Source organism: Lithobates pipiens, unplaced genomic scaffold (genome assembly GCF_037356315.1).
Source record: "Lithobates pipiens isolate NorthernLeopardFrog02 unplaced genomic scaffold, aLitPip1_a1.2 Scaffold_13, whole genome shotgun sequence".
Classification (NCBI taxonomy): Eukaryota; Metazoa; Chordata; class Amphibia; order Anura; family Ranidae; genus Lithobates; species Lithobates pipiens.
Window position 1 is genome coordinate 251,972,441 of NW_027507718.1, and position 72,089 is coordinate 252,044,529.

At 41.6% G+C, this 72,089-nt stretch overlaps 1 protein-coding gene across 1 annotated transcript; it reads right to left on the reverse strand.

The window, feature by feature from the left end:
- Positions 1–19,749: 19,749 nt before the first annotated feature.
- On the reverse strand, positions 19,750–47,332 carry LOC143974801 (proepiregulin-like). Its single transcript, XM_077476538.1, has 5 exons — positions 47,074–47,332; positions 30,069–30,149; positions 26,712–26,835; positions 25,536–25,682; positions 19,750–24,096 (listed from the first exon to the last, which is right to left on the reverse strand). The coding sequence occupies exons 1-5, from the start codon at positions 47,114–47,116 to the stop codon at positions 24,030–24,032; spliced, it is 462 nt and encodes a 153-aa protein (XP_077332664.1). The 5' UTR covers positions 47,117–47,332; the 3' UTR covers positions 19,750–24,029.
- Positions 47,333–72,089: the final 24,757 nt, after the last annotated feature.

A 72,089-nucleotide genomic window follows, 5' to 3' on the forward strand; every position in this document is an offset into this window, starting at 1 on the left:
GAACAGTGAACAATTTGGGCTGTTCGCGGCAAATTCGAAAAAGCCGGGAACACCCTATACAAGTCTATGGGAGAAATCTAAAGTGCTAATTTTAAAGGGTAATACGCAGGTTAATGTCCTAAAGAGTGTTTGGGGACCTGGGTCCTGCCCCAGGGGACATGGATCAATGCAAAAAAAAAGTTTTAAAAACGGGCGTTTGTTCAGGAGCAGTGATTTTAATAATGATTAAAGTGAAACAATAAAAGTGTAATATTCCTTTAAATTTCGTAGCTGGGGGGTGTCTATAGTATGCCTGTGAAGGGGCGCATGTTTCTGGTGCGTAGAACTGTCCCTGCACAAAGTGTCATTTGTGCAGGAAAAAAAGTCTTTTAAAATCACTTGCGGCTATATTGTTGGCTCCCATAATACAGAGAACACTCAATGAGTGTTCTCTGTATTAGCCGACAATTCATTCACTCATTGATAAAAAAAAAAAAAAAAAAGCATGGGGGTTCCCCTAAATTCAATTTCCAGGCCCTTCAGGTCTGATATGGATATTAAGGGGAACCCCGTGTCAAATTAAAAAAAAAATTGATGTGGGGGTCCCCCTTAATATCCATACCAGACCCTTCAGGTCTGGTATGGATATTAGGGGAAACCCGCATCAAATTAAAAAAAAATTGACGTGGGGTCCCCCTGAAAATCCATACCAGACCCTTTATCCGAGCACGCAACCTGGCCGGCTGCAAGAAAAGAGGGGGGACGAGAGAGCGGCCCCCCTCCCTCCTGAACCGTACCAGGCCACATGCCCTCAACATTGGGAGGATGCTTTGGGGGTCTGTGACACCTTATAGCACCATGTCCCCATGTTGATGGGGACAATGGCCTCATCCCCACAACCCTGAGCGGTGGTTGTGGGGGTCTGCGGGCAGGGGGCTTATCAGAATCTGGAAGCCCCCTTTAACAAGGGGACCCCCAGATCCCGCCCCCCCCCTGTTTGAAATGGTAAGGGGGTACAAAAGTACCCCTACCATTTCACAAAGAAAGTGTAAAAATGGTTAAATAAGACAAACACACTTTTGAAAAATTCCTTTATTAAAAATAAAAAAAAGATTCCAGCGGTGGTAATCCACTCTTGCTATCCAGCGATAGATGATCATATCCAGCAACGGGTGATCTCTCAGTCCAGCGCTGTCCATACATCCATCTTCTGTCTCCACTCCGGAGACACTGCGGGGATCCCAGCGCTGACGTTTCTTATATTAGGAGGGCAGGGCCACCCGTCACCTGACCCGCCCCCTCTGACGCTGGTGAGGGGAGCCAGGGGTTCCTCAGTGACGTATGGGTGACCCGCCCCCTCTGATGTAACGGAAACCCGCGTTACATCAGAGGGGGCGGGGTCACCCATATGTCACTGGGGAACCCCATAGCTTCCCTCACCAGCGTCAGAGGGGGCGGGGTCAAGTGACGGGTGGCCCCGCCCTCCTAATATAAGAAACGTCAGCACTGGGATCCCCGCAGTGTCTCCAGAGTGGAGACAGAAGACGGATGTATGGACAGCGCTGGACTGAGAGATCCCCCGTCGCTGGATATGATCATCGATCGCTGGATAGCAAGAGTGGATTACCACCGCTGGAATCTTTTTTTTATTTTTTTTATTTTTAATAAAGGAATTTTTCAAAAGTGTGTTTGTCTTATTTAACAATTTTTACACTTTCTTTGTGAAATGGTAGGGGTACTTTTGTACCCCCTTACCATTTCAAACGGGGGGGGGGGCGGGATCTGGGGGTCCCCTTGTTAAAGGGGGCTTCCAGATTCTGATAAGCCCCCCGCCCGCAGACCCCCACAACCACTGCTCAGGGACCTGAAGGGTCTGGTATGGATATTTAGGGGGACCCCACGTCAATTTTTTTTTTTTATTTGACACGGGGTTTCCCTTAATATCCATAGCAGACCTGAAGGGCCTGGTAATTGAATTTAGGGGAACCTCCACACTTATTTTTTTCTTTTATCAGTGAATGAATGAATTGTCGGCTAATACAGAGAACACTCATTGAGTGTTCTCTGTATTACGGGGAGCCGACAATATAGCCGCAAGTGATTTTAAAAGACTTTTTTTTCCTGCACAAATGACACTTTGTGCAGGGACAGTTCTAAGCACGGGAAACATGCGCCCCTTCACAGGCATACTATACACACCCCCCAGCTACGAAATTTAAAGGAATATTACACTTTTATTGTTTCACTTTAATCATTATTAAAATCACTGCTCCTGAAAAAACTGCAGTTTTTAAAACTTTTTTTTGCATTGATCCATGTCCCCTGGGGCAGGACCCAGGTCCCCAAACATTTTTTAGGACAGTAACTTGCATATTAGCCTTAAAATTAGCACTTTAGATTGTGAACGTTTGAGTCCCTTAGACTTTAATAGGGTTCTAAAGTTCACACGAAGTTTAGGTCTGTTCGCAGGTTCTGGTGCGAACCGAACAGGGGGGTGTTCGTCTCATCCCTAGTCCCAAGATTCTAAGCATGGATCCCAGGGTCTATGTTCCCCGGAGGGAAATAGTTATGACCAGTCAGTGGTAAGAGAGGTGAGTTATAACACCATTTATATGCTTTGCACAATGAGTCCCAGATCTTGAGGGAAGAACGTGTTAGCGGTGATGTGTCAGGGGACAAATTTCTGTATTTCCTTGGCATCCGTATTTGTGTGAAAAGATCTGTACCACTAAGCTCCATTTCCAGGGTTACCCAAAGCTTGAAATCTCCATGATACTTCCAGTCAGAGATTCTATTTAACACAATTGACAAGAAGTATTTCTTAAAGTCTGGTAGGGCTAAACCTCCTTCCCTCTTTGGTCTAATGAGAAGTGACCTAGGAAGCCTAGGTCTTCTTCTTTCCCAGACATATTTACCAATTAGAGAGCCTAATATTGAGAAGAAGCCTACTGGTATTCCGTACGGTACAATTTGGAACAAAAACAACAACCTGGGCAGTATATTCATCTTTACTACTCCAATTCTCCCTAACCAGGAATGAACAAGTTGGAACCATTTCTCTAGGTCAGACCTAATTGTGTTCAGAAGGGGTATAAAGTTTGCGCAGAATAAAGCGGCCGGGTTTCGTGTAAGATAAATACCTAAATATTTAATCTTTCTCACCTGCCAACTAAAAGGAAATACTAATTTTAAATGGGTCACAGTTGAAGTGGGAACAGATATATTCAGGATTTCTGATTTTGTCATGTTAATTTTGAAGTTGGAGATGGCACTATACATTGAGAATTCGGACATGAGGTTAGGGAGGGATATCAGGGTTGCTGTATATAAAACAAAATATCATCTACATAAGCAGCGTACTTATCTTCTGATTTACCTGTGACAACCCCGTGAATACAGGAGTTAAGTCTTACCATAGAAAGGGGAGGGGTCTATTCGCAATGGTTTTGGCATACAATTTAGCATCGATATTCAAGAGCAAAATGGGCGGTAGCTTCCACAGTTGCTAAGGTCTTTACCAGGTTTGAGGATAACAGTAATATGTGCATGGATAGTCTCGGATCAGAGGTTACCACCATTAGAGGTCATGTTGGCATAGTCAGTCAATCGAGGTAATAATATATCTGCAAAGGTTTGGTAGTGAATCCATCTGGACCCGGTGCTTTGCCATTAGCCATAGCCTTTAGAGCAGTGCGTAACTCTGAGGTGGTAAACTCCCCTTCCAGGGAGGCTAGAGTGTCAGGTGAGAGTTTAGGTAGGTTGGCACAAGCTAAGTATTCCCTGATAAGTCTCGCCTTTTCATCTCGATCTGCAATCGAGTGTTGGACATGATACAGATGTTGATAAAAGGCTCGGAATTCCTTAGCAATATTGGGCACATCGTGGACCATAGTGGTTGGGGAATTTTTGATTTTTGCTATAAAAGAAGCGGATTTCTTTTGCTGCAGGGAGCTGGCTAGCAGTCTACTTGGCTTATTTCCACATTCATAAAAACTTTGAGCTACTGTGCAGATCTGTTGCTTTTGTTCTATGTGGAAGAGAGATTTCAATTCTTCTCTCTTCGTAGTCAAAGTATGAAATACAGCCCTGCGACTGTCTAGCTTCATTTTACTTTTCAAGTAGTTTAATTTCGTTAAGTAGTTGAGATTGGTGAAATGTGCATTCCCTTTTTTTCCTGGCTCCTAGTTCTATTAGTTTGCCCCTAATGTGGGCCTTCTGGGCTCCCATAGCGTCCCTGATGAGATATCAGGGTGTGAATTCTCCTTAAAATATAGGGATAATTCTTCTCCTATCATTTTTTTTATCAATATCATCAGTGATAAGTTCTTCATTCAGTTTCCAATTAGTGGACTTGAGGGATAGGGATGGGATTTTAACCATGAGCATGATCGGGACATGATTAGATATGGGGGAAGTTTCAATTACAGATTTCACTAATAGGGGTAGATGACGATGATCAATAAAGAACAAGTCAATTCTGGAGTAGGTCTGGTGGACCTGCGAATAGGGAGTGAAATCTCGCTCCCGTGGGTGCATGATCCTCCAGGCATCAATCAACTGGGTTTTGTGCAAGTGTTTGTGAATATACACTAAGCGTTTGTGTGACATGCTAGAACTCCCTCTGGAGGTGTCTAGAGTAGGCTCCAGGGGTGTGTTAAAATCACCAGAAAGAAGGATGCACCCACGAGAGAAGTCCTTCAGTTTCTGGAGTGTAGATGCTATAAAACCTGCCTGGTCATGGTTGGGAGTCATCAAGGTGCATAGCATACTACCCAGGTTGCCCCTTAGAAACAAAAATTGACCCGATGGGTCACTTAGCATCGATTCTAGTGTAAACGCCATTCCTCTGCAGAACCCAATGGCTACGCCTTTTGCCTTATGTACATCAGAGAGACTATAATACCATGTGGGATATTGTTGTGAGTAAAGTTTTACAGATGTAGTATGGGTAAGGTGGGTCTCCTGTAGAAAGATCATATCTCCTCGCAGGCGACCCAGCTCTCTATATAAATTGTGCCTCTTTCCAGGGGCATGTAGGCCCCATACATTAAATGACAGTAAGTTTACCGTAGCCATAGGGACCAAGAGAAGGGATCCGTGGAAACGGATATCCCGGGGAGTTGGACCTGAGGCAGAGGGAGAAGGATTGGGGTGTGGGAGGAGGAAGGGATGGAGGTTGAGAGAGAGAAAGGAGTAAAAGAGATAAGGAGGAAAAAGAAGAAACTAATATCTTGCATTAAAAAAGATACAGCGGGGGGGGGGGGGGGGTCTGCAAGTGCACACATAAGTCTGCGGTGCAACAACAGGGTGTGCATGTGGCCCAGCATCTCCAAACCTGCAGCCTACGAATGGGCCGGGACATGAAGACCTGAGGCAACACAGTTCCCTCTGAGGGGAGGGAGATGGGTCCTGGGCTCTAGACACGCGTTCCAAGGGGGATACGGCAGTGTCTCGAAGCCCCGGGGCCGACACCATATTTGAGCAGCAAAAAAACCCAAAAAATAACCTTAGTTAAATAACACTAAGCTTAAAACACATGACCATTATCAGTCAACCACATGCATGTAACTTATAACTTAGAGCAAGAAACCTATGACATAGTCCACTGACGTGATCCAGATCAGGACATTAACCATGTTAGGTACACATAGGTATGAACTGTCAGGTATAGGTATCAGACTAAAAGACCTATCACAGGATTTTAATGGTCAGGGTATACTTGCTGACAAGAAAGACCAGCACTGTCCAGCGATGGGGAGGCGACTCTTAGGGCTGCAAGTCCGAGGCTCAACCAGACTGGGGCGCTGTTCCAGGAGTGGAGGTTCGATGCTTATGATCCACCTTTTGCCATCTTGGTTCAGAGTTACTGGGCAAGGGCGGAATGACCTCTTGCCAACCTGGGAGCTCTGGTGGGGATATATTCATGTCCATGCAGAATTTATCCAGGTCCTCTAGAAACCAAAGGACAGCCGATTTGCCATCTCTGCTTGCTAACAGGGCAGCTGGAAAGCCCCATCTATAGCTGATAGATGCAGGGCCCTGTGTCTCTTCAGGGTCTCCCTTCCCAGATCCGGAAAGAAGGAGAGGGTTGCACCGTCAAAGTCCAGTGAAGTGGCCTCTCTGGCTTTTGTCATGATAAGTTCCTTTTCGGGGTAGTGGTGCACCCTGCATATAACATCATGTGGGGTGTCGGATGGGAGATTGTGGGGGCAGAGAGCCCTGTGAGCTTGGTCAATTTTCAAGGGATGATCTGCGGCTTGGCCCAATAGGCTATTAAAGATACCCCGGGTGGAGGGGAGTAGGTCATCATCTCTTGTTGCCTCTGGGAGACCTCTAATCCTGATGTTATTGTGCCTATTGCGATTCTCTTGGTCCTCTATTTTGTAGAGGGCCATCATGTGAGCTATGGCAAGTTGGCGGGTAGTTGTCTGTATGGTCCTAATGGTGCGATGCATGGCTATCTAAACACTTTTCAGATTCCTCCACTTTCACTAGCACTTGTGAGAGGCCAGAGCGCACCACGGAGACCTCTTTCTTGATTACCCGCTCAAGGCTAAGCAGCATAGAAGCCAATTTCGACTTAGTAGGTAAATCGCTTACCAGGGCCACAACCCCCAAGTGTCTGTGTGTGTTCTTCTCACCCTCCGATCTGGCCGATGAAGCTGGAGAACAGTGTCTGTGCTCAGGCCTGGTGCGGGAGGCGGAGCTCGCGCCAAAGTTCATGGTGAGCAGCCCAGGCCATTTATGTCCCCGGGTTCCACAGACAGGAACCGCTTTATTGACCCTGTTGAGGTGCCTTTTTTAGGCAGGGCCTTGCCTGTTCCCTTCCCCATCATTTCCCGGTAGGTAGCAGTGATGGTATGCCGGTAGAAGGCTATTTATTCAGTGTCAGCGCCAGAGCTCAGGGAAGTTTTTGAAGCTGTAGACATTTTTTTTTTAAACTGAAGTTCCTGTTTAACTAACAGCAGTCTGACTTTCCTTGTACATGGCAATGTGAAAAAATGTAACTGTATATTTAATGCATGACATTTTCAAGAATGGTATATAGACAAGCAGGTAAGTTATTCTTCTAATCTTCTAATCTTTATTTGACTTTAATTTGTTGACAGCGTACAGCTCCCAGCTGTCCCTGTTTGTATATAGTCATAAGCCTCACATCACTCAGAAATGTTCAAATACATATGTTTTAAAATGCCTAGTGCAAATAGTACATTTGATGAAAATTCAGTGCATGAAATCATTTAAGTAACATTCATTGGTATATTCAAATGCAGAATAGTGACCAATCCAATTCTACCAAATCTAGAAGGTGTTCCACCTAAAAATGAATTTTTTATTTTGGAATCACAATTATCCTCAATGTAGCACCTGTAGCACACCCCCAAAGGAGCCGCAAGTGTAAAGGGGTCCCCCACCCTGCACAGCCAGGCACACCGCACAGCACACTTGAGAACAGAGAACAGTCCAGTGCTTTGTTTTATGTTTTATTGAGGGGAATAAACTTAAATAGGGATAGGGATATTGTGGGATGCCCACTTGATCAAAGCAGTAGAACCCTTCAGGGACACAACTATATAAAGTCCGTATATATACACTTTTCTTCTGCCTCCTGCACACAGCTTGATTGCAGAACTACAGCTCACAGGACCAGCTGGCACTGTTTGGATGATCTGACAAAAGGCTCAGTCAAATCAACATCAAATTCCCTTTACAGGTAGGGACCGTGGGCCTCTTGTTTGTGTAGCAAGGTCCTAGTGTCCAGCTGTCCTCCTCCTGTGGCTACTGATCCCAGCACCACCTTTCATACATTGCCAGCCCACCTGGATGCAGCTGCTTATTTCTCTAGCCCTCCTTGCTAAGACTCCTCAGCCATCCATTGGGAAAGAAATGCTATTACTAGATTGTACTGCTAACCTGACTGTAAAGAAGTTCTAGAGCCATCCAATCACTATTATAGTACTGTGAAGGTCTCTCGAACACCCACACCCTCCCCGCTGTACTGCCAGCCATGGTTCCTGGGCACTCCCAAACCTCCATGGTAAATGGTTTTAGAATGGAGAGCTGAAGAAGATCAGTACACATTTGTGTGATGATCTGCTCTGTGGAACCCAGAGGAAAGGTGTCAGCGCCTTGCCTGACCTAAACAACAACAGGGTGTCTTCCCATGGACTGTAACTTACACATCCATTTGCAAATGTGTGCAGACTAAACCCCTGTTTTTAACGCATACTGTTAGCAGGGCCGTCTTTAATATCATTTGGACCCTGGGCAAAAAATTTCTTGGGCCCCCCCCCCCCCCCATGCAATTTCACTCTCCACCTGCTCTGAGACATACAATAAATAGCAGTTAGACTTAAAATCAATTACTGTATCAGATCAGGCAGCAATTGCGATTGGTTGGTTGCCAGCGGTTACAGCATATCATTACTGCTTACTGACTGGTTGCTAGAGGTTACAGCACACATTACGGCTCACTGATTCGTTGCTATGGGTTACAGCACATGATTTCTGCTTGTTAATTGGTTGCTAGAGATTACTGTACAGTAATACTGCTCACTGATTGTTTGCTAGAGGTTACAGCATATCATCTCCTCACTGCAGGGGAGCATGATATACATATGAATGCCACCTTTATTTACATATCAATGCCGTCGGCCACAGCTATTTACTTAGTAATGCTGCCGCTATTTACATATGAATGCTGGTTATTTGAATATAAACACAGGGTCTGCAGGTGAGTCACCTGTACACAACAATAGGGCAGAACTGGGCAGCATTAATACCAGCACTTCACACTGAGCTATCAGGACACAGCACAGGACTAAAACTTCAAGGGACAAGGGAATTTAAACTGGGATAGTTGGCAAGTATGAGATAGCTGCTTTGGGCCCCACAACAATGACAGGGCCCTGGGCAGCTGCCCCTTTTGCCCTGCCTTAAAGACGGCCCTGACTGTTAGCCCCTGTACACACGGTCAGAGATTCCGGCAACCAAATACGTCGGATTAATTCCGACGGATTAATTCCAGAATAGGTCCGGAAGGGATATTGCATACACACGGTCGGACTCAGTTGTCGGAATTTCCGGTTGCCAAGAAAGCGGTGACGTAAGCCGTGTACGGCGGCACTAGAAAAAGGAAGTTCATCACCACGTCCGGCACCCTTTGGGCTCCTTCCGCTGATCTCGTGTCTATCGCGTGTTAGTAGAAGTTTGGTGAGAGACGATTTGCGCTTTTCAGATTTGTGCTTCAGTTGGGTACTGCTCTTCAGTTTCTGCTTGTCTTTGCGTATCTGATTATCAGTGCGTGTAGTCAGTAATAGGGCTATATCCACCTATATAGCAAACTATCTTGCTAGTTTTAAATAGAGCTTGCAGTCAGCGGTAGGAGATTGTGCGTGCTGTCTGCGTGCTCTGAACCCAGTATACACCGCTATATCCACCTATATAGCAAACTATCTTGCTCGTTTTAAATAGAGCTTGCAGTCAGCGGTAGGAGATTGTGCGTGCTGTCTGCGTGCTCTGAACCCAGTATACACCTCTATATCCACCTACATAGCTCTTCTCTATTTGAGCCATCTACCATCTGCAGGAGTTAGTGGAAGTTGTGTGTGCCTCCAGCACAATATACACTACCCAATTGCTGGTTTTCCCAACTCCCTTCAGGCCATTACCATATCTGGAAGGCCAGCAAGGAGAGGCAGACAGGAGCGAGCCGATAAAAGAGGGCAAGCAGGCTCTGTGTCTAGAGACAACAGTGCTGGTCATGGACGTGGTGCATCGTCATCATCAGCACATGGCCATGGGACACGCTTGTCCTTCTTTTCGGCAGCTGGACATGTTGAGCCGCAACATGCCAACGACTTGGTAGAGTGGATGACCAAGCCCTCTTCATCCTCCTCATCCTCTCTCACCCAGTCTCAGGGTACTAGCAAAGCAGCTGCCAACGCATCGTCTTCCCTCCTCTCAATGTCATCATCAGTGACTCCTTCCCTAGACCCACCACGTCCTCCTGAGGAGTCTCCTGAACTCTTTGAGCACAGTGTTGGGTACATGCTCTAGGAGGATGCCCAGTGTTTTGTAGGCTTTGATGATGATACTCAGCTAGAGGAAGGCAGTAGCGTGAGCACAGAGAGAGGGGATGCTCAAGAAGGACAGCAATCTGGCAGTCATGTTCCACAAGCTGCAGCATACTGTCAGGTTTGCTCCAGCGATGAAGAGGGAGGGGATGATGAGGGCACTGACTCCACGTAGGTGCCTGGTAGGAGAGAGGAGGAGGAGGAGGCACATGTCCAACGAGGCAGGATGCCCTCCGGGGGCCAGCTTAGGGGCAGCACACCGACTGAATCACACCGCAGAGCTCCGCCTGTGCAAGGCGCTGCCTCTGCGCGTTATTCTAAAAGTTCTTTGGTGTGGGCCTTTTTTGAGACAAGTGCATCAGATCGCACCGCTGCTATTTGCAACATATGTCTCAAGCGTATCTCGCGTGGCCAAAACATCAGCCGCTTGGGCACCACATGCTTGACCATACATATGTTGACCTGCCATGCAGCTCGTTGGCAAGCGTACCTCAAAGACCCACACCAAAGAACAAAGCGGACCTCTCCTTGCTCCTCATCAGCTGGGATCTCCAACCCCACTAGACCTTCAGTCCTCTCTGAAACCTGCTCTGAGAGGAATGAAGGTGTAGAATTAGGTGTGTCACAGCCAAGTGCTTCCGGGCACTCTGCTAGCAGTACACCCACGTCCGATTATAGCAGGCAAATGTCCCTGCCCCAGCTGCTTGACCGGCGAAAGAAGTTCACTCCCAGCCATCCACATGCCCAGCGGTTGAATGCTAGCTTGGCTAAATTGCTAGCACTTCAACTGCTGCCTTTTCAGTTGGTAAACTCTGCCCCCTTCCGTGAGTTTGTACAATGTGCGGTTCCTCAGTGGCAGGTCCCCAAACGCCACTTTTTCTCACGGAAGGCGATTCCGGCATGTAGAAGGCAATGTCCTTGCCTCGCTGGACAGGGTGGTCACCGGTAAGGTGCATATTACTACTGACTCATGACTTTCGGAACGCACCTTCAGTGCTGCTGGTGGCTTTGTTACCGATCACAGGGTGCTCCTGTCCACCGAATCAGTTGATCGACTGACCTTCATCAAGATGAATCAGTCTTGGATCACCCACAGCTACCAAGCACCTGAAGCTGATGTAACCGAATAATTTTTTTTGAAATATCACATCCCTTCAAGACTGCCTATGCTGATGCTGAGTGACTGTCCTGTTATGTTGATTGTCTATCCTCTTCCTCCTCCGCTGATATGTTGGAAGAACATTTCTGGTTCTGGGCGATGCCATCAGCCCAATTTTTCTGCCCCTGTTTAACAGGGGCGTTAAATTACAATTTTTGATGCAATGCTTTGCAGCAGGGCTAATTCCTGCACTACAACTAGAGTATATGGGAGAGGTTGCAGTGCCGTGGCACCAGCACCTGTGCCTAAGGCCCAATTTTTCTGCCCCTGTTTAACAGGGCCGTTTAATTACAATTTTTGATGCAATGCTTTGCAGCAGGGCTAATTCCTGCACTAAAACTAGAGTATATGGGAGAGGTTGCAGTGTCGTGGCACCAGCACCAGTGCCTAAGGCCCAATTTTTCTGCCCCTGTTTAACGGGGACATGTAATTACAATTCTTGATATAATATTTCACAGGAGGGCCCATTCCTGTGCCCACCCAGAGTAACTGTGAGGACTTATAGTGTTGTGGCACCAGCACCACAACCACCAAAGGTCAATTTTTCTACCACTGTTCAACAATGGCATGTAATTACAATTCTTGATATAATCGTTCACAGCAGGGCGCTCCAGCGCCCACCAAGAGTCACTTTGAGGGCTTACAATGTTGTGGCAAAACCAACACCTTGTTCTGCCATTTCTGCAGAGCATATAGGGCAGGCCCCTACTTTCAAACATCCAACTTACAAACATCCCCCACTTGCAAACGGAAGGAGACAACAGCAAGTGAGATGAAAAAAGATGGACGACAAAACAAATTATACAGGGGTGATAACCCTTCCCTGTTTTCCAAAAAGCTTAAAAATAGTTTTTTGGACTGGAGCTACACTTTAAAAATGAACCAGTTGAAAATTACAAACAGATTCAACTTAACACAACAAATCTACACAGTCCCTATCTTGTTTGCACCGCCTGTATACTGCTGTTCTGAGTATATAGGGCCTGGGGGCAACACGCATTTCCTTTTTTTAATATGGGTACGGGGGTTCCCCTTAATATGCGTACAAGACCCAAAGGGGCTGGTAATGGGCAGGGAGGGCTACCCATGCCATTTTTCTCAATGATTTTCAACCATATTGCAGGAACCAGATAGAACATTAAAACCGCAAGCAGTTTTAAATAATGTTATTTCCATTAAATGTCATTTTGTGCAGGGACTGTTCTAAACACGGGAAACACGTGGCACTTCACAGGCATACTACAGACACCCCCCCAGGCATGATATTTAAAGGAATATTTCACTTTTTGTTTTCACTTTAATCGTCATTAAAATCAGTGCTCCCGCCAAAACGGCCATTTTTAAAAACATTTTAGGCATTGACCCATGTCCCCTGGGGCAGGAGCCAGGTCCCCAAACCCTTTTTAGGACAGCATTTTGCATATTAGCCGTTAAAATTAGCACTTTTAATTTCGAACGTTCGAGTCCCATAGACTTCAATGGGGTTCTAAAGTTCGTACGAATTTGGGGTCCGTTCGAAAGTTCTGGTGCGAACCGAACCGGGGGTGTTCGGCTCATCCCTAGTCAGTAAGCATTTGTTTCTCATTGTGGACTATATCTTGGTATAGTACGCTTTGATTTGCCTTGCTTATTGTCTGCTTGCTTCTGCTTTTCAGATCGTTCTTTCAGGCATTGCTGTTTATCAGTGCTTTCTGTTGTCCGTTCTGACCAGTCAACCGTTTTAAACCATGTTACGTGTACGTACTCGTCGTAGAGTTTGTGCTGTGCAGGGGCTTCATGTTGGGGTTGTTACTTTGACACAAGCCCGGTCCATGAACAGGGAGGGGAGGCGGTGGTGGACCAAGAATTGGTTGCGCCAGCGTGACCAGTTCTCACACATGCCTTTGCTCCGTGAGATCCAGGAGAATAATCCTGATGATTTCAGGAATTATCTCCGAATGACATACCCCGTTTTTCACCGTCTGCTGGCTTTGCTGTCCCCTTATATCACCAGGCAGGATACCTGCATGCGGCAAGCCATCACTCCGGAAGCAGAGGCTCATTGCCACGTTGCGCTTCTTGGTAACAGGGAGAAGCCTTCAGGACCTCAAGTTCTCCACAGGCATCTCCACCCAGACTCTGGGGATCATTATTCCAGAGACCTGTTCTGCCATCATTCAGGTCCTGCAGAAGGACTAAATGAAGGTAAGTTTTATCCTTTAACATCACATTCTATTTATTTAATGATTGCTAATGTATTGCATTTCTTTCCTCCTTCCCTAATTACCATGATTGCAATATGCTCTAATTCATATGCTCTGCCCCTTCGTCCTCATGCATATTTGCCTCACTAACTTCCCCACCATGCTCTTCTTGGCCCATAAAACTATAATCTAGTCACTTAGCAATGTCTTTTGTCAGCTCCATAGTATTGCTTTCCCCTAAACACCCCCTAAAATGTCTACCAATGTTATGTGTGTGCTTCAATTCATGCAGAGTGACATTTTTTTTTTTGGTTATGCCAAACTCCTTAGGGACCCCCCTCCCCCCAACTGCTAGGTCAGCTGATAGCAATCCTCTATCTGCTGACTTTAACAAACCCAATACACACTCTACCTACCTGTTTGATGGTCACATTTATGGACGAGTTCACCAAAGCATGTAGTGCAAGGGCCTGCCTCAATACTTTCAAATGCTATCATTTTTTTCCCCCCTATTATTATGTTTATAAGTAATAGCAGAATGTCAAAATGTGCTTCAATTTTTTCAAATTTTTGGTATTATGACACTTCTTACCTGTCCGGTGGGCTGCCAATAGTGTAAGGAGGGGCTTCCCAAAGTATCACACATTATTTAGGCATTCAGCTCTCAATCAAGTGGAGAGGGTTACCTGTCCAAAACACCCCCCTCCTCATTTTTTGCAAGGGCCCATCAGATGGGGGGGATGGGGGGTGATGACTCTGATAAGGGGACCTTATACTTTAGGCTTTAAATACTAATTTCCCAAAATGTTATACTGATCTTGGCCAAAAATGTTGGTGTCTAATCTGCTTGCAATGTTGATGTGCAAAATTACAATTTTTTTGTCTTGTTTCACTCCACAGTGACATTGTGGCATTCCTTCAATGCCACAGAAATGGCAGACTGTGGCCTCCCACTTTGCCAGTTGTTGGGACTTTCCCAATTGTGGAAGTGCAATCGATGGGAAACACGGCCGCATCTTCCCACCCCCCAACTCGGGGTCGTACTATTATAATTACAAGGGGTTTAATAGTATTGTGATGTTGGCGGTGGTGTCAGCGACCTATGACTTCTTGTATGTGGACATGGGGCAAAATTGCCGGATGTCGGATGGTGGAGTGTTCGCACGGGCGGAATTCTACTGGCATCTCCAGAGTGGCAGTCTGAGCTTGCCACCCCCAGAGGAGAATCAGGAAGGACTCCCATTCGTCTTCGTCGCGGATGAGGCGTTTGCCCTGGCAAACCATCTGATGCGGCCTTTCCCGATGAGGACCCTCACCCCGGACCAGAGGATCTCTAATTTCCGGCTGGCCAGAGCCAGAAGAGTGGTGGAGAACACTTTTGCAATACTGGCCAGCCGGTTCCGCCTTTTTTTAACGCCTATCCACATGGCAGAATATAAAATAAATCACATAGTGCTTGCCTGCTGTGTTCCTCACAATTTCTTGAAAAGACATTCAGCTAACTATGTGGTCTCAGTTGGCCAAGATGCAGACTTGCTTGAAAATGAGAACCTCACGTCCCTTGAAGCTGCTCGTCCTGGCTTGCCCCCCAAAGCGCCCGTGAGGTCCGAAACCCAATATATGGAGTACTTTGTGGGTAGGGGGGCCATTGATATGCCAGACAATGTCTGAGAGGCATTTTTTTATAAATTTTTATTTGAAACGAAAATAATCTTTGTTTTCGTTTACTGCTTGGCTTGGTTTTAGGTGTCTCCTAGGTAAATTTTGGATTTTTGTTGTTGTGCCTTTTTCTACAACAGTGCAAACCCAAGTTCTGAACGAGATGAGGGGACAGTCTCTTCTTCAGATAATCTTATTATGTTGTGGGTCTGCTACACACACACCTTGTTTCTCCAGCGCTGCCTCCCTCTTTATTTGTTATTGACACCTAAATAACGTTTTTTTTTGTTTGAAGAAATACTTGCGTATGTGTTTTACTTCAAAAAGGACAGTTTATTTGTGAGCAGGCAGGTACATTTCAAAAATACAAAGTGAAATGAATAACAAGGGGCACCAACACTAAACAACCTCCTGTAGATTAAAAAAGAAAAAGAAAATACAAAAAAGATAATAATGGTGTTGTGGTAAGTTGACACACAAAACACACCCCCAAAAATGCAAAGATGAGCAAACTGACAAAAAAGGAGATGTTGATGAAAAAAACCAACCACAAAATTCCCCAAAAAAAACAAACAAACAAAAACAAAATGTGTAGATGTGACGATTTAAAATATTGTATTGCTGAAATGAGTTAAAAAGACTCAAGAAATACGTTCGGGAGAAATGTGTGTGACTATGAGTATCAAAAGAAGTTCATTCTTGCAGCATTGTAAAGAACAAGAGAATGTGCTTCATGAAAGAATTTTTAACATTACAGTGTGACGAATGTGCTATATCGATTACGAGCAGTAGTTTTACCTGAGCGAGCGCTTCCGTGTCCGAATTTGATTGTGAGCATGCGTGGCACCTTGTCCGTCGGAGCAGGCTACACATGATCGGAGTATGTCCGATCGGAGCATTTTGTCTGAAAATTTTTCCGGCAAGTTGGAAAAGTTGGTCCGTCGGATATTCCGATGGAAACAGTCCGATGCAGACCACACACAGTCGGAATATCCGACAAAACGGTCTGATAGGAAACATTCCGTCGGAATCTCCGACCGTGTGTACAAGGGCTAACATTGATTGTGTGCAAACTATTAGAGGAGATAATAAGGGACTACTGTATATCCATGAATTTGCTTTTGAAAACATTATCATTTGTAGTAATCAGCATGCAATTCCAAGCTTCAGCAAACAAAGCTAGCAGTATATTGGCATGCATTAAAAAGGAAATCTACCCAAGAGACAGGACTATAATTCTACCACTACAAAACTCTAGTCCAGCCGCATCTTGAGTAGACCATCCCATTCTTTTTAGCAATCCTCAGGAAGGATATGCTGAAACTGGAGGGAGTCCAGAGAAGGGCAATAAAGCTAAAAGAGGGGCTGGAGCATCTCAATTACAAGGAACGACGTCAAGCACTAAACGTATTCAAAAAGCAAGGTTTGACCTGGCACAACCACCAAGACATGCCTCCATCCCTATTATACATATGAACATAAAAACAAAAAACAAAGGCCATGGGACTTTTTATTAGCCATGTTACTGAAAAAAAAATGCAGAGAGTACATAAAGTAGAACATTTATGTACTTTATATATTCTCTGCATTTTTTTTCAGTGACATGCCTCATATAAAGTCCCATGACCATTACTCTCTGTTTTTACATTAAACTTATTCACCTTTGAGAAGAGAAACTTAAGAGGAGATATGATAGCGATATACAATATGGTGATTCTAGCATAGGGAGAAAACTAGTTAGTCTCAGGGAGCCTAAAGTAGAAGTTCAACCTCAAACTAAAATCTGAAAATCTAGCCTGCTGGTTGAAAAAAAAAAAAAAACTAGCCATATATCGCCATCTGTACTATTTTTTTTTAAACCAACCAAAATCCTCTCGGCCTAACCTTTAGGATAAATTAAAAGCCTATGATCATCATACTAATTTTAAGCTTAATCTCCAAAATTTGGAAACTGTAAATATCAACATCCCTCAAAATAGACTACTCAAGATATAAATACATTTCCCATTTAATTGGGCCACCCATAGTATCAAATATCAATCCGGTATTCACCTTACCACTTCCATTAAGACTACTAACCCCCTCTTCTTTTAGTGGGATTTAGACTGGACCATCATCGGTGGGACTCAGCACTTTTTTAGTGGTTTGATCAGAATAGATGCCTTATAATTAGTATAATTCCTAGATTCCTGTATCTGCTTCGAATGTTAACCTCCTGCCATCCGTGCTATAGCCGAAAGACAGCCACAGTGCGGACCTAAATTTCCAGGAGGCCATCATATGACAGCCTCCCCTTTGCACATGCCCCGATCACGCTGTGATCACTGAGTCACTGAGACTTGGGTGATCACAGATCCGAGTAAGGGGACGGTCCTGATCCCTTACCACGTGATCAGCTGTCAGCTGATGTGATCAGCTGAACACATGATGTAAACAAAAGTTCGATAATAGTTTTTTTTCTCCTCACGCTAACAGCGTGAGGAGAAAAAATAGCCGATCGCCGACTTATCTCCAAGGGACTTCAGTCCCGAAGAGGAAGAGGCAATTATGCCTCATCTGTGCCCACCAGTACCTCCTGCCAGTGCCACCTGCCAGTGCCCAGACTGCCCACCAGTGCCACCTATCAATGCCAATGAGGTCCACCTATCACTGCCCACAAGTGCCACCTATCAATGCCCACCAGTAGTGCCAATCATTGCCACCTAGTGCTGCCTATCAGTGTAACTGATCAGTGCCCATTATTGCTACCCATCAGTGCCCATCACTGCCACCTATCGGTGCCCATCAGTGCCGCCTCATCAGCGTACATCAATGAAGGAGAAAAATTACCTGTTTGCAAAATGTTATAACAAAATATAAAAAACGCAGAGGTGATCAAATACCACCAAAAGAAAGCTCTATTTGTGGGGAAAAAAATGATAAAAATTTCATACAGTACAGAGTAGCATGACCACGCAATTGCCATTCAAAGTGCATCAGCGCTGAAAGCTGAAAATTGGTGCGGACAGGAGGGGGGTTAAAGTGTACAGTAAGCAAGTGGTTAAGGATCTTCATTTGATTTACATTTCCAAAATCAGTCTAGGTGGATTTCAGTCAATTTCTCTGGGCGCTAAAAAGCACGTAGACCTACCTTCTAAATCCAAGCCCTTGAGAGGCAGACCCCTCTGATATGACAAAGCTGTACATCTGTCATGGTGTAGGAATATTAATTACATTAAGCACATCAGGACTATAAATGGGCCAGTAGCCAACAGTTTTCATCTCGTAATTTATTCTGAGCATGTGTGGCACTTTGTGCGTCGGAATTGTCTACATGCGATCGGAATTTAAATGGATCTTGTTGTCGGAAAATTTTTGCTCCAGCTCTCAAACTTTGTGTGTCGGAAATTCCGATGGAAAAAGTCCAATGGAGCCCACACATGATTGGATTTTCCGATAACACAATCCAGTCGCACATTTTACGTCGGAAAGGCCGACCATGTGTACAGGGCATTAGAAGTGGGAATGGGACCTTGGTATCATTTTTATCCCTGAACAAAAAGAACATATTCCCAACCATGACACTACCTGCCTGGAGTGTGTATGTTCTCTCTGTGCCTGCGTGGGTTTCCTCCAGGTACTCTGGTTTCCTCCCACGCTCCAAAGACATGCAGGTAGGTTAATTGGCTTCTGTCCAAAATTGGTTGTAGTATATGAATGGGGACCTTGGATTGTGGGCTCCTTGAGGGTAGGGGCCGATGTGAGTGTGCAAGGGATAGGGACAATTGTAGACACTCACTCAGGTTGAACTGGATGGACTGGTGTCTTTATTCAACCTTACTAACTATGTAACTATGTAACTACGTAACTATATTCAGTAATTTGCACACAAAGACTCCAAATCCAGCAGAATGCAAAGAGGTTTTAAACAACTGTCCATCTGGTACAGGGTTCCATCACCTCTCCATAAATTCTGCCCTTATGGCTCCCCAATTTTCTGGGGTTGCCACCAATACCCCAGCACCCTCCTTTATGTTTTTCTGGGATGCCCGGTTCTTAAACCATTTGTTAGGCAATCATCCCAATAATTATTTAATAATAACTCACTGACATTAAATTGCATGACAATCCGGCAGCCCTTCTCCTTCACACTGAAAAAGAGATGCAGGAAATCTCTTGTCATCCAACTGAAAAAAGCTGCCCAGGCATGTATCCTACTACTGTGGAAACAACCAACATCCCGGTCAGTTTGCATGCATGTAAGCAGGGTTTAGTACCTCCTTCAGTGAAGTCCAATTCAATTGGTTGGAGTTAGTTGGTGGAGTACTGTACTCCTATATAATCTGATGTGGTTGGAGTCTTGGTCAGAAAGATTAATGGGAACAGGCTACCCCTGATACAGTATATGGTAAGTAAGTCTGTAGCTTGGGAGAGAGTACCCCTTGGAGTAGGCTGTAGAAACTCTGGAGAAGAATCCACTTCTAAGTGATCTACAACGAGGAGGTAGTAGAGTTGGGGAGACATTAAGTGTGACTATCCTGTGGTGAATTAAATTGCTGAACCTGATGCTATGGAAAGGAAGAGTGAGATGTATTGCACTGTTAATGTTGACACCATTGTTAAAGGCTGCTTGTGTGGACATTTCTTTTCCCATCAGAGGTGGGCCTAAGGCCAGGAGAATTTTTCAGTAAAAAAAGAGCACACACACATAAGCTATGATTGCAAATTGTTTTATTTGAACAAATCTTATGACAAAAACTGCCATTCTATAGATAACGTTTTTTTTTTTTTCCTATCAACAACAGCAATTATTTTATCTGAACAAATTATTCAAATATGCATACACAGCCATCTTAGCTAATGGCAAGTGTTAATAACAGTACAAATGACAATCATATTAAAGTAGAACTAGGCAAAACTTTTTGTTTTTAATTATTTTGGATAGAGCAAGGAAGGGTTATAACCCCTGTCAGATTTTTTTTTTTTGCCATCTGTTTGCCATTTTGTAGTTTTCCTTTCACTTCCTGTCCCTTAGCCAAACAGGAAGTAATAGGAAATACCAGAAAATGAAGGGAATTCCTTGTGGACCCCCAGGTCACCAGGACTAGTGTCCTCATTGGAAGATTTCTCCTCTATTACTTTTCTGGGGAATTTCTTTTACTTTCACTTTCAATGATAATGGTAAACAGGACAAATAGAGAAGGGGACTCCCTGACGGGGGCACAGACAGCAATGAAAACTGACAAGTGTTCTAATCCATCTCCGCTATGTCCACAACTTAAAAAAATAAAAATAAATGTTGGCCTTTAGGTACATTTAGGTACATTTTGATTCTGTTGGATTACATGTCCCTAGTACAGAAAAACTGGCAGAATTGTAGAGTGATGAAGCAGCATGTCTGCAGTACACTGTATGTTTAAATTCATTTTTTCTTTTTTTTTCTTTTAAAGCAATGTGTAAAGTAACATATTGCAACAATTATAAAACACTTTTCATTTAATTGTTATGGATTAGTGCTATTTGTACTGTTTTGTTACATGAAAACTGTATTATGTTGAAAACAGGCCCTTATAATTATGATAAATGTTACTGCCACTTCCCAATCTATGAGCAAATGTATTTGCCCTGACAAATTGTCATGCACTGTTCCTAGTACTCCTAGTATTCCTCAAAATTGTAAAATTAACATACTTATAACTGCATGAATGAAGCTACAATTCTGCTTTAGGATGGCCCAGCTGTACTGTCAACTCCTAAAAAACCCTCCTGTACCCATGTAACATAATAGATATGATTACTATGTTGAATTTTCATCAATTTTACATCAGTGCTCAAATAGTTGTTTCCCTGTGGAGGTGATTACTAAACTATATTAAATAACACACATACATGGATTGTTTTAGTGAATTGCAGTCCCTGCATAAAATGTGTTTATTATTAACACAATCATAAAGGATTCTAGCAATGGTTACACTAGAAAAGCATGTCAAATTCAATTTAACATATGGTTTAATACTTTTAAGGCTCCGCAGACCTCAAACATGTTTGAGAGTTTGCCTTACAGTCTCGGCAGTGCCATACTGGGAAATGTCACTCAGAGGTCAGCTAGTAAAAATTTGAAGACCCACCACTTGTCTAAAACTGCTTAGCACTGCAAGTTCAAAGATCTTCTAGATCAGCCTTTTTCAACCTTTCTACCCCAGAGGAACCCTTGAAATAATTTTCAGGTCTTAAGGAACACTTGCTAAAATCCAAACAGTGGGGAGAATGGCCCTTGCATTGGTGGCTAGTGAGAAAAGTGGTCCTTCCTTACATTGGTGGCAAGATGGAAAAATGCCCTGCTTACAGTTGTGGTCAGACTTCCACCCATGCAAAAAGCTAAAAAGAGGATTGGTGTAATGCTGCTGGCTCTGTTAAGTGATGTTTGCCATGAAGCTACTCAAGAACCAGCAGATGGGATGTTAATTAGCCACAGTTCAAGGAACCACTAGCAACCTCTGGAGGAACCCAGTTGAAAATGGTTGAGGATGGTTGTCCTAGATGAGTGGGGTCTTACCCAGGTCTCTTAGCTGGCATAAGATGTAAATCATAGCCACATTCTGGAGCACAATTACATTGTATGTAATAATGATCCAAGTAATAAAGTGATTGATAGGATCTAATCGATTTTTATAGTAGCTGAAGACTTTTTTGGTGATCACTTACATGCATACTGCATATTTTCTGCTTGCTGTTTCCTGAAAGCTAGCATTCCATTCCTGGGAACATGCATATTGAGCATATAGAAAAATGTCTCATTATCTAGACTGTGTCAATTCATAGCTTAATAAATATAATTACAGTGTTTTTTGCTTTTTGAACTATAAAAGAAACAAGTTAGTCTTTGATAATATTAAATTATCATAATAAAATTAATAAACAAAACAGAGAATGTGCATAAAGCAAAGGATTTGTACATGTGAGAATATGGATGTACAGGGCAAACTTGTTCAAGATCAGTGGAAATATTAAAGCCAGGGGTTCAACATGACAACCAGAATCAATTTTTTTTGTTTTTTTAAAAGCAGAAAAGCTACAGCAACCGACAGGCTTCCTTTAAATGCTTGTTTACTATTTATTTTAATAGTAGTTACAAACAAGGAAGAAGAAGTTTTTATTATAGCTCAAAAAGTGTACTTTTTTTTTTTTACATATATAAAATTTGCCCTACCTTAGGGCACATGCAATCACCTTCACTTACTTCAAAACCATTAAGCATCCAAGCCTGGGTGGACTGACCATTGGGCCACTCAGGCGCTGCCCGAGGGCCCCGAGCCACTAAGGGGCCCCATCAGGGTTGCCAGCCTCAGTAAAACCAGGGACAGTATGTAAAAATCTGTGTTTTTTTTACATCTGTCTCTGAAATGTCCCTTACCGACATCCTTTTGGTGTAAAAATCCAGAGATTATAGCTGCCCCACCTCTCTAGTACCTTCTTAGCCAATACAAACATGTCTGCATATACTGTGCATACATGTATGTGTATACTGTGTGATTGTATACTGTGTGTGTCTATACTGTGTGGCCCCATAATCTCGGATTACCTGGGGGCCCCATAATCTCCTGGTGCCCGGTGGCCCCATGAGTTGTCAGTCCACCCCTGCATCCAAGCAACCAAAACAGTGTCTCAGAGCTGCTTAGAACGGCCAGAAAAACTCATTATTATCATGTTGATTTCCACCTTAGTGGAATATTTAAAACATTGTTGATCCCCTATACCAAAGAAATAATCTCTCCATCCAGGCATGCCGTATGTCCATTACAACTCCTTCCATACTTGCAGATTAAGCCACGGGGAGATTCACGTTTGACATTCCTTAATATCTTAACAAGCAGCTTGCTGCCATAACTCTCCTGTATGGTTTTTATCAGGCAAAATGGTCAATAAATGCACCACTGCATGCTTGGCACATTTGCCCTTTTTTCAAATAATTGTATGTGTTTAACATCAGTCAACATGTCCATAGGCATACTGACTATCATGCATATTAAGTAATTTTAGACCTAATCTAACTATGTATCAACTTTCCCCCACATCCAAATATCTATTATGTGGTACATGTATGAGCACATTTTTTTCTGCACACAGACTGGATCAGTCAGCACTGTGATGCCCCAGGTGTGCTGCAGATTGGGCAGACTACATTTATGTTATTTTAGGTTACTCAGTCTGTCAGGGTACGGACAATTTTAGAGGTACAATAATTAGGTAACGAATATTATGAATGAGGAACAAATAAAATATTCTGTGTATTATTGTATTTTGTCATCTTACACGCTAGACATGAGATAACATTTAGACTTGCTATAGATGGGCAGGTAAGTCCCTGAGAATGATGGTTGGGTTATATCTAGCCATGCTCATACTGTTGTGAATGAATGTGCGCCTGATCTCCCCATAATCCATGTGGTACTTCTAATTTTTCACTGTTCTTCATTAGATTAAAGAATTAGGCTCTGCTTGCTGGGAGATTTTCCAACTGGTTTGAACATATACCTGTGCAATAAGAAGCAACTTCGACTATTTATTGTCCTCCTTATTAGCACCCAGTTAAGCAAAATTAGGTCAATAAGTACAAACAATGTTTAAAATGTAAGCATCAAACCAACTGTGGCCAGTCATACTCCAGGCATTAGGCATTACAAAATAATTTACAACAAATAAAAAGACACATAAATATTCCATAAAAAAACCCAGGATACAAAAATTAAATTCTGTAAAATATTTACATACAAATGTCCTCTTAGGTGATGGTCACAAATAATACATATAACAATATTAACAGCAATACTAATAAGTCATGGTTGACCTGCAGTGCACAAAATAAATCTAAATATATAAATATTGAACAATACAAAAACGTACGAAATGAATAGTTTACATTAAATGTAGTTGACAGCACCAGCTGCTTTGGGAACACTAATTTCTCTTTGACCTTCATGGAAAGCCAAGATTCTATGCAAGCGGGGTATTGACTCCCATGTATTTCTGGTCAGGCTGGGAAGATTTCTTAAGTTTGTACCTGTAGAGAAAACAAGCACACATAATTAACTGCTGCAATCCATTACTAGTCAGGCTACTACTTTCCTGAGAGTGATAATTTGCTTTGTAAATATATAAATTACAGCAATTTATGTCCTGAATTACTAAGACCATCAATACTGTTAAACAACTTCAGCACCACGTAATGGAGCCCATATTTCGGCTTCTGCAACAGCTATATAATTTCTTTCAAATTGGCATTTTCCATAAAAGATTATTTGAGGGATGGCATAACATTGACCTTTTATTTTCTAAGAGATCATCAGCATTGGCATACACACTATCCTTAAAGTACAACTCCAGTCGCATCCTCTTTAATGTTTTGAATTGAATATTTAAATTATTATTATTATACGCGATTTATATAGCGCCAACAGTTTACGCAGCGCTTTACAATGTATAGGGGGGGCAACACAATTACAGGCTTTTTAAAGGCTAATTTAAAGGCTTTTTGTTGTTGTCTAGGTCTCTTGTAAAGTGATTTGCCTTCAATTCCCATCCAAGAGACTTGCTAGAAAGTGAGAGAAAATCACTCAAACGGAAGGTAGTTCCAGCTTTGACTGTTGCCCCTAGAACAAGACTTTCCCTATTCATGTTGCAGGTGCAAATGTAAAATTTTCGATTTACCCTCTTTGTACCTTTGGCTGGGTTTCTACTTTACGTCTTTTATAATTGAACACAGCCATCATGACAGTTATTTTGAATACTTTAATGCCATTTAGTAAATACTCAACAAATACTTTCAAAAGATTTGAGGAAGCTATTAAAACAGATAACAGAGTGGAGATGCATTAAGAGAGTGGAGATGGATTAGAATACATGATAGGGTTTTTATTGACACCTCTGCCCCATTATGGAAATTCACCCTCTCTATTTATCCTGTTTAATATTTTCATCAAAAGTAAAGGAGAATCCCACATTTTGCGTTGTCCCCAGAACAGTAATAGAGGGGGAATCTTCCATTGGGGACACTAGTTCTGGTGACCCGGGGGGACCCAATGGTTCCTCTTTTATTAGAAATGATTTCTTTTCACTTGTTGTTTTGACTATGGGACAGGACACAGATGGCTTACAGGGGGGTATAACCCTCCTTAATTTATCCAAAATATAAAAAAAAAGTTTTGCCTATACTTCTACTGTAAGTTTATTGCTACATAGGTCTACTGGGCAACCGGATTGCTAGACTATTATGATATATATTGCTAGATGCTAGACTATTATGAGATATCCATCACATGAGCCACCTGCCTCTCTCCACCTCGTCCAATCAGAGAAAGCTTTGCTTTTATTCAGAGAGATGTCTCTTTATTCTATGGTGCCATTTTTTTATTCAAAATAGTACTTTTCTCTCATCTAATTGCAAAGCACATATTCTGTCAGTAGTTTATTTTAAAAAGGAGTTATAATGAAATCACTTACCACTTAAGTGCAAAGAACACAGCCAAGGCAGTTACTAAAAGCAACATAGATGTTAAAAAGACGATGAGCGCCAAATATTCTTCATTGAGAGGTTGCTTTACAAGTTCTGAATGAGCACAGCGAAGTCCAAGATAACCTCTCTCACACCTAGAGAACAAAAAAGGTGATAATGGGTCATTCAAATGGTCATCTAAGGGTCTTACCACATTTTATTATTTTATATATTATATTGTATAATACTATATATAGTTATCATATTATTATTTCTTAATTTCACTGCAAGTAAATATAGCAGTAAAATAAATGTACCACATTTATGGAAATTTTTCCACATCCAGGTCACGGACTTGTAACTAACTTATAGGTCATCAGAAATACTTTCTTAATAGATAAAAAGCAAAATAAAGAAAGTTATATAAATAACCCCTCTTTTTATAGCTTGAATACAGATTAAAGTATGTTGTAAGAATACACATGCCTCATATTTAGACATTTACTTTTGCCAAAGTTCAGCTTTAGGCTAATTTCACACTGGGGCGTTGGGGCATCGGCGGTAAAGCGCTGCTACTTTTAGCGGTGATTTACTGTAGTTTTTGCAGCGGCCACCAGCTCCTAAAGCACCTTAAAGATTCTGCTTGCAGGACTTTTTTTTAGCATCCTGCCAGCGCACCACTCCAGTGTGAAAGCACTCGGGCTTTCACACTGGAGTGAGAGGAGAGGCTCTTTACAGGCGCTTTGCATGTGCTATTTTTAGCGCTATAGAGCCTGTAAAGTGCCATGAGTCAAATGCATGTGAGAAGGGAAAAGGGGCATGGCTTACTGGGGCTGTGTGTGTCTATGAATGCACACAGTTTAGCTGAAGACCCAACAGGAGCAAACATTCACAGGTGCCTCTTTAGCACTCAAAGCCTTGCTACAGGAGGCACCTGAAGGAGAAAGAACCTGACAGTGCTGACAGGAACTGCCAAAAGAACAGCAAAGTGGCCTTTCATTGCAATATTGTTGCACAGAGCAACAAGAAATTGTTATTAGAAATAAGGTAAAGTAAAGAAAAGTATTTGCATCAAACATCCAATCATGTGATGACGAAGAACTTTCCCTGCACACGATTGGATATTTGACATCAACACAACTTATGTAATTTCTCCACACTACTATGGAGTAATATCTACTTACTGACAGTAATGTTCATCAGCCTCCTCGTGGTACAAGCACTGACCATTAATACAGTAGTTGCTCATTTCTGGTGCACATTTTGATACCTTCAGTGTTAACCCATGTGGACTTTCAGTTGTTTTCACTGATAACAAAAAAGCATTGTAAATAAACATGCAAACACAATTGTATTAACAGTACTACAAGAGTAAAATTGCTTTTAACTAACTGTAATAATGACCCCATGCCAATATAACATTTTGGGATGTTAGAAAATTCGTAAAGTGGTTCTAAAGGCTTAAGTTTTTTTTTTTACCTTGATATATTTCTCTGCATTAAGGTAAAAAAAATCTGTAATAAAGATCTGCCCAGCCACCCCAAGTACAAGTATAACATATGTTTTAACTGTATATTTACCATGCAAAATTATGAAGATAAAAGTATTTTAACAGAATTTCTTACATACAGTGCCTTGCAAAAGTATTCACCCCCCTTGGCCTTTTTTCATGTTTGTTTGCCTCACAACCTGGAAATAACATGGATTGTTTGAGGATTTGCATCATTTAATTTACAGAACATGCCCACAACTTTGAAGATTTTTTTTTTTTTTATTGTGACGCAAACAACAAAAAGGACAAAATAACAGAAAAAGTCAATGTGCATAACTATTCACCCACCTAAAGTCAATACTTTGTAGAGCCACCTTTTGCGGCTATCACAGCTCCAAGTCACTTTGGATAAGTCTCTATGATGCTTGCCACATCTTACCACTGGGATTTTTGCCCATTCCTCCTTGTAAAACTGCTCCAGCACCTTCAAGTTGGATGGTTTGCGCTTGTGAACAGCAATCTTTAAGTCTGACCACAGATTTTCTATTGGATTGAGGTCTGGGCTTTGACTAGGCCATTCTAACACATTTACATGTTTCCCCTTAAACCACTCAAGTGTTGCTTTAGCAGTGTGTTTGAGGTCATTGTCCTGCTGGAAGGTGAACTTCCATCCTAGCCTCAAATCCCACACAGAGTGGTACAGGTTTTTCTCAAGAATATCCCTGTATTTAGTACCATCCATCTTTTCCTCAACTCAAGTCAGTTTCCCAGTCCCGACTGCTGAAAAACAGCCCCACAGCAGGTGTGATGTGATGTTTTGGGTTTGTGCCAGACATAAGAGTTTTCTTTGATGGACAAAAAGTAAAATTTTTGTCTCATCAGACCAAAGCACCTTCCTCCATACATTTTGGGAGTCTCCTATATGCCTTTTTGCAAACTTAAAACGTGCCATTTTGTTTTTTGCTGAAAGTAATGGCTTTCTTCTGGCGACTCTGCCATAAAGCCCAACTCTCTGGAGGGTACGGCTTATTGTCGTCCTATGTACAGATACTCCAGTTTCTGCTGTGGAACTCTGTCTCTGTGCTGCCTCTCTGATTAATGCCCCCCTTGCCCGGTCCGTGAGTTTTGGTGTGTGGTCTTCTCTTGGCAGGTTTACTGTTGTGCCATGTTCTTTCCATTTGGTTATGATAGATTTGATGGTGCTCCTAGGGATCATCAAAGATTTAGATTTGTTTTATAACCTAACACTGACTTGTACTTCTCAACAACATTGTCCCTTACTTGTTTGGAGAGCTCCTTGGTCTTCATGGCAGTTTTTGGTTAGTGGTGCGTCTTGCTTAGGTGTTGCAGCCTCTGGGGCCTTTCAAAAATGTGTGTATATGTAATGACAGATCATGTGACACTTAGATTGCACACATTTCACTAATTATGTGACTTCTGAAGGTAATTGGTTGCACCAGACCTTTTTATGGGCTTTATAACAAAGGGGGTGAATACATGCGCACATGCCAATTATCAGTTTTTTATTTCTGAAAAATAGTTTTATGTATATATTTTTCTTATTGTAATTCGCCAATTTAGACTATTGTGTTCTAATCCATCACATATAATTCAGATTAAAAAAAAACATTGAACCAAAGGCTGTAATGTAACAAAATAGGTAAAAATCCAAGGGGGTGAATACTTTTGCAAGACACTGTATGAAAATGACAAATATATGCTTCTGTTACCAAATATTGCTATCACATTTCTTTTCCACTTCTAATTAGAATATAATAGATAATTATGAAGGATTGCTGTTTAGCATTACAGACCTACAGCAGAAGTGTCCTTAATTAAAAGTGAATGTAAAGTCCTGTTTTGTTTTTTTCTCTATAAAAATAACAAACATGTTATAATTACCTGCAGGCCTGTTGCGACAGGACAGGCAAAACAAGCAATTGCTTGGGGCCCCGAGCAGGCCTGGGCTCCCAGCCGCACACTGCCACTTCCTATAAGCTGAAGGCAGCCTGTAGTATGGCCGAGCTCCTCTTCCTTCCTCCTGCAGTCCGCGCGGTACAGGAGATTCAGTTTCCTGTTCCCGGCCGAATGTTTTTAATGTATATTTGATTTTATGGTACAGTGGTGTTTTTTTGCAAATGTTCAATTGTTGAAAATGTTCAAATTTTATGCAGATTATATGCAACAGCCGTATTTGCACTGTAAACCTTTTTTATTTATATAAAGTGTTGGTGAACTTAAACTGTATCGCTATGCTGTGATTCCTGTAGGCGTCGCGTGCGTGTGTGGGGGGGGGGGGGGGTGTTTGGGGGGTCCTCCATGTCAATTTTGCTTGGGGCCCCCAAATTCCTTCAAACAGCCCTGCTTACCTGCTTTGTTGCAGTGGATTTGCACAGAGCAGCCCGAATCCTCTTCTTCTCGGGTCCCTCTTTTGTGCTCCTGGCCTCTTCCTCCTGTTCAATTCCTCCACAGCAAGCAGCTTGCTATGGGGGCACCTAAGCCGAGCCACAACTCCCACCCCATTCAGACACAGAGCCCCACCCCACCCCCTCTCTCTCCTGATTGGCTAGCTGACTTTGATTGACAGCAGCGAGAGCCAATGGCACTGCTGCTGTATCTCAGCCAATCAGGAGGGAGAATATCGGATGGCTGAGACACTCGTGGACATCGCTGGACAGTGAGGGACCTCGGGTAAATATTAGGGGGGGGGGGTGCTGCACACAGATGGCTTTTTATCTGAATGCATAGAATGGATTTAGATAAAAAACTTCTGACTTTACAGTCCCTTTAATTCTAATTCAAAACACCTTTCGCAATCCCTTCATGTCTAGGTGTTTTTTTTAGGCACAGATACCATTATACGCTAAACAATCAAATAAATGTTTGCTGAAGTGTATATCTATAAGCACTAATGGATTGGCTTAGGCAGATAAACACTTGTTTCTGAGGTGCTCTTGAATATATTATTGCACAATTATTAAGTTAAGTCATTAATTTAACTGTATATTAATCATTAGTGTGATTTTACAAGGATATAATCTTTTCTTACCCATTTCAGTTGTACAGTTTTCTCCAGGTTTGCACAATGGTCCAACTGTTGTCCCACAAACAAGCTGTAGCATATGAAAACCTATAAAAAAAGACATTTGTTAATTTATTTGCTATTGCAGCGTATAAATATCACAGTACATTGCATGTGACAAACATAGTTATAAAATACATTTAAAGTGGAACTATAGGCAAAACTTTTTTTTTTTCCATTTTGGATAGAACGAAGGGGGGTTATAACCCCTGTTATATTTATTTTTTACCATCTGTGTCCCATTGGGTAGATTTACCTTCACTTGCTGTTCTTGTCTCATAGCCAGAACATGATGTGTGAGGAAATCCTTGCAAATTAGGGGAATTCCTTGGGGACCCCCAGGCCACCAGAACAATTGTCCCCATTGGAAGATTTTTCCCTTTTTTGGGGACAACCCAAAATTTGAGATTTTCTTTTACTTTCACGTTCAATGATAATGGTAAACAGGACAAATAGAGAGACATATAATCTCCTTAATGGGGGAAAAGACAGCAATAATAAATGATAAACATTCTAAACCCTCTCCGCTCTGTCCAAAACTAAAAAAATAAAAATTGCCTTTAGTCATTCATTAATGACATTATCACATTAAAATAATATTTGTTTCATTTGGGACTTAGTTCAGTACTTGGTTCATTTCTGAAACCAATGTTGGTAGAAAAAAACAAAAATAGCAGAAAACATGAACAAAAGCAGGGTTGTCCATGGTGATCAATCAAATACCTTGCTTCATTTTGCCAGAGAATGTAATAAGACATCTGATTGGCCGCAACAGACAACATCCCTGTAGTTGCAATTTTACTTTCAATTTTTCTTAATGAAAATCTCTTTTACTGCTTAGGCTTTTACGTACAGTAAATTGGGCTTTAGTAGTGGCAATAGACCGCATCTGATTTCAACTAACTTTGTTGGGCCATTGCCTTTGCAAAGTGTTACAGAAATATGTGTTGTGCATACAATATTGTTTGACAGATTGTGATTTTTATAGATTACGATAACAGTAAGCTTCTAGTTCATGGGTGATTTACAAATCATTCAGTCATTATACACCCCCATTTTCCATCTCCTCTATACCAATACATTTTTAAATCTTGCCATGATGGGGCTGATTCTTCATGTCTTTGAGCCATTTACCTCTCTATGTATGTAAAACAAATGCAATACTGTCAAGAAGAACCACCTACATTTTTAAAACATTTAAAAGGACTGCCAAATATAAAGTGGAAAATAAACATATTTTAGATTAGGGCTAATGATGCAATTCTTTCGAAAAGCATTATTTGATTAGCATAGGCATAAAATACTAAAATGTATGGGAAAAAAAGCACAACATAAAAACAACATATAGTGAAACTCATTGTAACTGGTAAAACCTGCCTTGCACATGGTGTACTGTACTTTTCGATACACTCTAGGAAACAGCAATTTATTCTACATGTATCAAACACACTGTAGTTATTTGTAAAGTAATTTTGACTGTAAAGTCAGAATCTTGGTGTCAGCCTATAATGTGTGAGAAATTCAATATTTACCCTTGTAGAAAAGTTAATGATAGGATGTGGGAGTGGCACTGTTTTAATCATATTCTCAATACGCCTACCAGCGTAACAGAGTATCCAACAAACCAGGCAACCAAACATAGTTACACTGTGCATAGTAAACTTTTTTTTTCAAAGAGAAGGATTGGCTAAAAATGCCTTTTTTTTAGGACATAAAGCAAAGAGTTAATTATAGGATGGAAGCGTGTCTGTTATCAAATTATCTGAATCATTATTTAAATTTCTAAGAGATATTTGTGTACCCAATAGGTCTATTTTTAAAGAAATTATGACTCTCCTGTGCAAGACATTGTATATCAGGGATATGCAATTAGCAGACCTCCAGCTGTTGCAGAACTACAAGTCCCATGAGGCATAGAAAGACTGACAGCCACAAGCATGACACCCAGAGGCAGAGGCATGATGGGACTTGTAGTTTTGCAACAGCTGGATATCCGTTAATTGCATATCCCTGCTGTATAGAATGCCGAATCTTTCCTTTCATAACTGTATTAGGTTTGTTTGCATAACGCACTTTGCTATAGAATGATGGCAACTTTTAATAATTGTTCATAAATGTTTAAAGTGCACCTACAATACTTGTAAGATACCAGCAATGATGATGTACAGGCAGCTTGTGATACCCCTAAATCCCTGTGAAGTCCCTTTGATACAAGTCCCAGGTTATGTATCTGGGCTCAAAGTCTACCAAAATAAAAATTAAACTCTGCCCTGATGGTGCTAAAACCAATCATCTGCCATAGAACTGTTGAGTGACAGAACCACTCCCTGAAGACAGACAGGGCTTAGTGACAGCATGGACAATGATATCATTTTGACTCAAGCAAAAGTCAAGTTTCCATGTAGAGCCTGGACCAAATAGGTTCCACAGACATAAGAGGAGCAATTTAAAGACTAAAAAAAGTACCTACAGTTACAACTCTGGACCAATGCAAGTCCTCGATGCATTTTTGGCAACATATAATGTGCTTGGTAAATTGCCCTATTCAATTTACTAGAATTGGGAAATTAAGGTTTGTGCATTTGAAATATTACACGGGATGCTTTTTCACATCTTATTTCATTTTGTCTGTGCTGGAAAACAGGAGAAATGAAGAATAAACTTTTATGTTAAAAAGCCTTTAATGCTTTATACTTAGGTGACTAACACTGAACAGGTGTATCAAGTAGGGTAAAAGTTGTGAGTTACAAAAATTCATGCTCTTCTTGTGGCAGGGACAGTTCTCTGTCACTTTTTGATGGTCAAAAATCACCCATGCAGCTAAAGCTTTATTGTTATGCTGTGACAACGAGATGAATAGTGGATGCTATGTAGATGTAATGGGTTTACTGAAACAAGTCAGAAGGTTATCAATGCTTAGCAAGCTAATAACCGGATGTGTTTATCCCAGGTAAACACTAGCTCCATGCTTTGTAACCAATAACATACTCTCCATAGTTACAATGCAAGATGTTTAGCATTAGTTTGTTTATGCATTAAGTTTAAGTCAAAAATTTCCTTTGCATCCTTTGTGTTGTTAAGCTACCCACAGACAATAGATCTGTCATCCAATATATGTGATTCCTGTACAAGCTTCAAATAAATTCCTTACATAACTTTGGTGCACCTGACTTCCAAAGGAAAGCAATTCTCCAGTTTGAACATTTTGTTGAATAGGCAATTGTTTTTTAAAGTCAACTGCACTGTTGGTCAGGCTGCCTTTATAGGTAAATGGTCAGTGTTAAAGATATACCATCACCTTGCCCATGCAAGGTAAAGTGACAGTATACTCACCTTACCGGCGCTCCCTTGCAGCTCCTTCCTCCATTGATGCCAGCACTGAAATTCAAGGTATTGGCTTGTTTTGGTTGCTAAGGGGAGAGGTGACGTCACTACTTCTGCTTGGGCCCAGCAATTGACTGCTACAGATTAGTAATATCTATATTGACACACTGTTATCACTATGCTCTAAAGATCAGAATGATTCAATTGTGGTACCAGACAGTGGTTTTATTATTTAATGGTTTTATTGGACTCTGGTCTCTTGCCAAAAATTATGTAGGATACATTTTTTCAGCAAATTTTATATATTTATGGAGTTCTTAAAATTTAGTTGCCATTTAAGTTAAACAATTATATTGTTTAAATCCTCACAATGTTAGGACTAGAATTGCTACAGCAATTTAAAACATTTTTAAAACTTAATTTTGCTCTGTATCTCAAAGCACGTAATAGAATGCACAGAGTTACGCAAACTATTAACTATATTAAGAAGTGTGTCATCATTTTCACAACTCTAGGTAAAAGGTAAGATCAAAGTGAGAACCAAGCCCTATTTTTTCTACATCCGTGTTGATCTGTCAGCGCTTTAAAGCTTCCAACAATGAGAAATTGGGAGCTGTCAATGTAGCTTAGAGTTCACCTCCACCCCATACTCCCATATGCCTGTAAAGCCTGATAGATCACATGACTGTATATTGTGCACATGAACTTATCATATACAACCTGGAAGCATTATCGATCACTGATGTTACATGAGTTTTATCATATACTCGCATAAATAACTAACTATCTACTCTGCTATAAATCATTTTATAACTTTAAAGTCATCTGAGTCTTACTTTTTTACTGAATGTTCGGACTTTGATTCACAACATTTTTACAACACAGTTTTAGGACCTTTAACAGCAACATAGTCTAAAGGGCAGCACCGCTATGTTTTGCATAAAGATTGCAGGTTTTAAACCGTCATCTAATATTTTATTTTAATATATATATATATATATATATATATATATATATATATATATATATATATATATATAAAACATATATATAATTTTAAGTAATTGGTGAACAGTAAGCACGTAAATGTTTTTCAAGTCAGCAGTCAGTGGCATGAGAAGAGTACTTGACAGTAGTTGCCTGTTAGGTCCCATTATCCCACTTGTCCCTAGCACTCATCTCATCTCTTTTGACTCTGCCTTGATTGACCACTCTGTCTTTACATCCAAGGTTCTTGGAAGTGATATACAAAAGCTCTGGTCAATTGGCACAGTGGGAAGGAGAGGTCTCGGAAAGCATTAGCTCAGTCACTGATTCAATGACTCAAAAATTATTAAAATAATAGTAAAGGCTCCGTTTTTTTTTTTTTTTTTAATAAAACATGTTATGCTTACCTGCTCTGTGTAATGGCTTTGCATAGAGCAGCCCTGATCCGCCTCTTCTCAGGTCCCCTGCCAGCGCTGTGTGTCCCCCACCCCACCACCACTGAGTGTCATGATAGCAAGCTGCTTGCTATTAGTGCACATGGTTGGACAAAGTTGTTGAAAAAATCCGATTGTACATAACGTGATGGCGTTATTTAGTTACGACGGGACTACGTTCAGGCTAGTAGCCAATAGCTTTGGTCTAGGAATTTGATCTGAGCATGCGTGGCACTTTGTCTGTCGGAGTAGGCTACACATGATCGGAGTATGTCCGATCGGAGCATTTTGTCAGAAAATTTTACTGGCAAGTTGGAAAAGTTGGTCCATCGGATATTCCAATGGAAACAGTCCGATGGTGACCACAAACAGTCGGAATATCTGACAAAACGGTCCGATAGGACACATTCCGTCAGAATCTCCGACCGTGTGTACAAGGGCTTAGTGTGCTAGGATGCTATTTAGAATGAATGATACTGCATTGCACCAATGTGTTACTGTGCGCATTACCACATTGCAATGGTGCAAATATGTTTCTTAGTTGAGGTTTCCTTTAAAGAGTCAATTCAAAACTGGATAAAAAATGTAAATTAATTAGCTGTCATTTCTGGGTAGTAAATGACTTACATGGTGACAACAGTGACTACACAGTATTACAACATATTCCCAGCACTGTAGAATACAGTACGCTTTTCTTAATGGAATGTCATTCTGAACAGAAAAACAAACACTTGTATGGTTTTGTGGAATGTAATTGCAATAGCAGAGGATTACAGTTATTAGCACTGTTATAGAAAATCACTGATAAGACAAATCTTAGAATAGATGTCCCTCTTTGTCGTTTTTAAAAGGCCATGTGAGTATGATGATGACATGGCAGAAAGTTATTTGTTCTCACCAAGTGGGTTGCATTAAAGACGGACTGCTACAGCGTTTCACATACATACTATATATACAGTATTACTTACATCATTCTACAGTGTTGTGGTGAAGTGATGCTGGCAACCGTGTAACATGGTGAGATTTTGGTGCAGAACAGGAAGATGATTTTACAGTTATGCATAAATGTAGGGATGAGCAGAGCGATTTTTTTGCAATATTGATTCTATGGCGAAATCACCAATTTCAATATCAGCAAAATTTTGTAGATGCAGAAACTTATCATTTAGCTCATTGAGCTGCTTAAGTAAAATTTGAAAACAAACAAAACCTTTTTTTTTTCCTTTATGTTGGGATCCTGCCCTAAGCATTGTCCCTAGTCTAAAGTCAGTGTTGCTGGGCTGTAGTCAGCCTGAGCATGGATAGTTTTGCTTTCCCTTAAGTGTAGTATTATTGTTTGTTTCTTCCTGCTGCTGGAAAGTGCCCCAGGCAACAAGGTTAGAGGATCCAATAACCGTAGCTATGAACATTTATGAATCCTTGGTCAAACACTAGAAGGCTTATTGCCAGAGGTGCGTACTGGCTGGGAAAGGATGGAAATATTTGGGGCGTGATCTTGGAAACCTCTCTTGCCACCCAGGCTCTGCCTGGGGAAGATGTGTTGCTGTGTGTTCCTGTCCTGCTGATTGGGGTGGATGTGCTATAAAGATGCCCAAGCCTGTGGCCCAAAGCTTCCTGCTAGAGGTATTATCGAGGGGATATGGAACAGGAAGGGTTGAAGATTTCTTCTGATGACTGGCGCTGCTCTATATCACAGAGTGCAAGTTTAGGACCTAAAGGTAATTATTTTCTGTATTGACTGTGAGTGGTGATACACTTTTTGAGCATCTTTAGCTCTAATCCCTTTCTCCCTGAGTTTATTGGTCCTATATTAAACTCTGTTAAACTTTTTTAAAGCACCCCTATTCTTCACACACCTTTTAAAAACAAGAACCCAACCCTGAGGTGAAATACCCCACCAAACTGGGGGTCCCTGATAGCCTGGAGTAAGAGGGTGCTATTTTTATTTATGGAGAATAAGACGTTTTCTACTGTCTATAGATTTAATTTCACGTTATATTGTTTTCACTCTGTGTATGTCATTGATACTGTCACTTTAAAAAAAAATTTATATTGCTGTTTTTCACTTTATTTATCTTTCTCCTGGAAAAAGTAAAATAATGATTTGAAATGAGCTTTCATAACCCTGCCAAGAAGGACCCTAATTTTGCTTTCTTTTTTACCAACATTTAAAGAGGAAGTAAACCCTGATGGGTTTACTTTCTCTTTTTTTCCCTGCAAAGGTAAAGCATAATGGACTACTATGCATCGCATAGTAGCTCATTATGTGTCACTTACCTGACACAGGAGCCAGCGAAGTCGCCGCTGATCCCTGTAGTCCGCCGCATCCATGTTGCTGGTGGCGTCTCGCAGCTCCGACGAATCAGAGTGGCGAAGCCGCGATGACGTCACTCCCGCGCATGCGCACGGGAGTCGCGTCTCGCAGCTCCGCCGCTGCCACTCGGCGAAGCCGCGATGACGTCACTCCCGCGCATGCGCACGGGAGTCGACAAATTTGGCAAATCCATTCATAGATTTGCCGCATTTAGTGCGCCTGCGCGCCGCTGTCTACGGCGCATGCGCCGTAGACAGCGGTGCCCATTTTCGGGCAAATATCTCCTAAACCATATAGGTTTAGGAGATATTGCTTGGACCTACAGGTAAGCCTTAATCTAGGCTTACCTGTAGGTCCAAGTTGTTTGGAAGGGTTTACTTCCTCTTTAAGGTAATTTGAAACTCTCAGAAAAATGCAACCCATTCACCTAAATTGAGCCATTGCGCTTCCGCCCTGAAACCGTAGTGGTGTGGGTGCTTAAGGATTAAAACCAGTGTTGAGGAGGCAACAACTTCTCACTGTCTGTCAAATTCCCTCTGAAGAGCGATCAGCCACTGATCATTCTTTGGAGGGCTGACACTTTTTTAACAAGCCCTTAAAAAGAACTTCTTGGTTCAAACATTTTAGTAATTTTTTTTAATCTTTAAGAGCATGTGCTTATAGTTGTGTAGATCATACCAAGGTGAAAGTGATGCAGCAACATTCTATTTATGAGTCAACTCTTACATCAAAAGAAAAAAAGACGAATTGTCAGGTTAATGATAAACTAAGGCAAGTTCTGCTTTACCTTGGAAGAGCCTTTTGCAATTATTTTAACAAGCTTGCTGTTTGAGTCTTGTTATAATGTACATTTATGAAAACCTTTGTACATCTTATTAATATGTAGCATATTTTAGCATAAACTAGCCAGCAGTCGCTTATCCAAGTTTACCACAAGAAGGCCTGTAACAAAAATGGGTTTCCTCAATAGTAGAGGTCAGTTCCTGGAAGATTAAAGGAAACTGCAATTTGCCATCAGAAGGTTTAGGTAAGTAGGGTTGGAAAGTGTTCTTAAAATGGAACTATGAGCAAAACAAAAAATACATAGATGATGCAGTCAGTCACCAGCAGTTTATGTTTTTCTGAGTTTCCTTTTGTAACTTATGCCATGTACGCACGTCTGGACTTTTCGACACACTGAATTCTGTCAGACTTTTCAATGGCCTTTCAATGGACTTTCGACAGACTTCCGTCGAATTGGACTTGTCTACACACAATCACACCAAAGTCCGACGGATTAGACCGTGATGACTAGACTAGATGATGACTGGACTAGAATAAGGAAGTTCATAGCCAGTATCCAATAGTTGCCCTAGCATCGGTTTTCCTCCGTCGGACTATCATACAAACTAACAGATTTTTCGACCGGACTTGAGTCCATCGGAAAGATTTGAAACATGTTCTAAATCTAAAGTCCGTCTGATTTTTCGACAGCAAAGGTCCAATGAAGCCCCCACACGGTCGAATTGTCCAACGGATTCGTTCCATCTGACTTTTGCTGTCGAAAAGTCTGGCCGTGTGTACACGGCATTCGTTTTATTTCCAGTAGATCCACCATTTTTCAACTTCCTTTAAGATCATGAGATCATACAGCAGTGTTGTCACCATGTGAGGCAGAGTAGTTCCACGGTACATTCATTGGACATCATTTTTAAGCAAGAGACTAACAATTAAATCCAGCTTTAGCTAATGCTTTTTAAATAGATATAGCAACAGTTTTCTTTTTTCTTTTGATATACAGTAAAAGTTATAACATGATGAATATAAGCTGATATATAACCTGTCATTGGTATACAGTTTGTACCAACCCTGTAACTGCCAAGTTTGATGGACAACTTGGCCCTTTGAAAGAAGTGGGGAAAAAAGTAAATCTACTGGCAGGATCAACAGGTAATAAACCATAAACTTTATGGGGGATTTATACAAACAAAAACAATGGTGGGGATGCTAGTCATGAATTGCATCATATACAGTATGTACTTTTATTTTTATTTTGCTCAGTTTGTTTTTAAAGAAAATGTACACTTCCCCTTAAAGCTTCAAGCTCCTTCAAAATGTCAATCCCCTCACCAAGATCTCTATGATTTAAAATATCTATATATACTGTGTATATACATATACACATAGTATATGTATATACATTATATTACCAAAAGCATTTGAACGCCTGCCTTTACACACACATGAACTTTAATGGCACCCCAGTCTTAGTTTCTCGGGGTTCAATATTGAGTTGGCCCACCCTTTGCAGCTATAATAGCTTCAACTCTGCTGGGAAGGCTGTCCACAAGGTTTAGGAGTGTGTTTAACCATTCTTCCAGAAAGCGCATTTGTGAGGTCAGGCACTGATGTAGGACAGAAGGCCTGGCTCGCAGTATCCGCTCTAATTCATCCCAAAAGTGTTCTATATTTTTAGGGTTGAGATCAGGACTGTGTAGGCCAGTCAAGTTCCTGCAAGGGAAGCAGATATGACCCAGGGTTTGTGCAGAGCTCTGGATTATTGATTCTGAATTCAGAAAGCTGTTTTTTCAACGTTCTCTGGGTTTTAGTATCCCTGGATTGAGTTCCAGAGTTTGGAGATTTCTAAGGGTTTTGGGAGGGCAGAAATCTCCAACCCAGTGTTCGGGTCTTACAGAAGACCAGCTGACTGTGAGAGCAGGTGTGCACAGCCCTTATAATTGGGGATAGTTATATTGGGGATTATAACTTGGGGATAGTTCAGTGCTCCCGTTAAGAGACAGGTCTGCTCTGGAAAGGGGACAGGTTTGCTCTCAAGCTAGGAAACAGGAGAACTTCAGATGGGTGCCAGGCGATTCCCCCATTGAGAGGGCAGGGCTTGGGCCCTTGCAGCAGGGATCTGTGGGATACACAAAGGACACATGTAAAATGGTACACGAACTGTAATTAAGCACAGTAGGTACCGTGAACCAGTCTGAAAGACTAACCCTGCGGTCCTGCAAAAAAAAGGCTAATCATTTTTTTGGATTTGTATTGATGGTGGAAGCTCCTGCGTGGGCAACTGATTCTGTTGAACTTTAATTTTGCTCACTAATACTGGGCCAGCAAGTCCTAAACAACAGTTCGTACTGGCATCTGGAATATTCTACCACTAAGTTAATTACCCCATATATCTATCTATCTATCTATCTATCTATCTATCTATCTATCTATCTATCTATCTTTTACCAGCTACTTTTCTCAAATTTGTATTATAATTATTTCATGTTGTCTGTCTATGACATTAAATTTGACAATGAGGTATTTAAGTTGTGTTGTATCTTTGTATTCAGTGCCTACATTTTCTGCTGCTAGGTGCCATGGATCCTTAACTTTTACTCTTGTTGAATAACAGATATACAGAACACTGGAATTCACACGGGATATCTTGTTCTAAAATTATAAAAGGTAAATAGTAGGGTAATTACAGAAACAATTGTAGAGATTTCTGTTGGTTTGTGATTAAGGACACCAGCCAAGGAAACAGAAACTGGCCTATATCATGGATAATAAGGGTTTGGTTAGTGATGAAATTTGCAACCTGTAATTAAATACGACTGTGTCCAAAAATGTAGCCAGGTTTAGTAATCAAGCTAATTGAGGTTCCCAGACACTTTGGTCATTAACCCTTTGATTTTGCATTGTAGGTATTATCATTTTTCTCCCCCCTCTTGTCATTAGCTGAAGTGTTTTAGTTCTAAAAGCTCGAGTGACCAACATAAAAAGAAATAGATAACAGGTATATGCATGACTTAATTTATCAAGGCACTGTTGAAATCACCGGCATGCCATTTTAAATAGCTTTATTACAACCCAGACTACAGTTTCCTGTTCATTTTTAGTTGCTTGTAACTTAGCTCAGTTTTTGTTGGTTTATTGTACTGAGGAATGTGAGATAAACAGGGCACTCCTGGATTTTACCCACCTGCAATTCACATAGATCTGATTACAAGCATTTTCTGGACCTGCCTCCTTATCTATATGAGGACTGTAAATGCAGGGGCACGCAATGCCTAAATTACATCATACACCTTTACTGATGCTGTAGCAACTTGAAGGTAGATCGATCTTTCAAAAACACGAACAATTCACTAAATAGGCTGTAAATACTTTTATGTGGTTTAGATTGTTAAGCCCCTATCTAGGTTTGATTATCATACCTCTCTAGGAATGAACAGGTAATGCAAGAATTAGCAGTCATGACAAGTTTCAAAGTCAAAACTGACGGTCAACTGAGGGAAATAGATTACAGAATGTTGAATACCTTTTCAACATTGTTCACACAGTTTGTTAGAAGGCTGCCTTTTGTCACAAGTAAATTCACAGTAGTTTAAAGCCAGCCATAAATGGATTGAAACTTAGCCAGCTCAGCAGGGGTCGGGCAAATTTCCATCCATATATGGGCAGACAGGCTGTACAAAAGATCTTTCAATCGACTTCTGTGCAACCAGCCTGTTGGCGCATTTTCACTCAGTCAGTGCCACCCGCTATAGCCGGATGTGCTGATGAGTGTATGCTCACAGTGGGGAAGCCTCCCCGCTGTCAGAGTACAATTGCTCTATGGGAGGGAGTCCCCCATCCACGCACTAAATTTTTGATTCATTTTTTTTTGTTCAACCAGCCCCATAAGGATTTACCCACTTACTGACCAGACCATTTTTTGCTCTACAGCACTGCTTCGCTTTAACTGACAATTGCGCGGTCATTCGGTGCTGTCCCCAAATAAAGTTGACGTCCTTTTTTTCCAACAAATTTTTTTATTTTTTGGTAGTATTAGATCAGCTCTGAGGTTTTTAATTTTTTTGCGCTATAAACAAAACAGAGCGGCAATTTTGGAAAAAAAACAATATTTTTTTCTGTAATACCCCCCCAAAAAAATGTCTTCATCAGTTTAAGCCAATATGTATTCTTCTGCATATTTATGGTTAAAATATTGCAATAAGTGTATATTGAATGGTTTGCCAAAAGTTATAGCGTCTACAAAATAGGGGATATATTTATGGCATTTTTCTTAATTTTTTTTTACTAATAATGGCAGTGATCAGCGAATTTTAGTGGGACTGCGACTGCGGCGGACAGATCGGACCCTTTTGACACTTTTTTGGGACTATAAAATGTCACTGGCAGGGAAGGGGTTAACACTAGGGGCGAGCAAGGGGTTAAGTGTGTCCTAGGAAGATATTTCTAACTGGGGGGGAGTGGACTGACAGGGAGTAAAGAGAGATTGTTGATCCTGATCACTAGGAACAACAGATCTCTCTCTACTTCCCTGATAGAATGGGGATCTGTCTGTTTACATTGACAGAAACCTGTTCTTGCTCTCTAAGGAGCGATCGTGGGTCACAGGCGGACATTGCGGCTATACCCCTATAGCCCTTAAAACGGGCACAGTGCACCTAGAGAGATCCATGCAGAGGAGCCCGTCTGCCACTGTATAACTACGGCAGCTGGTCGGCAAGTAGTTAATCATGTATGGCCAGTCTAAAGCCTAGTACACATGGCCCAAATGTTGGCCAACATTCAGCCTGTATGTACTGTATGTACTGCAGCTGGTCCTACAGAAGCCGGCTGTTCAGCTGGCTTCTGTTGATGGGGCATGACCGAAAAAGGTCTGACAATTAGGTCCCAATGGCTGAGAGTGTTGACCAGAGTATTCTGGCGGGGTGGTGGGGATGTCCCTAGTCAGAACACAATAGCACAGCAGAGGAGATTACTGCACTAACATTGCATGATTAGTACAGGGGCTACTCCGGAGCTGTCAGTTTTTTTCATTCAGCCCTGTGCCTAGAGTCACACATATAAATCTATGCTGTATTTTGGGTAAGATATTGCCACAGTCTTGTCAGACTGAAGTGGTACATCTCCTTCCTTACTGGTTTGTTTATATAGGCAGTACGTAGCTTCAATTAGAGAGAGATGATCGGAAAGCATGCAGTTTCTGCTTGGATCTCTTTTAATAAAAAAAAGGAATAAAGGTCTTGTATAAAATAAATTGAAAATGAAATTCATAGTAAAATAAAACATTAAAAAAAACAGTATAAAAACCATACTACCGTAAATACACCAACAATCTCATGCCTTCTAAATAAGGCAAACACAGCTTAATGAGTACAAATGAATGTTCTGCTTCTGAACAAAATAAATACATTTCAATGGAGAATTTTACAGCAAAATATAATTCCCCAAATCACTCTGCTCATCCCTCGTAATAAAATATGAAAAAACTGATTTCCAAATTCCATATTTTATTTTATTTTTTATATATAATTGTATAATTATTATTATTTTTTTTACTTTCATATATTTTCTAAATATATACATACTTGAAACAGGTATATTTGCTAATTCAATATGCAGATTTAATGTCTTGCTTATAGTGATGCACAGGGACTGTACTTAACTGCACCTCTCTCTCAGTACTGGTCTATATAAGTCATGTCTGGCTTGACAAAAAAAAAAAAAAAACTTTCTATAATGCTAACTGAGCTTATCTCAGCAGCCATTAAGCAGACATGCTGATCACATTCCCTGATAAGCAAATGGCCAGCAGAGAGGACATTTATAAACCTATGTACAAAATACAACTAAGGCAATATGATAAAGCAAGCAAGTAAAAATGTGAAAATCATGTCAAAAATGACTTTCAGATAGACATTGCACTAAAAAGAAGTGGTATTTAGCGAAAAATCCAAGTTTAGTTTATATACTGCACCCATTTTTTTTTTTAATTGCATCACAGGCTTATCCCAGGAATGTAGAAAAATTACACCTAGTTTAAGAATGCACAGAATAAGAATGTATGGGAAGCAAGACTTGACAACTTTGTCAAGCACTGTCATGCCTCTGAAAATATTTTGTCATGAATGGACATCACAGTATTGCGTAATGTGTTTGCACGCTTTCAGGAGGCGTCAGATGACACTGATATATCACTTTTTTTGTTTAGGTTTTACGAGTTATACCTTCATCAATTTGTCATTTTCAACCTAACCAGCTTTGTTTCTAAGCTACTGTGTTGCTATGAAACCTTGCTATAATGTTTCCCAATTTGAATGGCAGATACTTTTACAGTCACACAGTTTACAAGCACATCTGTCCTTGCACATTGGAACTTGAAATGCAACGTCCCTGGTAAGCAAATACATTTAGCCGTAATTTTTAGTGGCCTCCCTGCATTCCTTTGCACCATACCAAAGTCATAAGCGGGTAGATTTACTAAAGGAGTAGAGAATGTTCACTTTGCATAGTAAATGTTTATGAATATGTTTAAGATGTGTTCACACTGAGCATTCAATCATGAGCAAAAAAAAAAAAGTTTTACTCGTACGTGATTGGGTGATTAAAAATGACTACAGTGTCGCCTTGTCTGTAAACTGTTTGTAAAAGTAAACTCTCTTTGCAAATTAAAATATTATATATGTATGTATATATATATATATATATATATATATATATATATATATATATATACAGGCATACCCCACTTTTAAGTACGCAATGGGGTTTATTTACTAAAGCTGGAAAGTGCAAAATCTGCCTAGAGACCAATGATCTTCTAACCCCAGATTGTTCAATTAAGCTTTGGTAATAAAACCTGGAAGCTCATTGGTTTCTATGCAATAGTGAGCCTGATTTTGCCCTTTCCAGCTTTAGTAAATAAACCCCATTGTGTACTTAAAAGTGTGTATATATATATATATATATATATATATATATATATATATATATATATATATATATATATATATATATTAAATATAGAGAGAGCGATATATATATAAATGCATAAAGCAAAGAAATTGCATTCAGATTGCACCACAGACCAACGTTCAAGATCATTTTATATGCTGTAGGTCAGTGGTCATCAACTGTATTACTGGGCCCTGAGGACAGGGTTGATGACAACTGCTGTAGGTGGCCATACATGTTCCATTCCAACAGAACAATTAATGTAAGCTTCGACAAAACAAATGAATCAGACATTGAGTGAACGATACAAAATTGGCACTCATAAGTGACAAATAGTAGTTTTGATTGACCCAAGTCTATCGGTAATAGCAGAGAAAAGGATCATACAAAATCAATCAATGGCTTTTTTCCTGCTCATGAATCATTTATGATCAATCTACATGTAAGGACATAAAACAAGACAATCAACCACGTTCAATCAATTTTATTCTGCCACAGCCAATCAAATTGGGCAGAAATAAACCAGCACTATATGTGGTTGATCGCTCGGCCATGCCATTTTTTGTTTTGCTCACTCAATGTCCAATTTAGTAATTTTGTTGAATCGGACATCATTCGGTCAGTTTTATTGCAACATATATGGCCGCCATAATATGTTTTATTTTAAAAGACTAAAAGGAATGCTTTTAAGCAATACAGTATTAAGCGGACTATATAATTATGCCGCGTACACACAACTGGACTTTCCGGCAGAATAGGTCTGACGGAATCATTCCATCGGATATTCTGATCGTGTGTGGGATAATCCGATTGTTTTTCTTGAAAAAATTCCAATGGACCTAGAAATAGAACATGTTTCAAATCTGTCCGACGGACTCAATTCCTATTGGGAAAACCGTTCGTCTGTATGCTGGTCCGATGGACCAAATACGACGCAAGGGCAGCTATTGGCTACTGAACTTCCTTTTCTAGTCCTATCTTACGTCATCACATTCAAAACGAACGGACTTTCGAATGGACTTTAGTCCGTTCCTGTGTGGGCAAGTCCGTTCATTCGGAAGTCCGTCGTAACTCAGTCGAAAGTCCATCGGGAAGACCGTCGGACCTGTTCTGCTGGAAAGTCCGATCGTGTGTGCGTGGCATTAGTTTGAAGGCTAGACATGTTAGCTGAATCTGATTATTGCATCTTAAAAAATGTTATGTAATGATATACATGCTACTGTTGTCGACCTGCTAAAAATGCTTGTTTCCTGGCTGTCAGTGGCTTCACTCAATGACTCAGAGGAAGCATGTAGCAAGTATCAGTCTGTCACTGATACTTGTTCAGTGACAGACAAAGTATTGAAGCATAGCAACCAGCAATTAGCATTTGAAGAAAGTTATGTCAGCAATGACAGCTACCATATTTCTCTCAATACAGGTTAGTCCATAACTACATGTGCTTGTAGAGTGGGAACACGAATATACTGTACAGCCAATCTTAGTGCAAAATTTCCCTTTTTCAACTAAGCAGCCTCATTCTCCTTTTCCTAACTCAGTAGTATTAGTGCTACTACTACTACTACTACTACTACTACTACTACTACTGAGTTAGGAAAAGGGGAAAGGGTTGGCGTTATACTGTAATAAGAGGTTATGTGCATTTGATGCTAAAGTTACTGAAATACCAGAACACTTTGCCAAAGTCACTACTAAACTGAGAATCTGACAAGGGCTATTTTATTTTAGCTATTATAAAAAAAAAAATCATATATTCCAGTTTCTGTAAGTACTCACAATGTGCATACAGCACTTCCGTACATAACAATGAAATTGTTAACATTTAATGGAGAAATAAGTATTGAATGCATTCATCATAAATAGTAGGTACAACACTTTAAATTATTGCAAATGTTAATTGTGCCATATTATTATTTAGTTGTGCTTTTAATTTGTCTCTGCTTTGACATTACATAATATGACATTGGATTAGACCTCTCTTTAATCTTCATACCTTTTGTGGTTTTTACATGTAGGTGATATTAAAATCAATTTTTTTTCTTAATGTATTAAATTAAGTTAATTTCATGTACATGTTTTAAATAAATGGTGCTCACCAGGTATGGTGGCATTCTACGGTTTATGACAGAAGGAATATAAACTGGGGAAAAACATATAAAAGTTTGTATCAGGTGCATTGCATACTTACTAAGGAAAATGATGACACTGGATATCCTCCTGAAACAGTCCATGCCGTCAGCTGATGGGAAGAGGCTGAAAACCCTTGAGTCAGTCTGTTGTTGGCTGGCACTTACAGAAGTTGGGAGAGCCTGTGGATGAAGCAGTGCTACAGAACGCAGAGGAATGACTAATCAGAGTCAATGTTCAGGCAGGTTTCCCTCTCACCTAGGAATGCTACTCTCAGTTCTGCTGTGACCTCTGAGCCGCAGAGTCATTTATACAACCAGTCCTGCTAGATCACTGGTTTGGCTCCAGTTCCAGTGCAGACGTACAATAAGGGAGGAGATTTTTTTTTTCTTTTTTTTCAGCCCACCAGCGGAAGTTTCCTAAGCTTTGGAGTAAACCTCTTGATAACACATGTTTTTGCTGAGAGCAATAAAATTTTGACAGGGCGGTGGGCGGTTGCAGGTAGTGAGAAATATGCTTCTTCTCTGCTTCCTCATCCTCTTCTTGATTCTATGACTATTCACACCCAGTCTTAGATTGAAAGTCTCACCCATATCACTGGCTTTATTAACTTTTTCCTACCCAGCTATATGCTAGCACTATTAAATTATTATTTTTTTCCCACCAACGTTTCAAGCAATATTTTATTGTATATGCCTTAGTTACTACAGATAATGACATACATCAAATCATCAGTTGTTAATGAACTGTCTGGAAATTGAAATTAAGTCATTTAAGGAGCATACAATGTCATATTGGATAAAAAAATTAAAAAATAAACTGCGCTTAGGATAAACAGAAACAAAAATCGCAGCTGCATCAAGTGAGATATTATCACAAAAATGAAATAGGTGAACAAGTATGCTGTGCTTAAATGAAATAAACAGTAAATAAATAATATAAACAAGTGAGTCCAAGAGTCACAAACATTATACAATAGTGAAAGTTTGAATGTTGTGTCACCAACTTCCTCCAAGTTGTGCGACCACCACCAAAAAAATAGGATGTGCCCTTACCAAAGAGCGTTGACCACCTATTACGGGGGTCAACATAGGCTTGTATGTCTGGAAACACTCCATGATTGTAAAGAGGTCCATTCAGCAGAAACTTCAAGCCATCACCAGGGAAAACTTCAGGTTTCTTTTACTCCAACCATGATATCAGGTCATATACCCCAAATGAGAGACAAACACCACAATAGTGTAAAACCTTTTTTAACAGGATATAATGAAGGTAATGCACTTACATGAAAAGACAGTAAAAACAGGATGTACTGGACACTGTGGTTTGAGAGGTAGATTCTCCAAACGTGATGAAAGGAAATGATGGTTTTTCTCAACCGGTTCAATCACTAATCGGACTTCTTCCAGAGCATGGAAGGTTTAAAACTATTGTGGCACTTGTCTCTCATTTGGGGTATATGACCTGATGTCACAGTTGGAGTAAGCCCTTGTACACACGGCCAGAGAATCCGTCGGAATGTGTCCTATCGGACCGTGTTGTTGGATAATACGACTGTGTGTGGTATGCATCGGACTGATTCCCTCTGAATATCTGTCGGACCCAATTTTCCAACTTGTTGGAAATATTTTCTGACAAACTGGTCCGAACGGACATACTCCGATCATGTGTAGAGAATTTTGATCAGACCAAGTGCCACGCATGCTGAGATCAAATTCCTACATCAAAGCTATTGACTACTAGCCTGAATGTAGTCCCATCATAACGAAATTACGTCATCACATTCTGAAAGATCGGATTTTTCGTCAACTTTGTCCGACCGTGTGTATGCAACAGTTTCGGACAAGATCCAACGGATTTGGTTGTCGAAATCTCCGACCGTGTGTACATGGGCTAAAAGAAACCTGATATTTTCCCTGGTGGTGACTTGAAGTTTCTGTTGAGTGGACCTCTTTACAGACGTGAGTGTTTCCAGACATACAAGCCTATGTTGACCCCCCCCCCCCCCCCCGTAATAGATGGTCAACGCTCTTTGGTAAGGGCACATCCTATTTTTTTGTAATGTATTCTGTAGGTTCTGAGAATGTATGGTCTTGGTAACAAATTTTTTTTGGATGAATACTGTACTGATTAAATGAAAATGTTACCTTCTGGTATTGTACGAGAAAATTTTTTCATTTGTCTCTTCGCATAATTTAGCATGAATCGTTGTGATTGGTTCTCGAAAGCTTATCATACAGTTGCTTCGAAATTGATATTTTTCATCCAATCATTTGATCGTATGTAAGGAGGTTTAAGGCTGTAAAGTCAGAAGGTTTTTTATCTTAATGGTTTCTATGCATTAAGATAAAAAGCCTTCTGTGTGCAGCAGCCCCACTCACTCCTAATACTTACCTGAGCCCATCTCAATCCAGTGATGTTCCAGGAGTATCTCAGCTGCCCGAGACTCTCCTTCCTCATTGGCTGAGATGGCAGTGTGGTGCCATTGGCTCCCGCTGCTGTCAATCAAATTCAGTGAGCCAATGAGGGGGGGCAGGGCAGAGCCAGGCCATAGCTCTGTGTCTGAATGGACACAGGGAGCTCTGGCTTGGCTCGAGTGCCCCCATAGCAAGCTGCTTGCTGTGGTGGCACTCATCAGGAGGGAGGGTTCAGTGCACCGAAGAGGGACCCGAGAAGAGGCGGATTAGGGCTGTTCTGTGCAGAATCCCTACACAAAGCAGGTAAGTATGACATGTTTATTGTTTTTAACAAAAAAAAAGGAGATTTTACAATCACTTTACGGAAAAGTTTATCTGCCAAATATCATGAGGTTACCATTTGTAGGGTTAAACAGTTACCTTACATAAAGGTAAGAATTTTAAATGAGCCCAGATTGACATCTAAATTCATGTTAGGGAAGGGCCTTTCTATCGGGCTGGGAAGCATTTACCTCATGTTCTAGTACCTATAAGATATGTTGGGTGTGTGCCCCTGAGTAAAAGCCTTCTCTTATCAGAAATCACTCAGAACAGGACCTGCAGCCATGTATGTAGCTACCTTATTATAATTTAGACCTGTAATTACAGCTTCTGGCAGAGGTAAGTCTTCAAGCACCAACATCATCTGCAGCTCAGAAATACAGCCTTCAAAAAGTATTCATACCCCTTGAAACTTTCCACATTTTGTCATGTTACAACCAAAAATGTAAATGTCTTTTATTGGGATTTTATGTGATAGACCAACACAAAGTGGCACAAAATTTGAAGTGGAAGGAAAATAAATGGTTTTCAAAATTTTTTACAAATAAATATCTGAAAAGTGTGGCGTGCATTGGTGTTAAGCCCCCTTTATGCTGTTACCCCTAACTAAAATGTAGTGGAACCAATTACCTTCAGAATTCATCTAATTGGCAAATTAAGTCCACCTGTGCATAATTTAATCTCAGTATAAAGACAGCTGTTCTGTGAAGAGGGTTGTTAGAGAACCTTAGTGAACAAATAGCATCATGAAGGCCAAGGGAGACACCAGGCAGGCCATGGATAAAGTTGTGGAGAAGTTTAAAGCAGGATTAGGTTATAAAAAAATATCCCAAGCTTTGAACATCTCACGCAGCACTGTTTAATCCATCATCTGAAAATGGAAAGAGTATGGCACAACTGCAAACCTACCAAGACATGGCCATCCGCCTAAACTGAGAGACCGGGCAAGGAGATCAATAATCAGAGAAACAGCCAAGAGGCCCATGGTAACTCTGAAGGAGCTGCAGAGATGCACAGCTCAGGTAGGAGAATCTTTCCACAGGACAACTGTTGGTCATGAACTCCACAAATCTGGCCTTTATGGAAGGAGTGAAAGAAGAAAGCCATTGTTGAAAGAAAGCCATAAGAAGTTCCATTTGCAGTTTGCGAGAAGCCATGTGGAGGACACAGCAAACATGTGGAATAAAGTTCTCTGGTCACATGACACCAAAATTTAACTTTTTGATCTAAAAACAAAATGCTATGTGTGGCAGAAAACGAATGCTGCACATCACCCTGAACACACCATCCCCATCGTGAAACATGGTGGTGGCAGCATCATGTTGTGGGGTTGCTTTTCTTCAGCAGGCACGGGGAAACTGGTCAAAGTTGATGGGAAGATGAATTGAACCAAATACAGGGCAATCTTAGAAGAAAACTTATTAGACCCCTTTCACACTGGGGCGTTTTTCAGGCGCTTTAGCATTAAAAAAAGCACCTGTAAAGCGCGTGAAAGAAGCCTCATCTGCAATCCCAATGTGATAGCCCAAGTGCTTTAAGAGCCCTTTCACACTGCCAGCGCCCGAAAAACACTTGTAAAGCGGCGCTTAAACTAGCAGCACTTTACCAGTGCTTTTCGAGCTAGTGGCCAAATAAAGGGTTAAAAGCGCCCACATAGCGCCGCTGCCAAAAGCACTCTGCAGGCACTTTTCAGGCGTTTTGAAGGCACTTCCTATTGATTTCAATGGGATGGGGCGCTTTAGGAGCAGTGAATTCACCGCTCCAAAAGTGCTGCAAAGAAGCTGCTTGCAGGACTTTTTTTGACGCCCTGCCAGGGCTTTCACATTGGGATTGCAGTTGCGGCTTCTTTCAGTCGCTTTACAGGTGCTTATTTTAACGCTAAAGTGCCTGAAAAACACCATAGTGTGAAAGGGGTCTCAGTGTGAAAGCACTCGGGCTTTCACATTGGGATTGCAGATGAGGCTTCTTTCAGGCGCTTTACATGTGCTTTTTTTTTACGCTAAAGTGCCTGGAAAACGCCCCAGTGTGAAAGGGGTCTTAGAGTCTGCAAAATACTTGAGTCTGGGATGGAGGTTCACCTTCCAGCAGGATAACGAAAGTATACATACAGCCAGAGCTACAATAGAATGGATTAGATCAAAGCATATTTATGCGTTAGAATCGCCCAGTCAGATCCAGATCAAAATCCAATTGATAATCTGTGGCAAGACTTAAAAATTGTTGTTCACAGATGTTCTGCATCTATCTGACAAAGCTTGAGCTATTTTTCAAAGAAGAATGGACAAAAATTTCACTCTCTAGATGTGCAAAGCTGGCAGAGACCTCCCCAAAAGACTCGCAGCTGTAATTGCAGGGGAAGGTGGTTCTACAAAGTATTGACTCAGGGGCCCTGAATACAAATGCACGCTACACTTTTCACATATTTGTAAAATATTTTGAAAACCATTTATCATTTTGCATCCACTTCACAATTATGTGCCACTTTGTGTTGGTCTATCATATGAAATCCCAATTAAATACATTTACGTTTTTAGTTGTAAAATGACAAAATGTGGAAAATTTTGAGGGGTATGAATATTTTTTCAAGACACTATATCATGTGACCGAAGGCCAAAAATCCAGAAGGAAGCTGATGTTAGAAGAGGTGAAGTTGTGTCTCAATAAATCATGTCCTCTAGGAACACTAAGCTTTCATAATGCTCACTAATCAATGCTGTACCATGGCACAGTTTGTGTGGCACAGAAATCTTTTCCTACCATGAAAGGAACAGTTTTTGTGTTTGCACGCTCTCCTTCCCAGGAAAAAAGTTCCCATTTTACCCCAATACATGCGATCCTGTGTCTTTCAGGCTGATCAAGCATCGATCCATTTTCAATTTTACAACCAAACTTTTTGCCTTCCAGTGTTACTGACGCTAATCTCATCTTGTGTTCACCTGATTTAATGCTAATACCTTGTGCATCCTTGCCTCTGCCCTATTCCAATCTATATGGAAGGAATTTGGCTCCCTCTATTCATCTTATCCCGTTTTTAATTTTGTATGCACTAGGTTTGCTTCTATACCCTAACGCCTCTGCACTGTCACTGTTTTATCTTGGTCTGATTTTTAATGAGTTATCTTCCTTTTCCCAACTCCAGCCTGCTTTATAACCTTCTCTTAACTTCAGGTTTTTCATTTCTGATTCTGTCTCCAGATGCTCTACAATGCTTTATCCCCTGATTCACCTATTCCAGCCTAATTAATTGTGAACAACAATCATGATAGTCATTAAATCATTTTACTAAAGTACTAACTAAAGCACGTCATTAACACACATTTTTGACAGACTTCTACAAGAATGACAAAATGCTGAACATTTCTCTGTGGCTATAAGAGAATCTTCAAAGGCCCACAGGGGTAGAAGTATATGCTCTAAGTGCATGTTGCGTGCTTAACAGCATTACAAGGTTAACGTCATGCACAAATGTGTGGCTGTAGTCATAGAGAAAGTAGAATTCTATTTTAAGTGCATGTCTCAGTTTGGATTAGCTTATCCTCTACTTTAGCAGAGATCATGTGACCAAGGCCCTTATATTTTGATTGCATGAGCAGCACTGGAGGTAACCTAGAGCAGATTTCTTTTTTTTTTAATAGGAAATGCATTTTATTATCATTTTGTTGTCCTCCTCAAAAAATGATAATACAGTTCAAATTAGGTGCATTCCACTTGTTAAATAAATACATTTGAGTTGAAAAGGCTCCCATATGACCCAAAGAGCTACACTTATAAGAGCTTATATTACTGGTAGGGGCAACTAAGATTAACAAGTTGAGGTAGAAGAGTCAGACAAACCGTAGGCAGGGATGGCTCTTTAGGCATGGTTAAAACCAGCCCCCACGGAAAAACACTATAATACAAAATCGCAAATGTAATCTGGGCCAAATGGAGGCACTCATTCCTTGTATCCGAGCTCTTTAGGGCCATTCTGTACAAGCTCCAAAACTAAGTTATGAAAAGAATGCAAAAATAACTGGCTGAACAGACTTCACAGATGACAAGCTGGTGATGCTTGAGGACAATGATCTGGAACGCTGGAGTCCTGAGTGATAAGGAAGCAAAAAATATATAAGGGTATTCACAATCGCACAATCACAAAGACAAAGAAGAGAGCCGGACTAAATACAACTTGAAGACATTAGTTTTCTTTCTCAGGCTCACAAGAGACATGAGTGAAAAAGGTTCCCAGAGATTGTGAGCGTTCATTACCCTTTAGTCACAAAAATGTACTGGAGAAAATAGGAAATCAAAACCTTTACAAAACATTGATGCATAGCCCAATGAAATGTCTTAAATAAAAAAGACATATGCACAGAAGAAGTTTAGTAATGTAGCAAGTATGAAGATAGTAAAAGGTTAAAATTAAGAAAAACAGTGTCAGCTGGGTTGAAGAAAAATCCAAATCATCATAGAAGCTGAAGAAGAATGCTGCAAATAGAAGAATGTGGGTGACCAATGGAAGAAAACTTCATGAAAGAAAATAAAACTTGAAAAAAAAGCTTGCCCTATAGGACTAAACAAATACTTAAGAATTTCTAAAGGACTGAGAGATGCAACTAAGGTGGAGATAAAAGCTCCAAAGATAATTGTTAATGTAAGTAAATAATGAGAGATGTCTAAGGAATTTTTGTGAGAGGGCATTACTGAGGACGTAAAGCTAGCTTATAGGGTCCTTAAAAAATACAAAAACATGGTTTATCTGTGAAAAGTAATTGTGCAATAATTATAAAACTGGTCACATGCACTTTTTTCCTATTTAACTGGAGTTTCAAGATGCTAATGACAATTATAGACACCTATACTAATATTGTTATGTCACAATTATTGGATTTCTGTACCATATTATTCATGTAAAGTTCTATAGCCCAAGAATCCAGTGTTTACATCTTGACTTTGTTTTTAAAGAGTTTAGAATTGGAGACTCGGTGCTATGAACAAAAAGTTGGAGACAACTCTATGGTAATTAAACTGTAATTTGGTGGTAAAGCATGAACATTCTTTAAAAATAATCATTATACATCACAATCAATGTAATAAATGTATTCACAAACTGCTTCTGTACAGTAACACATGGGAAAATGGGAGGTTTATGTGTGTTTTGCTAAACATACTCATTAGTTTGTTGTAATTTTAACATTTTACAAAAACATGTTTGATTTGTTAGATGTTGATACAGCTTACAAATTCCATTTAAAGTGGAAGTAAACCCTTCTATCGTTTTCAGTCAAGGAGACTGCCATCTTGGCCTCTAATAATTCTTCAACTGCCATAATGCTGCACATGTGATCAGTTATGACACCAGCCATTGGATGGTTTGAAAGTTTGGTTGAGAGCACAACCAATGTGAAAGTTAGCATTTCCAGCATGCCGGGAATGTAAGTGTTTTTTGAAACTGGGTTTACTCCCGCTTTAATAAAACTACTAAACTCTTTTTACATTTAACGTCATAGTAATCGCTAAATCAAATGCAATATCAGAAAAACAAAAACCTGCAATTACTTTGGAAGAGGTATCTGGTATTTGACAGTCATATTCATATGAAAGATATACAAATAATTAGGAGCTAGGAGATTTCCCTTAACTTTCTGCCCTGGAGATACAAAAGCAAATGAGAAGCAATCTCTCTAAAGTGAGCGGAGTTAGTGAGTTGTCATAGGATGAGGTGTCCAAGTTTTCCATCACTCTTACTCTGATGACATCTCGAAAATTTTGAATTCCAATCTACTTCTATTTCAATGAGAGTGGCCTCCAGGACAAATAAAGAGAGAGATTGCTTCAGCAGGGACACAGAAAGCGGAAAAAAACTTTCATAACCTATCCAAAAGAAAAAAAAAGATTTTCCTTCACTTACATGTCAAAGAAACCTTGCCACCAGACTATTAATTTCAACAAAAATCCTCCCATGAGAATATACAGTATGTGCATTTAACTTATTATGTTATTTACCTATGGGTCACTCTATATTATCCCCCTTCACTTCTCCCCTGGCAGCTACTTAAAGGGTCATGTAGGGGGGTGAGGGTAGGAGTAGAGGAGCTGGGTCATCTTGTAGTAATTAGAGACTCCCAGAAGAGGAGAGGGCAATGACATGGAAGGAGGTGCACAGGACTCTCTGGTAGTTGTCTACTTGAAAGACACATTACCAGTGAATAGAAAAAAAATTATGACAAAAAACACTGCAAGTCCTGTAAGTATTAATTATACCTTTTTTTCTGTGATTTTATCTGGAAAAGTTGGTAACTGGGTCTCTTTAATGTACTACTGGGTTCAGCTGTGGTATAATCTACAGTATATGCAGAGTTTCCATTGGACACTACCATCCACAAATAAGGAACCTGAGGTTAAATAGGATGGTAGTTAAGTGTTATCAGATCAAAAGATATGCCTATAACTCCCTATAGCAACATCTCCCTTAGCTCCATCTTTCCAGTTCTACTGTGGAAGTTATTCAGAACTGTCCAAAGCTGACTGAACATAGAAAAAGTAAAAGATAAAGTAAATATTAGCTTTCAATGCTGTATTCTCGGTGCTGTTTCCTTACATAATGCTACCCTGGGTACACGTTCGCAAGTTGTCTCATCATAGATATGGCCCTGTTGCTCCTCAACATGTCATGGCTATCAGCAGTAAAGAGGCATGCAGACACAGCATGGTTACTAGTAAATCCCAGTTAAAATAGGGTGGATATTCACATTATTCTTTGGGTGTCTAGTTTAGATCAGCTACCCTGAATATTAGGCTTTCCATTTTCAAACACCAAGGCAAAAATGTTAAAAGTTTATGCATTGTAAATTATTATTATTATACAGGATTGATACAGTGGCAAAAGTTTACCCAGCCATTTACAAAAAGTAAAGGGGAGGGAGACAGTGAAGTCACAATACAATTCAATACAAGAGAGATCAGAGGGCCCTGCTCGTGAGAGCTTACAACCTAAAAGGGGAGGTCAGGTGATAAAAAAGGTAATAACTGGTAGGCATGAGCTGATGGAAAATGTAAAAGAACAGTTTATTAGTCTCCCTGAAGAGATGGTTTTTCAGGGATCATCTAAATGCACACAGAATAGGAAATATTTGGATAAATTGGAGTAAGAAGTTCCAGAGGACGCTGTAGAGCAGTCCTGGAGGTGAGCATGGGAGGAAGTGACAAGGAACCTAGAAAGCAGGAGGTCATAGTTGGAGCAAAGAGAACAGTTTGATTGGTATTTTGAAACTGTTTGGTGATGTAGCTTGGGGTAGAGTTGCGGAAATTTAAAAAGGGAGAGTCTGATCAGTTGCTACAATACTTTATCAAGACATTTTGATCTTGTAAGGTATCTGTAAAGATTGCAGAATTTGCCTGTATATAGTATTAAATCTGTCACAGGGATTTAAAGAGGACATTCCAGGTATATGCTAAAAATGTAAAAAGTAATTCTTACAAAAAAATGTTTATATACTCTAATCATGAAACACGCTTACTAGCCCATACAGACCAACAATGTTATTATTATACAGGATTTATGTAGCGCCAACAGTTTGCACAGCGCTTTACAAAATGAAAGCAGACCCTACAATTACAATACAATTCAATACAAGTGGAATCAGAGTCCTACTAGTTAGAGATTACAATCTAAAGGAAGGGTCAAAGATACTGAAGTTAATAACTTTGGGGGATGGTTTATTAGTTAGAAGCAGGATAGACTCCTCTAAAGAGATGGCTTTTCAGGGGTTACCTAACGGTGGATAAAGTAGGAGATAATTGGTTATATTTTCCTTACAGCCTTTCTCAGTGCTTCTTTCTTCTTTTTTCTGCACTGCCATCTTGGATACAGGATCATTGAAAGCCAGCTTCTGCTTCCTGATCCTTTACAGCTGACCCCTGATGATGCCCTACTACATCTCTCACATGCGCATGTGAAGATTTTGGTGGCTATCATTGTATTTAGTGGTTGCTGGTTGACATGAGCATCAGATCACGCAAGGACGCTATGGCAAAAAAGCTTTTAAACAAACCCTTGCTTTATAGTAGGCGCAAAATCATGCAATACTTAAAGTGGTTCTTCACCCTAAAGGGGAAGTTCCGCTAATCTGATCCCTCCCCCCCTCCGGTGCCACAATCGGCACCTTTCAGGGGGGAGGGGGGCGCAGTTACCTGGATAATCCAGGTAACTGCACCCACTTCTGGCCAGACCGCCGCAGACCCCCGCAGACGCCCCGCCCCCCGTTGTGTTCTGGGAAACACACAGTTCCCAGGACACAGCGGGGGACCATAAGAGACGCGCAGCGCGACTCGCGCATGCGCAGTGGGGAACCGGAGCCGTCATGCTTCACTTCCCGATTCCCTGACAGAGGATGGCAGCGGTGGCAGCAGCGAGACGAGCGATCGCTCGTCATCTGCCGCCGACATCGCTGGAACCTGGGACAGGTAAATGTGATTTTATTAAAAGTCAGCAGCTGCAATATTAGTAGCTGCTGGCTTTTAATATTTTTTTTTAGGTGCAGCTCCTCTTTAAGCAACGTCACAAGACTTTGAAACTTAAAGCCCCACAGCCTTCGCAAATTTGTAATGTGGATATCCCAGGGGGCTTGTGGGCAGTCCAAAAGTAGGCCACTCTTTCCTAGGCAAAAAACATCAGGAAATGGTAGGATAAATACAGCTAAAAGTATAGTATTTATGAAACTCCAAGCAGGAAAATGTGTTACAATTTTGTAAAGGGGGGGGGGGGAGAGAAATGGTAGACAGTTCAATTATTGGTGAAAGGTCTGCTTTTAAGCAATATTTTCTGTATATTTAACAATTAGCTGTACAGGAGATTACCACACAACTGAAAGAGTTCTATTTAATTTTTGCTTCCTCTTGGCGCTGTATGTGTGACATCCTAGAAATCCCGGTCTTTGCATAAGACTGTCACTGCATAGCTGCAGTTCAGGAAACACAATACTTCCACCAGCTGGCTTGACTGCAAACAGCAAGCAGTATGTGCCTTTCCTTCAATACCTTTTCATATTAAACTACATTTCTATCAAAAAGAAAGATTTAAATAATGATTCCCTTATTCTGCAATTAATATTGCCAATAACATACTGTATGTGATAAAGCTCTTACCATAAAACAATACAATTAATAATACCTATTTTTTTTTTTATATCCCTCCAACCACTAAGTGCATATAAATACATCCAATTGTTATAATGCATCCAATGTTATGTATAATAAGTCCAAAAACAGCTTCAATCTTCAAGAAACTTCTCAAGCTCCTAAGCCCCTCTATACACCTTCACCAGTACACCCACGATCTTATTTGGAATATTAGAAATTTTAACGCAATATATTAAGCCTTTAAAAAGACCTTCTGTTTATGTGGATATGTATCTAAAAAAGACACTGACAATGTTTACATTCGGGGCAAGATGATAATGTCTGTTTAAAAGACCCCTAAGGAGAGGAGAGGGAAGGGGAGAGGGAAGGATAGGAGAGGAGAGGTTCCCAAGGCCCCATTAGTCCACTGACATGTATACAGGGCTCAAGTCCTGCGGGAACGCATGGGAACGGAGTTCCTGTACTTTTTCCACAACAGGAACTCAGTACTCATTAGAAGCCGCATCCTGCAAGACTTTGAAGTATACGAGCTGTGTGGCAGGTGGTACACCAGCAGCCGCCGACACAGCTCGCAATAGTAAGTGCCGCACACCTGACCATTCGGGCATTGCCAGTAGGGGGGCCCATGACAGCTTCCGCTTCTGCTTCAATCTACCTTCAATCATAGCTAGCTGACGGGTAGATCAGGTCCCTGCTGCTAAGAGATTGTATTTAGTCAGACCTCTCGTGACACGCTCCTCCCCGCCGGCCCCTCCTGATTTTCTGCCTCCTCATCTCCCCCCCCCCCCAGTCTCCTGCATACTTGCTCTGTGTGTCCCGATGAATCCCCCCCCCCCTCCTCTATCTTCAGTGTCATATGATGAGAGAACCCAGAGGAGGAGCACAGCTATTCTGCTCACAGGACATGCAGAGAGAGAGGTGAGCTGAGGGAGGAACATCAGTTTGGGGTGGTAAGCTGAGCACAATACCTGGCAAAGTTTAATGCCAGGAGGGACATTTATGTGGAAATATGTGAAGGGTTGGAATAGCAGCGAGTGGGGGTTGGAGCCCTGCAGAGTTTGGAGCCCCCCCAAGCTAACATACATCTCCTAAGCAGGAACACATCACTATCTCCCCAAGCATTCTGTCCAGATAATATGCAGTTAATTTATGACCTTTCCGTTTAACCCTGTGTTATCCAAACTCTGTTCAATGAAAAGTGTAAACTCACCTCATAAACACTCTATATAGAAAATAAAATTCCCAAATAAAGATCAGAACATGATGTTCACATTTGCGTGGAAGCACAATTGAATGAATGCTGATTATTCAGAGAATTGCCGTATTTATGTTTATTGAGGATTGTTTTTTTTATGTACTAACAGTTAAGCTTCATAAACCCAATACGAAAATTGGATGAAAAATACCACTTTTGAAGCGTTCGTGCATATGAGCGTATCATTTTTTTTTTTTGGCAGGCGAGTGGATCTTGGGTGGGAGTTCCCACACTTTTTTCCCCAGGACATGACCCCTGCATGTATCATATCCAAAGATCCCAAATATTATCAAATTTAGTTTGATTGTTGTGGCAGGTGCATGTGAGGCTATCATTGATCATAATCCAATTCATTTTATGCTTTACATAATCGAGTGCCATCATGGTCTAATGCCAGCTTCTTACAATGGCAATTCTTGCCCGCCAGTATCATGCAAGAGATTCGTCTTTTGGCTTTCTGATGATCTGCCTGTCACTGACTAAATTAGATTAAAGATTCTGGTCCAGTGATGATGCCTTGATTTATTTGGATGGTAAGGAAGGCTCCTTTCATGGTCTCATGCGGGTGGTTGAGGAATTTGGTGATGTGTCTGGTCTGAGGGTAGGTTGGGACAAGTCAATAGCTTTCCCCATTGGCCCGCGCTGCTCCTATGATTACTTGACCGCGTCTAAACTTCAGACGTCCCAGTCATTTAAATATCTGGGCATTCAGATACATAATGAGCTCCCCAAATATGAAGCCTTGAATATTACCCCAATCACAAAACAGATGGTTGACAGACTTCAAGCGTGGGCAACTCTCCCTCTCAACTTGATAGGTCGTATTAACATCTTTAAGATGATATTCCTCCCAAAATTTCTATACTGTTTTCGAGCTGCCCCGGTCTATCTCCCAAAAAAGGTATTTATGAACATAGAATCCAGTGTGTCCTCCTTTATCTGGCAAAACTCCCATCCGCGATTTGCCAAGACATCTTTACAATCCCCTAAATCGAAAGGAGGCCTGGCCCACCCGAACCTTGGCAAATATTTCCTTGCCTCCCAACTGACATATATATATGATTGGTTGCATTCCAACCCCCAGCCCCCCTCCGCCATTCTCATGTAAATCCTTCATGCCCCGTTTGACTCGGTTAATGACGTGCTGCACAGAGCCCTACATTCTAGATGCTCTAGATTCTCCCCTATGGCGGTGGGTCTACTGGCCTGGAGAGAGGGAGAGAAACTTCTTTCTATTTCTACCCCGGGCAGGTCACCACAAACACCGATATGGGACAATCCCAGTGTACCTGAATTACAGGGGCACCCGGACTCCCAATGGTGGGCTAGGCTGCATGTTCTGCGCCTGTCCCACATCATCAAGGGAAATGAGTTTGAATCCTTTGAAAACTTACGGGGTACCTTTTCAATAGATAATAAATTTTTCTACAAGTATCTACTTCTTAGACATGCCATTAGGGCGCAGTTTGGTTCCTTGCACATAGAGCTTCAGGAGTCCCCTATGGAGGACCTAATGTCTTACCCGGATCTTACTAAACAGGTTAAAACTTTTTATGATCACCTCTCCAGGGTAGGAGCAGACCCATTTTGCAATTCCTTTGTGAAGTGGAAGCGTTTGATACCTGCCCTGGTAGAGGAGGGGTGGGAGGAAACTACTGAAACCTGCTTCCAGGATATTATCAGCACTTCCGACCAATATGTTCAGTTTAAGTTTATTCATCAGCTGCACTACACACCGGCTAGACTGGCTAGAATGGGTTTGAGAACTGAGGCCTTGTGTCCTAGATGTACTCACGATAATGCTGATCTATTTCATATGTTTTGGAGTTGTCCTGGACTAAATGTGTATTGGACGGACCTGTTTACATTTTTCGATGATCATCTTGCTCTCCCGGTGCCTCAAACCCCTGAGGTGGGGCTGCTGGGTATATTGAATGACTTTGTCCACAGGGCGTCAAAACGGACTCTTCTGCGTACCATTTTATTTTATGCACGTAAAGTGATCTTATTGCACTGGAAAGACAATGTTCCTCCCAAAATTCAATCACTGTATGGTATTATTAATGGTGAACTCCCTAAATTTAAAATAGTGTATAAACACAGAGCTTGCTTGAAAAAGTTCCATAAGGTGTGGCAACCATGGTTGGATGTTTCTGGTTCATTTTGGGGGACGGTCCTGTCCTCGCAGGACCCCCTGGGGGGGCTGCGGGGGTAGGGCCGGAGGTTTGGGCTTTGTGGATGGTGGTCCCTGGTATGGGGGGGGGGGAACGAAACAGGGTGGTAAATTGTTACTGTGTGACCTTATATGGCAGCTATTTATGTTGAAATGATACTGCAGAGGGGGACGGTGACAGGTGTGAGTGTGATGGGTGTGTGTGCGCGAATGTTGGCATGTCTGTTTTCGTAGCTTTGTTTTGTTGGGGTTTCTCTGTGTTTTTGCATATAATGGTAGCAGTTTGGTTTACTGCAACGAGGCGTCTTTATTGTTGCCTCTGTATTCACCTCTGGAGAGATACTCCTTGACTTATGTACTGTTTGCCTTATATGCTGTCTGTATGTTCAAAAATATCTTAAAATAAACACCTTTTAAAAAAAAAAAAAAGATTCTGGTCCAGAATCTGGAGACTGTGGGGCATTGCAACGATTACTTTTTTTTAAGTTATTATATATATGCCATTAGATTAAGGCTAAGACAAAGAAAATGTTATTGTTATTGTCACTATTATTTTTGTTATCCCATTTGTATTATTTTCTGATATATATATATATATATAATATATATATATATATGTGTGTGTGTGCGTGTGTTTGTGTGTCTCATAAAAGTGAGTACACCCCTCACCTTTTGTGCCAGCTGCCCTGCCCCTTAGATTTTAAGCTCAAACAGTTGGTACTATATGCAGTCTCTCACAAAAGTGAGTACACCCCTCACATTTTTGTAAATGTGGTATATGTGGATAAAACTAGGCACTGCTCATCACCTGTCCAATACAGTCCCAACAGTGAAGCATGGTGGGGGCAGCATCATGCTGTGGGGGTGTTTTTCAGCTGCAGGGACAGGATGACTGGTTGCAATCGAGCTCCAGAGTGCTCAGGACCTCAGACTGGGCCAAAGATTTACCTTCCAACAAGACAATGACCCTGAGCACACAGCTAAAATAACGAAGGAGTGGCTTCACAAAAACTCTGTGACTGTTCTTGAATGGCCCAGCCAGAGCCCTGACTTAAAGTCAATTGAGCATCTCTGGAGAGACCTAAAAATGGCTGTCCACCACTGTTTACCATCCAACCTGACAGAACTGGAGAGGATCTGCAAGGAAGAATGGCAAAGGATCCCCAAATCCTGGTGTGAAAAACTTGTGCATCTTTCCCAAAAAGACTCATGGTTGTATTAGATCAAAAGGGTGCTTCTACTAAATACTGAGCAAAAGGTCTGAATACTTAGGACCATGTGATAATTTAAGTTTTTCTTTTTTAATAAATCTGCAAAAATGTCAACAATTCTGTGTTTTTCTGTCAATATGGGGTGCTGTGTGTACATTAATGAGGAAAAAAATGAACTTAAATGATTTTAGCAAATGGCTGCAATATAACAAAGAGTGAAAAATGTGAGGGGTTCTGAATACTTTTCGTCCCCACTGTATATATATATATATATATATATATATATATATATATATATATATACGGTATATGTTATTCTGTGGTTGCATTGTTATCAGTAGCCAGTTATTTTGTATCTTCAATGCCCTCCTGCCAGCAGAATTTCATTGTGTGCTTATCATTTTAAAGGACTTCATTTTTATATATTTCCATATTTTTTACACATTGTTATTATTCCCTCTCCATTTTTATATAGATGTACAGTATATATATATATATATATATATATATATATATATATATATATATATATATATATATATATATATGTATAGGTCCCTGCATTTATTTGTTACCGTTTGTACCGTATTTGTTGTAAATGTTTGTTACCCGAAAAAAAAAAAGGATCCTGTTCCTTTAAAGCAGGGGTCTCCAAATTATGGCCGTCCATTTGTTCAGGAACTACAATTCCCATCATGCCTAGTCGTATCTGTGAATTTCATAGTTTTACAATGCCTCATGGGACATGTAGTTTGTAGCAACAGCTGGAGGGTCGTAGTTTGGAGATCCCTGCTTTAAAGCATGAATAACAGCACAGTGCTTCTGCTGTATAATTTGGCCCCTTTTATCACATAAAATACCTGGCTGAACCAGCCCGGTTCTGCCCTTCTGACTATGGTTTATCATGGCTACTGAGCTCTGACACCACGGTCAGTTTACTTGCCTCCATTACAGAATAGAGTTAAAATGAAACAATCCAAATTAATTTGAATTGCAGACTTTCAGCTTTAATTCAAGGGGTTGAACATAAATAGCAATTACAAATTTTAGTAACCGCAGCCATTTTTTACACAGCCCGCCCAATGTAATTGGCCAAGTCAATTCAAGTTAATATATCTATAAATAAAATGTTAATTTCTAATATTTTGTTGAGAATCCTTTACTGGCAATGACTGCCTAAAGTCTGGAACCCATGAACATTACCAAAGACTGGGTTTCCACCTTTCTGGTGCTTTGCCAGACTCTAACTGCAGCATATGAAATGCATGCTAATTGGGTTGAAATCAGGTGATTGACTCAGCCATTGCAGAATATTTCACTTCTTTTCCTTCAAAAGCTCCTGGGTTGCTTTTGCAGTGTGTTTTGGATCTTTGTCCATCTGTACGGTGAAGCGCCGTCCAATCAACTTTGCTGCATTTGGCTGAATCTGGGCTGACAGTATATCTCTAAACACTGCAGAATGAATTCATCTGCTTCTGTCACATCATCAATAAACACCAATGGTTCATTGGTGTTTATTGATGATGTGACAGAAGACAGAAGCAGCTGGATGAATTCTGCAGTGTTGAGAGATGTACTTGACCCATTGCCACTGGGAGCCATGCATGCCCATGCCATCACACTGCCTCACCATGTTTTACAGATGACGTTGTGTGCTTTGGATTATGAGCTGTTCCAAGCTCTTTGCACACTTTTTTCTTCCCGTCATTCTGGTACAGATTAATCTTAGATTCATCTGTCCAAAGAATGCTTTTCCAGAACTGGTCTGGCTTTTTTAGATGTTTTTGGCAAAGTCTAATCTGGCTTTTCTGTTCTTCAGGCTTATGAATCGTTTGCACCTTGTGGTGAACCCTCTGTAGTTGCTCTCATGAAGTTGTCAGGAAGGGCATGCCAGCACCCAAGATGGCTGCCAAATAAGACGACCTGTTACCTCTTCCTGTCAGGAAGGGCATGCCAGCACCCAAGATGGCTGCAGAAGAAGATGACCTATTACCTCTGCCCCTGTCAGGACGCCATTGGTGTGCACGCACCATGTGACAGCTTTGTCCGCCCAAACAGGCTATTTAAACTCAGCCAGTTTCCAGGCTCAGTGCTGTCTGCTCTACAGCGTTCCCTGTGTAACCTGCAATTAGCTACCTGACTTCTGTTCCTGTTGTGACCCGGCTTGCTTCCTGACATTCCTGTTTCCTGCCTGCATCCGACCCCAGCTTGTCCCCCACTCCGCACCTGCCTGCTCCTTTTGCTACTCCGCTGCCAGCCTGTTGACGACCCGGCCTGTAATCTGATTCTGCTTCTGCTTCAGCCCCTGTTCCTGACGTGCCCGTTGTGTATGACCCGGCCTGCCTGTACTTGCCTTCTCTTCAGCCTTGAGGGTGCCACCATCCCTTCTGCTGCATCTGCACTCCTGCCTGTGGGGATCAGTTGTCTACTTGTTCCAGCTACCTGCCTATCACTGCTCTGGGAGTTCTACAGACACCTCTACAACCCGGCCGAGTGCTCCGATCCAGCTCCAGGTTCAGCGATCCCACCAGGCACTCGTGCGACTCTGCATCTCGGTGCTTCCTGTCAGCTCTATCAGGGGCTCCAAGTCAGAGTTGTAAGAGAGGCCATCCTCTGCATATCAGGCTCCATCACCAGGTACGTGACAGTAGCAGACAGTAATGTCCGAGCCTGTGCGAGGACCCTCTCCTATGGAGGAACTCTGCCAACACCTAGCCGGATTAACCCAAGCCGTAAAAGACTTACAACAGGGTTATACCCAGCTGGAAGGCCAAATACAGACCTTGTCTGCCTCTGCTCCTGCTCAAGCACCTTCCACTTCTGGGATGTCAGCAACCCCCGCAGTTGTTATGCTACCACCTGAACCCAGAGTTCCAACTCCTGAAAAGTTCCAAGGAGAACGCAACAAGTTCAGAGACTTTTGCAACGCATGCGAACTCTATTTTTCGCTACAACCACGCACCTTCTCCCTGGAAGCCACCAAGGTCGGGTTTGTAATTTCCTTGCTTCAGGGGGAACAGCAGGCCTGGGCCCACCGGCTCCTTGAACAAAAGGCCACATCTCTGACGAACTTAGCCTCTTTTTTTGGAGCCATGGCTCAGCTATATGAAGACCCCCAGCAAGCTGCTACTGCGGAAGCTGCTCTTCACATGCTTCGGCAGGGTCGCAGGGCCGTGGAGGACTATGCTTCTGAATTTAGGCGATGGAGTTCCGATACCAGCTGGAACGATGCTGCCCTGCGTTACCAGTTTCGCATGGGCCTTTCTGATCAGCTCAAGGACGAGCTAGCACGAACAGGTGTTCCTTCCACCTTGGAGACACTTATAAATTTGTCAATCCAGATTGACCGTCACCTAAGGGAACGTAGGTCGGAACGAGCTACCGACCAGTCACGCCCAGTATGGATGCTTCCAAAAGTGCCTGGTTCTTTCAGTCCCGCTTCACCTGCTCCTTCCGCATCCGCTTCAGATGCATCTGAACCCATGCAGCTTGGTCTCCTCCGCCCTTCTTTGACTACGGAAGAACGCCAGCGCAGACGCCAGCTAAATCTTTGCCTGTACTGTGGAGGATCAGGAAATTATGTGAGGTCTTGCCCAGTCAAAATCCGTAAGTGCCTCTCAGTTACATCCGCTTCTCCTCCATCTCTACCCAATAACTCTGCTCATCTTGCTCTTTCCATTTTGTTGCAGCTCCCAGGAGGAGTTATCCAGACTCCCGCTATAATTGACTCTGGAGCTTGCAGCTGTTTCATAGATTTAGCTTTTGCTGCCAAACATCACATTCCTCTACTACCCAAGGCTCAGAGACTTTCTGTACATCTGGCAGACGGATCCACCATTAAATCTGGATTGGTTACTCATGAAATCATCCCGTTATCCACCACCATTGCCAAGAACCATCAAGAGCTTCTACGCCTAGATGCCATTGCCTCCCCTCTGTTCCCAATCATTCTGGGTATGCCTTGGTTAAAAGCTCATAACCCTCACATTAACTGGGTTACGGAAGAAATCAAGTTTCTTTCCCCCTATTGCCTTCAGCATCGCTGGCAAGAGAATCATCAGAACCTGCTGTGCATTGATGTGGAGTCTGAAGCTCGCCAAGTTGTTCCAGTGGCATACCACGACTTTTTGGACGTTTTCAGCAAAAAGGGGGCAGAAACGCTTCCTCCTCACAGGGCCTATGACTGTCCAATTGAGCTCCTCCCTGGGGTTGAAGTTCCTTTTGGCAGGATCTTTCCTCTATCTGAATCTGAACTTGTTGCTTTGAAAGACTACATTGATGAGAACCTTAAAAAGGGGTTCATTCGCCCTTCCACATCTCCTGCTGGAGCGGGGATCTTCTTTGTAGAAAAAAAGGACCACTCATTACGCCCCTATGTGGACTACCGTGAACTTAACAAGATCACTGTAAAAAACCGTTACCCTCTTCCACTTGTGCCTGAACTATTCCAGCGACTCGGTACGGCCACTATTTTCACAAAATTGGATCTTCGGGGTGCTTATAACCTGGTTTGCATACGAGAGGGGGATGAATGGAAGACGGTGTTCCGCACACGGTTTGGGCATTTTGAATACCTCGTAATGCCCTTTGGACTTTGCAATGCTCCCGCTACTTTTCAGCACTTCATCAATGATGTCTTCCGAGATTTCCTGGATCTTTTTGTTGTCGTTTATCTTGATGATATACTAATCTTCTCTCCCTCTCTAGATCACCACCGTAGTCACGTCAAAAATGTATTGAGTCGCCTTCGACAACACGGACTGTATGCAAAACCAGAGAAATGCGTATTTGAATGCCAAAGCATCCAATTCCTGGGTTTAATCATTTCCACTGAAGGCATCCAGATGGATCCCCAGAAGGTTACAGCCATCCTGGATTGGCCTGCTCCCATTGATAGGAAGGGTGTCCAACGTTTCGTGGGGTTTGCAAATTTTTATCGAAAATTCATCAGAAATTTTTCTGCAATCATATCCCCCATTACAAGTTTAACCAAGCAAGGTACAAGATTCTCTTGGTCTCCGGAAGCTCAGAAAGCTTTTGACACCCTAAAAAGACTTTTCACATCTGCATCTGTCCTGAAATACCCTGATCCAGCCCTGCCCTATGTCTTGGAAGTAGATGCCTCAGAAACAGCGGTCGCAGCAATATTATCTCAGAGGCAGGGAGCTAAGGCTCTACTGCATCCAGTTGCTTTTTTTTCCCGCAAGCTGTCACATGCTGAAAGGAACTACGACAACTTTTGGCCATCAAAGCCGCTCTGGAGGAATGGAGGTACCTGCTAGAAGGGGCTGCACACCCAATCTTGATCTATACAGATCATAAGAACCTCGAGTATTTAGGAACAGCAAAAAGATTGAAACCCCGACAAGCCAGGTGGGCACTATTCTTTTCTAGATTCACTTTCCACTTAACATTCAGGCCCGGATCGAAGAATACAAAACCCGATGCGCTATCACGCATGTTCAGCAAACCTGAAGAAATCTCATCTCCCGATACCATTCTATCCCCTGGGAACTTCATGTTGCTTCAAGGAGAGTTAATAAAACAAATTAAACAAACTCTAGTAAGGAACCCTTCACCAGCTGGGGTCTCTCTACTGGCAAAGGATGGGCTACTTTGGCACGAAGACAAGGTCTTTGTGCCGGAAGACCTCCGAATGGCTATTCTGGGGCGATGCCATGATCATGTGCTGGCAGGTCACTTTGGCATTGGCAAGACAACTGAATTAGTACAACGGACATTTTGGTGGCCGGGGGTGGAGAAAGATTGTAGGAAATATGTAGAATCTTGTACCACTTGCATCCGCAATAAAACCAGCAGATCCAGAGCCTGGGGTCTTCTAAAACCCTTACCAGTTCCCAGTAGACCTTGGAAGATGATCTCAATAGATTTTATTGTAGAACTCCCCCCATCTGAGGGCCACAACACCATTTTTGTAGTTGTCGATACGCTGTCTAAGATGGCACACTTCCTGCCCATGAAGGGCACACCATCTGCTCGAGAAACAGCTCAAACCTTTGTCAAGGAGATCGCAAGGCTTCACGGGATTCCGGCCAATATTGTGTCCGACCGTGGGGTGCAGTTTACATCCAGATTCTGGAGAGCCTTATGTGATTCGCTCGTGATTGAACTTTCATTTTCTTCTGCATATCACCCACAAATGAATGGGCAAACAGAGAGGACTAATCAGACCCTCGAACAGTACCTGCGATGTTTCTCCTCATTTTCTCAAGACGATTGGGCTTCTCTGCTTCCCCTGGCCGAGTTTTCTTATAACAATTCAGTACACTCTGCTACAAAGCAATCTCCATTTTTTGCAAACTATGGTTTCCACCCTTCTTTTTTGTCTAATGCCCCGTACACACGAGCGGACTTTTCAACATCCAAAGTCCGAAGGACCGAGTCCGTCATGCCCCGTACACACGAGCGGACTTTTCAACATCCAAAGTCCGAAGGACCGAGTCCGTCAGACTATCCGATCGTGTGTGGGCTGCAACGGACTTTTGATTCGCCAAAGCCTGACGGACTTTAGAAATGAAGCATGCTTCAAATTTTCCCGACGGAACTCCGCCGGACCCGGTCCCCTTCGAAAACTCCACTCGTGTGTATGCTACTCCGACGGACTAAAACCGACGCTAGGGCAGCTATTGGCTACTGGCTATGAACTTCCTTATTCGAGTCCAGTCGTACGTCATCACGTTCGAATCCGTCGGAGTTTAGTGTGATTGTGTGTGGCCAAGTCCGTTCGGCCGAAAAGTCTGTCAGAACTCCGTCGGAATTCCAGCAGAACTCCGACGGAACTCCTTTGGAAGTCTGTCGGACTTAAGTCCGCTCGTGTGTACGGGGCATAATACAATTCCAGATTCCCCTGTACCAGCTGTTTCCGAAACTTTAAATTTCTTCAACGCCAATAACAAACTGCTACAGGAAACAATGGCCAAGACACAGGCATACAATAAGGATGTTTTTGACAGGAAAAGAAGAGGAGAATTGATCTTGAACCCTGGTGACCAAGTGTGGCTAGCAACTACTAATTTGAAACTGGCCTGTCCCTCGAAGAAACTGGGCCCTAAATTTATAGGACCCTTTCCGGTGAAGAGACGGATCAATGAGGTTGCGTATGAATTAGAGTTGCCTGAGTCATTTAGAATCCACCCTGTGTTCCACATAACTTTGTTGAAACCTGCCATTCCTGACCCCTTTCCAGGACGAAGTTCCGGTCCGCCTGAACCTGTAATTATTGACGGGGAGGAAGAGTTTGAGGTAGAAACAATCTTAGACTGCAGGAAGAGAAGAAATCTGATCCAGTTCCTGATAAAATGGAAAGGGTATGGGCCAGAGGACAACTCCTGGGAACCCAAAGGAAATATCCATGCCCAAGATTTGGTTCAGGCTTTCAAGAACTCCCATCCTGACAAGTGGGCCAAGTTGGGCATCCGGAGGCTGCCCTTTGGGGAGGGGCAGTGTCAGGAAGGGCATGCCAGCACCCAAGATGGCTGCCAAAGAAGACGACCTGTTACCTCTTCCTGTCAGGAAAGGCATGCCAGCACCCAAGATGGCTGCAGAAGAAGATGACCTATTACCTCTGCCCCTGTCAGGATGCCATTGGTGTGCACGCACCATGTGACACCTTTGTCCGCCCAAACAGGTTATTTAAACTCAGCCAGTTTCCAGGCTCAGTGCTGTCTGCTCTACAGCGTTCCCTGTGTAACCTGCAATTAGCTACCTGACTTCTGTTCCTGTTGTGACCCGGCTTGCTTCCTGACATTCCTGTTTCCTGCCTGCATCCGACCCCGGCTTGTCCCCCACTCCGCACCTGCCTGCTCCTTCTGCTACTCCGCTGCCAGCCTGTTGACGACCCGGCCTGTAATCTGATTCTGCTTCTGCTTCAGCCCCTGTTCCTGACGTGCCCGTTGTGTATGACCCGGCCTGCCTGTACTTGCCTTCTCTTCAGCCTTGAGGGTGCCACCATCCCTTCTGCTGCATCTGCACTCCTGCCTGTGGGGATCAGTTGCCTACTTGTTCCAGCTACCTGCCTATCACTGCTCTGGGAGTTCTACAGACACATCTACAGCCCGGCCGAGTGCTCCGATCCAGCTCCAGGTTCAGCGATCCTGTCAGCTCTATCAGGGGCTCCAAGTCAGAGTTGTAAGAGAGGCCGTCCTCTGCATATCAGGCTCCATCACCAGGTACGTGACAGAAGTCTTCTTATGATTGCAGACTTTGACAATGATACACCCATCTCCTGGAGAGTGTCCTTCACTTGTCTAGATGTTGTTAATGTTTTTGCTTTTTTGTTTACCATAGAGAGGATCCTGCAATCATCCTCCACTGTTGTCTTCTGTTGACTTCCAGGCCTTTTTATGTTGCTGAGCTCACCAGTGCATTCTTGTTTCCTCAGAATGTACCACACTGTTAATCTGGCCACTCCTAATGTTGCTGTTATCTCTCTAATGGATTTGTTCAATTTTTGAAGCCTTACAATAGCCTGTTTCACTTGCGTGGACAGCTCTTTTTAACAGATGATGTAGGTTCACAGCAATAGATTCCAAATGCAAATACCACACTTAGAATCAACTC

Excerpts from the sequence above, each read along its gene's own strand:
- LOC143974801 (XM_077476538.1), bottom strand. The coding sequence starts at position 47,116 with ATGGACTGTTTCAGGAGGATATCCAGTGTCATCATTTTCCTTA. Across the intron at positions 26,836-30,068 it reads AAACTGTACAACTGAAATGG|TGAAAACAACTGAAAGTCCA; the intron begins GTAAGAAAAGAT and ends TTTTGTTATCAG. Across the intron at positions 25,683-26,711 it reads GCTGATGAACATTACTGTCA|GTGTGAGAGAGGTTATCTTG; the intron begins GTAAGTAGATAT and ends TTTGTTCTCTAG.